Here is a 66,306-nt window from a genome sequence, read left to right on the forward strand (position 1 = left end):
GAAAGGAAGCGGGAATTCCCACTCAAGCCTCTTCAAAGTGACAAAGGACAGTGAAAGATATAAATTCCAGCCATACCTGAAAGACAATTGGTTCCTCTGCGTCTCCAGGAACGTTCTAGAACTTAACAATGGAACAAAAGCAGAGGATACCCTCTTTGTATTAGAATCACAGAAAGACAGACCCACAGAATCTCACAGTGCAGAAGAGGCCCTTCAGCCCATCGAGTCTGCATCAACACCTGGCCGACCTACCTAATCCCATTTACCAGCACTTGGCCCATAGCCTTGAATGTTATGACATGTCAAGTACTCATCCAGGTACTTTTTAAAGGATGTGAGGCAACCTGCCTCCACCACCCTCCCAGGCAGTGCATTCCAGACCGTCACCATCCTCTGGGTAAAAAAAGTTTTTCCTCACATCCCCCCAAACCTCCTGCCCCTCACCTTGAACTTGTGTCCCCTCGTGACTGAACCTTCAACTAAGGGGAACAGCTGCTCCCTGTCCACCCTGTCCATGCCCCTCATAATCTTGTACACCTTGATCAGGTCGCCCCTCAGTCTTCTCTGCTCCAATGAAAACAACCCAAGTCTATCCAACCTCTCTTCATAACTTAAATGTTACATCCCAGGCAACATTCTGGTGAATCTCCCCTGCACCCTCTCCAGTGCAACACATCCTTCCTATAATTTGGCGACCAGAACTGCACACAGTACTCCAGCTGTGGCCTCACCAAGGTTCTATACAACTCCAACATGACCTCCCTACTTTTGTAACCTGTGCCTCAATTGATAAAGGCAAGTGTCCCATATGCCTTTTTCACCATCCCACTAACATGCCCCTCTGCCTTCAGAGATCTATGGACACACACGCCAAGGTCCCTTTGTTCCTCAGAACTCCCTAGTGCCATGCTGTTCATTGAATTCTTCCTTGTCAAATTACTCTGCCCATCGTGTCTGCACTGGCCAAAAAGTGAGCCAGCCAGCGTAAGCCCACTTACGCACAGCTGTGATATTTTCCCTGACTAGTAATGCCATTCCTCCCCCTTTCATCCCTCCCCCTCTATCACGTCTGAAACAACGAAACCCCGGAACATTGAGCTGCCAGTCCTGCCCCACCTGCAACCAAGTCTCACTAATAGCAATAATGTCGTAATCCCACGTGCCAATCCACACCCTAAGATCATCTGCCTTTCCGACAATATTCCTTGCATTGAAATAAGATGCACCTGAGAACATTTCTATCACGTACGGACCCTTGATTTCTGTCGATACATGCATTCCTCACTTGACCTTTATCCTCCTCCACCTCACTATCTGCTCTAACACTCTGGTTCCCCTCCCCCTACAAATCTAGTTTAAACGCCCCGGAGCAGCACTAGCAAACCTACCCGCAAGGATGTTAGTCCCCCTCCAGTTCAGATGCAAACCGTCCCGTCGGAACAGGTCCCACCTTCCCTGGAACAGAGCCCAATTGTCAAGAAACATGAAGCCCTCCCTCCTGCACCATCTCCTTAGCCACGTATTTAGCTGCATTATCCTCCTATTTCTAGCCTCACTAGCACGTGGCACGGGTAGCACTCCTGAGATCGTAACCCTGGAGGTCCTGTCCTTCAACTTTGCACCTAACTCCCTAAACTTTCTTTGCAGGACCTCCTCCTCCTTCCTATCCACGTCATTGGTCCCTACATGGACCACGACATCTGGCTGCTCACCCTCCCTCCTGAGAATACTGAGAACTCGATCCGAGATATCGCGGACCCTGGCACCAGGGGGGCAACAGACCATCCGGGATTCTCGATCTCTCCCACAGAACCTCCTATCTGTCCCCCTAACTATCGAATCCCCTATCACTACTGCTCTCCTCTTTTCCCTCCCTCCTTTCTGAGCTAAGGGTCCAGCCTCGATGCCAGAGACGCGACCACTACAACTTGTCCCTGGTAGGTCGTCCCCACCAACAGTATCCAAAACGGTATACCTATTGTTGATGGGAACGGCCACAGGGGTGCTCTGCTCTTTCTGTCCATTCCCCTTCCCTCTCCTGACATTCACCTAGCTGCCTGCCTCCTGACTTTTAGGGGTGACTGTCTGCCTGAAACTCCTGTCTATTACTGCCTCTGCCTCCCATATGATCCAAAGTTCATCCAGCTCCAGCTCCAGTTCCCTAACTCGGCTTCTCAGGAGCTGCAACTGGATGCACCTTTTGCAGGTGTAGTCATCAGGGACAATTGTGCTGTCCATGACTTCCCACATGCTGCATTCGGAGCACTCGACTGCCCTAACTGCTGCCTCCATTACCTACTCCTAATTTACTTAAGAGGACTTTACCCGGCCCTACCCCACTGGGAGCAAGCTCGTACTCAGCCTCTGCTCGCCTAAGCCTCTCGAGCCAAAGCCTCAAAGCTCCACTCCTTCACTGGGCCACTCGCCCACTGGCCGCTCACAAGCTGGCTGCTCCTCTTCAGCTTCCCCTCCTTTTATTTTCAATCTCCGCCCTCTTTTTCAACCATATACATGCACCGTATGTCTATCGCACCACCACAGTGCATCATACAAAAATGATGATTAGCTCCAATTAGAATCCAATTTAAAAAAACAGCTCTATGCTTACTTTAATAAATAGCATGTAAATGATTGAAATTTTAATGAACTCAACCTGATCCATGATCTTTAACACAAAATGCAGTGTGGTCGGCCTATCGTTTCTATTCTGTAAATTAAGGTGAGCTGCATTTTGCAATGTATTTTAATTATTCAGTTGCTGAAATGATCATAATTGTGCGATTCTTTTATTAGTTTTTTTCACTTTAATGATTGTCTATAACTATGTTGTGAATTATGATGACTTTTTGTGTATTGCCATCACAAGTTTGGCACTTGTCACCATGATTTTTCAAGAAACCAATTATCTATCTATCTAATTCATTGTCTCTGAGCACTCCACTGAAATGATGGGCAAAATTTTATGGACCCATCATGACAGAGGCGGGGCTGGAAGATGTGGCAAGCCGTTCAAAAGTCCATTGACTTCAGCGGGGACCGGAAGACCTCGCCTGCGGATGGGGCCGTAAAATTCCACCCCATATTTTTAACCAGGTTTCAGCTTCCCTTGCTTTTCTTGTACTCACTTTTTCTTTGCTGTCATTCCTGTGTTTCTAATGCTCCTACCAAGCCTATTATTTACCTATTTACCAACTATCTGGCAGCTCACTCTTGCTGCGGCTTGTTTCTTACCCTATCCATCACAACAACTTGCACTTATATAGCGCCTCAGACACCAAGCCACAGAAGGAGATAGGAAGACAGGGGACCATTAGCTTGGTCAAAGTGGTAGGTTTTAAGGAGTGTCTTAAAGGAGGTGAGGGAGGTAGGGGCAACTTTACAGGACTTAGGGCCTCAGCAGTCGAAGGCGCGGCCACCAATTGTGGAGCGATGAAAATCAAGAATCTGCAAGAGGTCAGTGTTTATTTATTTACAGCCCATCCCCAGTGACAGCAGGCCACAGGCATCAACCTGGTTCACAGACCTGTCTGGAGAATGCCATGGGGAGCCACGATAATGTTATGTGTGTGTCCCATAGTGGAATCCTGCAGAAATGACCAACAGCAGTGACACAGGCAATCCACTTTACACAGCCTCCATTAGCTTTACTGAAACCCTAACGCCTGTGTTTTCCGTGCAAAGTACTTGATGTTTTATAGCTCGAGTGTCAAGTTAATATTCGTTATTCCTTGCTCTCCATCACTGACTGATAAGAGTGACCTTATAACATTGATACTTGAGACTGAGAGGCCAAGATAACGGAGACACTGTTCCTGCTGCAATGCTATCTCCCTATGGAAAGCCAAACATTTTAAGTTCCTTGTTGGCAAGGGAGGGCTCTTTTACACCAGAGGCAATAAAATGCCCCCAAAAAAAACTTGTCACACTCCAACTTTGAAGCAAAGTCACCTTTTCTCTGTGGGTGAGTAATGGGCTGAATATCAGAGCAATGCTTCATTCACTTCCAAGGACATCATAGACAACACGCTCTGTGACACTGATACTTACCATCTATCATTCATGATGGAGAAAGAACACTAATGTCAGTTCACGTTGCCCCATGTTGAAGGGCAAACAGCTTAATAGTCCACAGGTTACATCCCCAAACTTAGACAAATCTTCCCGTTCCTTACTCCGAAATAATATTCTGGCATCAGCTCCAACTGTATGTCCTCCCTATGGGATGCCAGCTTTGTCAGGTTCATTCCTTTTCAATTATTTCAACGAAATTCATATTGTAATTTAGAAATTACAGTACGCAATGAATTACATATTGCTAAAAAAAAGAAAAACAGACATATTGCTGAAGATTTTCATCTTGCACGCATCAGGACAAACAGAAGAATTCCAAATTTCAAGCAATCAGAACAATTTATACTATAGGAGAAAGGGGTGTTGATCGTTGGCATGTTGACTCTGATTGGCCGAGGCGTTGTCATGGATAAAGCAATGAGGGACTGTAGGTTTCCCAAACTCTCAGATATTTCAAAAAAGGTGCAAGGCTTGAAAGTATTCCTTTTGTTTGCAGAGAACGGGTCCCTGTATATGAATGTATGTCACTTGTAGCAAGCATAAATGAGCCACATTTCAAGCTCCACTGATTATCTTAAGTTAGTTGCTAGTGTAGCTAGTTAGTTAGCTTGCAAATAAGTGGTGTTCCTCTTTACTGCTAATATGCAAGTGTCATTGCACTTTGTTCCCATTGTTCCCTCACTATGGAAAATTGATCTGTTGGGTTATCAGTATGTCCCTGCCATGAGTCACAGTTGACGTGACTTTCCGATTTATTCTAATTGGCACTGAACTGCTCAGGGTAGTAGTTTTGTTTCAGTTCAGTTGAGTATGTAACCAGGACATCTCAGTGAATACAATTATGAGCTATGTTTGCGATCGGACTGGAGAGACCGCAGTGCACCTTGCCCCTGTATCTGTTGAGTTTGTGAATGGGAAGAGTGTGCAAAAATTGTTGGGGTTCCTGCAAATACCTGGGGTTTTATCATTTCACACAGAAAGCCGCATACCTCAAATTAAATTTCTGGTCAATCCATGCAAATATCCATTATGTTTTTGGACGGATTTCAGCCAATCAGCAGGCGTTCCCATTTGCTTAAGCCCGTTCTGCAACCAGTAATTTGATTTAGACTACGTTCAGGCCATATCATGGCTTCAGTGCAGCTCCTACAACACTCAAGAAGCTCAGCACCATCCAGGACAAAGCAGCCTGCTTGATTGGCACCCCCTCCAACATCCACTTCCTCCACCACCGATGCACAGTAGCAGCAGTGTGTACCATCTACAAGATGCACTGCAGCAACTCACCAAGGCTTCTTCGACAGCACCTTCCCAACCCATGACCTCTACCACCTAGAAGGACAAGGGCAGCAGATGCATGGGAACACCACACCTGCAAGTTCCCCTCCAAGCTGCACACCATCCTGTCTTGGAACGATATCGCCGTTCCTTCACTGTCGCTGGGTCAAAATCCTGGAACTCCCTCCATGACATCACACACACTGCAGCGGTTCAAGGCGGCGGCTCACCATCACCTTCTCAAGGGCAAATTATGGATGGGCAATAAATGTTTGTCTTGCCAAAGATGCCCACATCTCATAAATGAACAAAAAAATCATTGTCTTAGAAAAGATGGCTGGGGCCATTGCTGTCTTTACAAACTGCTCTGTTCTTAGCTCTGAATGGTATGCGCAATTGCTTATTCCACAGCTATACAAAGAGCAATCTTTCCAGTCATGAGTGGTTACTGTGGCAGGATAAAACTTGCAACTTAAAACTCTTTCCACCTCCAAGCTCCTCAATGTAGCTCTGGCTCAGTGGGTAGCATTCTCATCTCTGAGTCATGGGATTCTGGGTTGAAGTCCCACTCCAGGACAAAATCAAGGCTGACACTCCAGTGCACTGTCTTTTGGATGAGACATTAAGCTGCTTGGGTGGATGCGAAAGACCCCAAGGCACTATTTTAAAGATGAGGAGTGGAGTTATCCCTGGTGTCCTGGCCAATATTTATCCCTCAATCAAGATCAGAAAGATTATCTGATCATTACAAAATTGCTGTTTGTGGGAGCTTGCTATGTGCAAATTGGATGCTACAATATTGGCTGCTACATTACAACAGTGACTACGCTCCAAAAAGTGCTTCACTGACTGCAAAGTGCTTTGAGACATCCGGTTGCCATGAAAAGCATGATATAAATATATGTCTTTCTTTCTAATAGTAAGACTGCGATACTCCTGAAGACCCAGGTTGTGGTGATCTGAGATTACACAGAGTAGGAATGAGTCTCTCTTTGAAAATGAATATCTTAATCAGCAGTTTACTGATGTGGTTGCAGAAGAATGTAAAGATTTTAAAAATCAGACTGTGTTAATAAGTACGGTTACGGTTTCCTTTTTGTATTTCTTAGGTGTTTCATCAGTTCTATTTCAAAAATTAGCTTTATGCTTCTGCACCAAAAAAAAACTAGAAATACTCCTGATAATACTTGGGATACAAGGACTTCTGGTGGTCAGCTATTAATATTACACTTAAATAAAGAGAGGAAACGTTCATGTAACTCAGAATTGATGAAGTCAATTTTTATTGCTAATTCAAAATCCTGCTTTTGAAGGATTTTTAGAGTACACTAGAGAGTGAGAAACTCAGGGGGAAATGTCCCTCAAACTAAATTCAGAGAAAATCAGTTTAAAAAAACTATTCATAGTTTGAACTTTGTTAAACTCAAGAGTTTTTTTTTAATTTCAAATTTGTTTGAGTTTGGGTTTTATCTTTGCATCCTCTAGTGCCACACTCACTGGCCGGGATTTTCCAGCCCTGTTGGCGTCAGGCATCATGGTGGGTGGGCGGGGGTGGGGGAACGATATGCCAAGTAGGCCAAAAGTCAGTTTCACCCCGTCGTGAAACCAGTTTGCGATCGTCCACTCCACCTATCAGTGGCAGGCCGCGTTTCCCACTGTTACACGTCGGGATCCTAATTTTAATGCTTTAGCATCTGATTATAAGCCCTGCTCGCTGGAATCATCCCCCCACACTGAGTCTTCTGGGCACACCAACGTGGTTCACTATTGTACATAAGCAACGTGCACCTGGCGAGCTACACTTTGCTCGGGACTTCGAGATTTGTTTGCCTACCTTGCTTCAGTCAGCACTCGCAGTCATCAGCACAAGGCTTCGCAGGCAGCACCACATCACTTTTAGGGGGGCTCGGGGCGGGTCTCTACCTACCTGACCAGCTGTTAGGTTTTTCCATGGCTGCAGGGCTAGGGCTTGCTGGGGAAGGGGGAGAAGTGGCCTCAGGCAAGGGAAGAGGCTAGAGGACGAGGGCTCTCCTGGGGAAGGGGGTATCCCAGGCTGTGTCTGTGTGCTGGGGGAGGGGCACATGTTGATCTGTGCAAGTGGCCTCAAGGTGGTGAGGGCTGAGGAAGCAGTCTCCAGAGGAGATGAGGCCAGGTGGAGATGTGAGAGTCTGTGCGTGAGAGAGTGAGTGGTGATGTCCCTTGAGCTGGCAGTGAGTGAGATGCCAGTGAATGTGTGATAGCCTTGTGAGTGTGAGTTTAGAGTGATGAAATAGTTGCCTTTCCCTGGTGGCACAGATGAGATCATTCATCTGTTTTCTGCACTGGATGGCCGACCTCTTGGGCGCAGCATTGGCACTGACCACCTCTGCCACCACCTCCCAAGCCGGAGTGGTGAGACTGATGGGCCTCCTGCAGTCAAAGCAGGGGTAGAGGACTTCATGGTGGGGCCTCCACGATGTCCAGAAGGTGTCCCAGGGATGCGTCACTGAATAGGGGGGCTGCACTCTTCTTGGCTTTTGGAGCCATGTCTTTATCGCAGTAGTCCTGGGCTACAAGCATTGAGAAATGTGCGTGCGGCTGCAGTTTAAATATGGTGCCCTGCGTGAGGAAGCAGCGAGGTAACAGCATGGCGGGCAAATTGGAAGCCGCCCGCCAGCGAGATGGCGTGTTTCCTGTGGCTGCATAACTAATGATATGGGAATGGGATAAAAACCAGCCATTGCGGATTCCACCCATTGTCAAAGTTGAGCAGCATTTTTTTGACTCCAACCGCAGCTGCCCCCTTTCATTATTTTAAGCCCAGCACATTGTCAACGTAACCCATTCTGACTCATATGCCAATGTCCTTGCAGATTGTTAGTCCCAGCTGAGGTTACCCCTGGACAAGCCTGATCCCAGGGTGGAACGCAGCTTGATAGATCCTAGCTTATAATTGTTTGTTTAAAATGTGGAGAGTAGCTACTGAACTGAGTCACTGGTATCAGCTAATGAACTTTTAACAAAAGAATAAAACATTTATTAAACAAGAACTGTTACATTACCCCTTCACCTACAACCATGCCTTTACAGATATATAGATTTGTAAGGATAACACAAGTTACAAAAGCTATCTTATACTCTAATGTTCACAGTAAGTACACAGTCCATGTAAACCAACAGGCGACCTGTGGTCAGACACACCAAAGTCTGAAATCAAGTGACTGATGCCACCCCAAACAGATGCTATGGATCTGTCATCATCTCCCCCCAGAGGCTTGTCACACCGTGAGCTAACCAGTCTCACTGCACTCCGTCTATCACACGATGGTTTCCAAACTCCACTCTCCAAGAACTCGCCATGGAACCTTCTCCCACACCAACACTTTCTCTCAGACGCCTTCGCAAGGGTTCACCTCCAGAGTTTCAGGCTCTCCTTCTGCTGTTCCTCTCCACTGGGTCACCACATGCACTCGAGCTTTCTTCCACGCGCTCTCTCTCACCAACTCAGCTGTCAACAGTACACCACTGCTTCACGTGCCCATAGCAAAGAGTTACAGACGTTCAGTTGCACCTTTGGACCTTCTGACTTCTCACAAGCCTTTATATCACTTTGACTCTGCGTCCTGCAGCTTGGAGCCTTTCTCTGCACCTCACTCTTAACTTCACTTAACAGGACCTTTTCCAGGTTTCTGTCCTTCCTTTGACAAGGAGGTCTACTTGGGACTTTATCCTCTTTCACTCCCCTGGATTTGGAGACTCTTTTCTTTAGTTTGGGACTGGCTATCTGTCCCTTTTGCTCCAGTCTCTCCCTGGAAGCTACTTTCAACCAACTTTAGCTTGGGACTGGCTATCTGCCCCTTCTAGGCTGCTCCTGCCTGGCAGCGGTCTTCAAAACTGAACTTAAAAACTGCTGTTTATAGTTTCTTCTGTGTGTGTGTCTGTGGGAGAGACCTGCCTCTCTGGACCCCTGTTGCTCAGCAACAGCACAGTTTTTCTACTCTTGTGTTTCCTTGACTTCTTACAGTCGTAAACTCTCATTAGAAATGCAGGCACCTTTAAAATGAAACTGAAACTCAACTTGACCTTTCTTAACACACAGATACAGACATACCATAGAACCATAGAAAAGTTACAGCACAGAAGGAGGCCATTTGGCCCATCTTGTCCATGCCAGCCCAAGGGCACCCAGGTGCCGTTTCTAATCTCACCTTCCTGCACCCGACCCATAGCCCTGCAGCTTACAGCACTTAAGGTGCAGATCCAGGTACTATTTAGAAGAGTTCAGAGTTTCTGCCTCTACCACCAAATTGGGCAGTGAATTCTAGATACCCGCTACCCTCTGCGTAAAAAAGTTCTTCCTCATGTCCCCCCTACACCTTCTGCCACTTATCTTGAATATATGTCCCCTGGTTCTAGAATTCTCAACCAAGGGGAACAATTTTATCCTGTCCGCTCTATTTATTCCCCTCATAATTTTGTACACCTCAATCAAGACACCTCTCAGCCTTCTTTGTTCTAAGGAAAATAACTCCAACCTATCCAATCTCTCCTCATAGCTACACTTTTCTAACCCTGGCAACATTCTTGTAAACCTCCTCTACATCTGCTCCACGGCTATTACGTCCTTCCTGTAATGTGGTGACCAGAACTGCACACAATACTCCAGTTGTGGCCTCACCAGTGTTTTTTACAATTCCAACATTATATCTTTACTTTTATATTCTATACCTCTGCCAATGAAGGAGAGCATTCCAAATGCCTTCTTTACAACCTTGTCTACTTGAACTGCTGCCTTCAGGGTCCTGTGTACTTGTATGCCAAGATCTCTCACTTCATCTACCCCTTTTAGTATATTCCCATTTATTGTGTAATCCCTGTAACTGTTGGACCTCCCTAAACGTATGACCTCACACTTCTCGATGTTAAAATCCATCTGCCACTTTAGCGCCCACTCCATCAACCCATCTATATCGTTTTGGAGATTATGGCTATCCTCTACACTATCCACTACTCGGCCAATCTTTGTGTCATCAAATTTCCCAATCATGCCCCCCACGTTCACGTCCAAATCGTTAATATATAACACAAACAGCAAGGGTCCCAACACCGAGCCCTGTGGAACACAGAGATAAAAACAAAAAGCTAAAAGCTACTGCGGATGCTGGAAATCCAAAACAAAAACAAAAACAGAATTACCTGGAAAAACTCAGCAGGTCTGGCAGCATCGGTGGAGAAGAAATCAGTTAACGTTTCGAGTCTTCATGACCCTTCGGCAGAACTGAAGCATAGTTAGGAGAAAGGTGAAATATAAGCTGGTTTAAGGTGGGGGGGGCGGGGGGAGAGAGAAGTTGAGGGTGTGGTGATTGTGGAGATAAGCAAGCAGTGATAGGAGCAGATAATCAAAAGATGTCACAGGCAAAAGGATCAAAGAGGTGTTGAAGGTGGTGATGTTATCTAAGAGAATGTGCTAATTAAGAATGGATGGCAGGACACTCAAGGTACAGCTCTAGTGGGGATGGGGTGGAAAGATTGACAAGGTATTAGTTGTAGATTTAAAAATAATGGAAATAGGTGGGAAAAGAAAAATCTATATAAATTATTGGAAAAAACAAAAGGGTGGGGGAAGAAACGGTGTGGGGATGGGGGGAGGGAGTTTAAGATCTAAAGTTGTTGAATTCAATATTCAGCCCGGAAGGCTGTAAAGTGCCTAGTCGGAAGATGAGTTGCTGTTCCTCCAGTTTGCGTTGGGTTTCACTGGAACAATGCAGCAAGCCAAGGACAGACATGTGGGCAAGAGAGCAGGGTGGAGTGTTAAAATGGCAAGCGACAGGGAGGTTTGGGTCTTTCTTGCGGACAGACCGCAGGTGTTCTGCAAAGCGGTCGCCCAGTTTGCATTTGGTCTCTCCAATGTAGAGGAGACCGCATTGGGAGCAACGAATGCAGTAGACTAAGTTAGGGGAAATGCAAGTGAAATGCTGCATCACTTGAAAGGAGTGTTTGGGCCCTTGGACGGTGAGGAGAGAGGAAGTGAAGGGGCAGGTGTTGCATCTTCTGCCTTAACCGAGGTTTTCCACCCACGGTCATTGACAGGGCCCTCAACCGTGTCCGGCCCATATCCCGCGCATCCTCCCTCACGCCTTCTCCTCCTTTCCAGAAACATGATAGGGTCCCCCTTGTCCTCACTTATCACCCCACCAGCCTCCGCATTCAAAGGATCATCCTCCGCCATTTCCGCCAACTCCAGCATGATGCCACCACCAAACACATCTTCCCTTCACCCCCCCCGACGGCATTCCGTAGGGATTGTTCCCTCCGGGACACCCTGGTCCACTCCTCCATTACCCCCTACTCCTCAACCCCCACCTATGGCACCTCCCCATGCCCACGCAGAAGATGCAACACCTGCCCCTTCACTTCCTCTCTCCTCACCGTCCAAGGGCCAAACACTCCTTTCAAGTGAAGCAGCATTTCACTTGCATTTCCCCTAACTTAGTCTACTGCATTCGTTGCTCCCAATGCGGTCTCCTCTACATTGGAGAGACCAAACGCAAACTGGGCGACCGCTTTGCAGAACACCTGCGGTCTGTCTGCAAGAAAGACCCAAACCTCCCTGTCGCTTGCCATTTTAACACTCCACCCTGTTCTCTTGCCCACATGTCTGTCCTTGGCTTGCTGCATTGTTCCAGTGAAGCCCAACGCAAACTGGAGGAACAGCACCTCATCTTCCGACTAGGCACTTTACAGCCTTCCGGGCTGAATATTGAATTCAACAACTTTAGATCTTAAACTCCCCCTCCCCCCATCCCCACCCTGTTTCTCCCCCCTCCCTTTTTTTTCAATAATTTATATAGATTCTTCTTTTCCCACCTATTTCCATTATTTTTAAATCTAAAACTAAAACTTTGTTAGTCTTTCCACCCCACCCCCACTAGAACTGTACCTTGAGTGTCCTGTCTTCCATTCTTAATTAGCACTTTTCTTAGACAATATCACCACCTTCAACACCTCTTTGATCCTTTTGTCTGTGACATCTTTTGATTATCTGCTCCTATCACTGCTTGCTTATCTCCACAATCACCACACCCTCAACTTCTCTCTCCCCCCACCCCCCCACCTTAAACCAGCTTATATTTCACCTTTCTCCTAACTATGCTTCAGTTCTGCCGAAGGGTCATGAAGACTCGAAACGTTAACTGATTTCTTCTCCACCGATGCTGCCAGACCTGCTGAGTTTTTCCAGGTAATTCTGTTTTTGTTTTTGATTCCTGTGGAACACCACTTGAGACAACTTTCCATTCGCAAGGGCATCCATCGACCATTACCCTTTGTTACCTGTTACAAGGCCAACCTTTTATCCAGTTTGCCACATTACCCTGAATCTCATGGGCTTTTACTTTCCTGACCAATCCGCCATGTGGGACCTTGTCAAATGCCTTGCTAAAATCCATGTACACAACACCCACTGCACTACCTTCATCAACCCTTCTTGTCACTTCCTCAAAGAATTCAATCAAATTTGTGAGGCAAGACCTTCCTTTAACAAATCCATGCTGACCATCCCTGACTAGTCCATGCCTTTCAACATGGCAGTGAATCCTATCTCTCAGGACTGGTTTCTCACCACTGATGTAGGGCTAACTGGCCTATAATTGTTTGGCATTTCCTTTGATCCCTTTTTAAACAATGGAACTACATTTGCATTTCTCTAGTCCTCCGGTACCTCCCCTGTATCTAGTGAAGGTTGGAAAATCATCCTCAGAGTATCTGCTATCTCCTCCCTGACTTCCTTCAGCAGCCTCGGAAACAATCCATCTGGCCCTGGTGGCTTAAAAACTTTAAAGGGTTTCAACCCTTCGAGTACTTCTTCTCTCTTTATGACTATCCCATCCAATATCTCACAGTGTTCCTCCTGGACTACTATATCTACATCCTCCCTTTCCTTTGTAAACATGGAGACAAAATATTCATTCAAAACCCTTCCAACAGCCTCTGCATCTACACACAAGTTTCCATCTTCATCTCTGATAGGTCCCACTTTTTCCTTAACTAACCTTTTAGCATTAATGTATTGGCAAAACATCTTTGGATTATCTTTAACTTTACTTGCTAATCTTTTTTCATGCCCTCTCTTTGATTTCCTTATTTCCTTTTTTACTTCGTTCCTGCACTTCCTATATTCGTCTAGGCTATCTGCAGTGCTTAGTTCTTTCTGCCTATCGTACGCATTCTTTTTCTGTTTGATCTTCCCCTGTATTCCTCTAGACAACCAGGGGGGTCTAGATTTTGCAGTACCACTCTTATTTTTGTTGGGGACATGTCTACTTTGTACAATTAGGATCTCGCTTTTTAGTGCTTCCCACTGGTTTTCCACTGTTTTATCCTCCAGCAGTGCTGTCCAGTCCACCTCAGCCAAGTCCCTTCTCATTTCTGCAAAATTTGCCTTCCCCCAGTTCAAGACTTTTACTCTTGCCTTATCTCTGTCCTTTTCCATGGTAATGCTAAATCTAACTGAATTGTGATCACTGTCCCCAATATGGTCGCTACCTGTCACTTCACCACTTGTCCTTCTTCGTTCCCCAAGACTAGGGTCTAGAATTGCATCTCCTCGTTGGGTTTGTCACTAATTGGTTGAAAAAATTTTCCTGGACACACTGCACTCTCCCTCAGTGCCCCTTATATTGTTATATTGTTTCAATCCCAATTGATATTAGGATTGTTGAAGTCTCCTACTATTATTGCCCTCTTGTTCTTACAAGCAGAAATTTGCCTACATATTTGTTCTTCTATCTCCCTTTCACTATTTGGGGGTCTGTAGTATACTCCCAGTAGTGTGACTGCCCCTTTTTTATTTCTAAGCTCAATCCATAAAGGCTCGTTTGTTGACCCATTTAGTATATCATCCCTTCTCACAACTGGAATTAATTCTTTAACCATTAGTGCTACCACCCACCACCCCTTCCTTTTTTATCTTCTACTCTATCGTGTCTGAAGACTCTATAACCAGGGATATTAAGCTGCCAGTTTTGTCCCTCCTTTAGCCAGGTCTCCATTATAGCAATGACATCCTGCTGCCATGTGTCTACCTGTGCCCTTAACTCATCTACCTTGTTTGTAATACTCCTTGCATTTAAGTATAAACAGTTTAACCCCATCAATTTCCTTTGCTGGACACTTTTTAAACTTTGTTTCTTCTGTAACTCAATGTCTACCACAACGTCCCTAGCTAATGTTCTACCTCCATTTTTCTGATCTGAATCTGACCTATCTGATCCTACTCTTGGGATCCATCCCATCCCCTGCCACACTAGTTTAAATACTCCCCAACAGAACTAGCAAAAGCCCCCGCAAGGATACTGGTCCCAGCTCTGCCTGGGTGCAGCCCGTCCGGTTTGTACAGGTCCCACCTTCCCCAGAACCGGTCCCAGTGCCTCAAGAATCTGAATCTCTCCCAGCTACACCATCTCTCCAGCCACGTGTTCATTTGGTCTATCCTCTTATTCCTGCTCTTGCTAGCACGTGGAACTGGGAGTAATCCTGAGATTACTACATTTGAGGTCCTGCATTTTAATTTATCTCCTAACTTCCTGTACTGAGCTTGCAGGTCCTCATCCCTTAGTTTACCAATGTTGTTGGTACTAGCGTGTACCACGACCACTGGCTGTTTACCTTCCCTCCCCAGAATGTCCTGCAGCCGCTCCGTAACATCCTGGACCCTGGCACCAGGGAGGCAACATACCATCCTTGATTCACGATTGCGGCCACAGAAGCATCTGTCTGTGCCCCTAACTATTGAATCCCCTATCACTATAGCCCTGCCACTTGTTTTCCTCCCGCCACTCTGAGCAGCAGAGCCACCCACGGTGCCGTGATCTTGGCTGTTGCTGCTTTCCCCTGAGAGGCCATCCCCCTAACAGTATCCAAAGCGGCATATCTGTTAGAGAGGGGGATGACCACAGGGAACTCCTGCACTACCTTCCTGAGTCTTTTACCTTTCCTGATGGTCACCCATTCCCTTTCTGCCTGTGTAATCTTCACCTGTGGTGTGACCACCTTGCTAAACGTGCTATCCATGACTTGCTCAGCATCACAGATGCTCCACAATGAGTCCACCCGCAGCTCCAGCTCCGAAATCTGGTTAGCTAGAAGCTTCATTTGGACACACCTTCCGCACACATGGTCACCAGGGACACTGGAAGCGTCCCTCATTTCCCACATCCTGCAGGAGGAGCATTTCACGGGTCTGAGTTCTCCTGCCATGATGCCCCTCTCGATTAAGCTAGTTACTCCCTTAAAAAATACGCTAGCTCGGGGCCTTATTTATGTTAGCTAGGAACCTTGTTTCTTGACTAATTATACTTGTACAGTACTACTTTATACTTTTTTTTTTAGCTCCTACCTCAGTATTAAGCAATGAATTATTTTAATAGATTGAAAAATAAACTCACCAGGATTTACTCACCAATCAGCTGCTTTTTAAAAAAAATCCACTTTCAGAAGAGTGTCCCTCGCAGGTCTGGTGCACTCCAGTGAAGGTGCTGCCTCTCCCTCCCTCTCTCTTTTTTTTGGTTTGAGGAGGGAGGGAGGGATGGAAACACTACAGCAATGTAATGTTTGGGGCTATTCCGTTCTTTCACAGTGAGTCCTCCTCGATCCTCTTCTGAGTTTGGTGTCTGCGCTGACTTCTACCAGAATGCTTCTCAGTCATTTCCCACTACAGCCCTCTGTTGGATGCTCTTCCTCCTGTTGAGTGCAAGAGTCCTTCTCCTCAATCCCCTTCTGAGTTGTGTTGTCTGCGCTGACTTCTCCCAGAATGCTTCTCAGTCACTTCTCACTACCGCCCTCTGTTAGATGCTCTTCCCCCTGTTGAGTGCAAGAGTCCTTCTCCTTGATCCCCTTCTGAGTTGCGGTGACTGTGCAAATCAAACTTAAACTTTAAAGCTAAAACTCATTGCTAACACCCACAAATACCAACATAACACACTTAAATTATCTCTATTTCCTAACAAGATGCATCCAATACAAGTTACAAGGCTTCTCTTTATCGAAATGCAACTCTTCTCTCCTCAAGGTGCTCATAGAACAGTACAGCACAGAAGGAGGCCATTTGGTCCATCAAATCTGTACCAGCTCGTCCTAAGAGCAATTCAGTTAGCCAATCTTTTCTCCTTCACAAATATTTGCCAGTTACATTTTGAAAACTACTTTTCACTGCACTGCATTTCAAAACCTAAACACTGGAATAAAAAAGTTTAGCTGATGTGACCTCTGCTTCCCTTGCCAATCACCATTAATCTGTGTCCTCTGACTATCATCCCTTCAGCCATTGGAAACAGCTTCTTATTATTTTCTGTATCTAAACATTTCACGATCTTAAACACCTGTCAAATATCCTCTTAGCCTTCTCTGCTCTAAGGTAAACAACACCAGCTTCTCCAGTCTCTCCATGTAACTGTAATCCCTCACAGCGGAACCATTCTGTACCCTCTCTTAAGCCTCCATGCCCTTCCTAAAGTGTGGTGTCCATACTAACCTTCCCTCCCCCTCAAACACAGCAGCACAGGAACCATTATATCCCAGAGGTAATTTGCTCAACTCAGTCTGTCCCAATCCCTATAACGGGTTTTTCGCGATGTATTTAAAATATTATGTTTTCAGTATATCGGACCAGTACTCTTGTTGTAATCTGAAAGATGCTTTGCTCCCGAGGTATCAACTAAATATATTTAGAACAGAAAGCAAACAGCTCTGATGTTTAGATCATTATAAAACAAGCTCAGTTGATGTTAATATGACCATTGCATATCTTCCCAAACTGGGTGGCCACATACCTTTTTATCATTCATTCATGGGATGTGGGCGTTGCTGGCTAGACCAGCATTTATTGCCCATCCCTAATTGCCCTTGTTTAGGGTCGACCACATTGCTGTGGGTCTGGAGTCACATGTAGGCCAGACCAGGTAAGGACAGCAGATTTCCTTCCCTAAAGGACATTAGCGAACCAGATGGGTTTTTACAACAATCAGCAATGATTTCATGATCATCATCAGACTTTTAATTCCAGATTTTTATTGGATTCAAATTTCACCTTCTGCCATGGTGGGATTTGAACCCAGGTCCCCAGAGCATTACCCTGGGTCACTGAATGACTACTCCAGTAACAATGCCACTATGTAACTGCCTCCTTCCTCCTCCAGGAACTATACTGTACAGGGTCACCATGGAGAAATTCTCTTATTTCAACTTCAGCAAGGACTAATGTATGAGACATTTGCAGCTTGCTGAAGAAGTTGTGACTGAAATCTGCCAACTGCTGCAGCCACAACTGCAGCCTCAAAGCAGGGCAAGGACAGCAATGCCTGTGGCTGTCAATGTGACTGTGGCTCTTAACTACAGGGGATATAAGCAACAGCTCAGTTGCAGTCAGCTGTTGCAATAAGAGAGGTCAGTAATGGTCTCCATGCAAAGAGAAAGAGCTTCACTTCATTCCCACTTGTTAGTGACGAGCAGGCAAAGTGAGCATGAGGGTTTTCTCGGATCACAGGCTTCCCTGTGTGGCCACTGGCTGCACGGACCTCACTATGTGTGAGCCTCAAGTGAACACTGCTATTTTAGTGAACGGAATGGGATTCCACTGGTCATTGTGTAGCTGGTGTGTGGCCACACAGCATCTTGCAGGTCAGTGCTTGGCAGCAGTCACCATCCATTCATTCTGTGGCAGTCCGCTGTGCCAACTACCTTGACCCACCGCAGCTGGCTACTGGGTGACAAGGGTTACCCACACATGGCAGGCTCATGAGTCTCGCCCGTCATTCACGAACACCGTGTGCAGCACTGGGAGCCATGCTGCCACAGGGAACGTTATACAGCACACCATCAAACAACGCTTCTGGCTCCTGGACTGTTCTGGAGCAGCCGTACTCAGCTGACCGGGGATCATAGCTCAAGGCGGCCTGCTGCATAATGCACAGCCTGACAACGATGAGGGAACAGCCCCTGCCAACTCCTCGCAGGTGGGAAACTGAGGCGCAGGAGCCCAAAGAGAAGGAGGAAGTGGAGAACCAGGAAGGGGAAGGGAGGTTACAATATCGATGGCCCTTTTTGGGCTCTATGTAATCAAATAATTGGTAACCTCAGCCACACCTCTCTATTCACCAACAGTCACACACTCCTTACCTTTCCTCTATCACAGACCATCACATTGTCCCCAACGCAAAAATAAAAACCAACAGAGAAAACACATCCCAATCCAGGTTTAGCAACTGAATGACATAATGCACACCAAAACAAACTAATCATCCTTGTGCTTTGTTTTTGTGTCTGTCTTCTATGCACCTTTACTTGTCCCAAGGTTCCTACCCGACTGGCTGCAGTATGGTTTGTGGAAGGCTGCTGACTGTCAGAGGAGGAGATTGCAGATGGTCTTGTATGGAGCAGTTCCGGGCCTAGATGGCGAAGCTGCTTACTGCGCCATCTCAGCTTGGGTGGCAGCAGTCTGGGCTGGCTGGCTGGCTGGCTGGCTGACAGGCAACGGCAAGGGCACTGGCGGAGCAGCAAGAGCGGGAGCAGGAATGCTGCCGCCCTGAAATATTCCAGCAGATTCGAGCTCCATGGAATCCCTGTCAGGCAGCGCCTCAGGAATCCGAGTGATGTGCTGGGAGAATAGATTGATGAAGTGCTGTGACCCACTGCAAGCCCCTTTGAACAGTGGTAATTCAGAGTCATGGGTGGGGGGAGGATCTTACAGGGCCCCACAATGTTAATTCCTTTAACTGAGGTGGGACTTCCACACCTTTCTCAGGAGGAAGTCCCACTTTGGAGAGTTGCTGTAGTCCCAGCAGCACCAGCCAGGAGCGGTGGCCACTCCTGGGACTACAAGCAGCTCCGCCATGCCAAGGGACCCAAGAGAAGAAGGATTGGTGTATGTGGTATCCTCATCACCATTCACTTCAGCAACACCAGTGACCATAACAATGGTTTCCCCATCATGGTCAGCCCTATCTCCTCCCAGGGTTTTAAGACATGCAGGCACGCTTGTTCTCCCCCAGTTTTGTACTGTGTGCTGTTATGTACTGTAAGGAAGAAGGGAAGTGTGTCGGAGAGTGTCAGGCAATATGGCCGGGCAATGTGGCTGCCATGGGTGAATAGCTGCCTGTGTTTGCGAGCTGAGATCTGGGGGAGTGAGGCTTACATTGGTGCTAAGTGTGTGAGGGTGAGGTGAAGCATACAGAGTCCTGATTTATAGAGATTGTTGATAAAGGTAGAGATTGGGCAGCGGGTGAGGCTATTGGCGTTTTTGGTAGGATCATGCCATTTGTAAATGAACTCACTCGCCTTGAAGATACGCGTGAGATCATTAAACCGCTTCTTGCACTGTATCTATGTTTGACGAGCAACATTCGTTAATTCGTGGGATTGATACCTGCCGCCTTTACTTCCCATTGTCTGGTGGGCTTGCTACCCACCCACCCCCCCACCCCCCTCACCCCCGTTGAATACAGGATATCTCTCCTCCTTTCTACCTCTTCCACCAAGGCCTCCAAGGCATCTAAAAACTTTGGTGCATGCTATCTCACATTGTGCTATCTTGCACGAATTACCATAGCACTGATTCAGTTCTGGAAAATAAACTTGCAACACTTCTTGCAACCACAAAGCACCTCCCCTTTAAGAGCTGCAGACTGCCTTTAAGCAATGCTAGACACTGACGATATTGGTGATAAATGCAGCCAGTGAGGAGCACAGGGAAGCACTGGCAGCATGCAGAACCCATGTATAGCAGCAGGTTTTCAGCAGCAGCAATTAATTGGTTGCCTGCAATTCTATGAACAGTCAGAGGTTATTCAAACACTGCAATCCCTGGACCCATTTGCAGCTCTTATCCAAGTTTTTCACAAAAGTTTGACATGAAAGTGCTGCACCCATTTCCTGTAGCCCGTTCCTGCCCTAGCACCACAATAGCATAGTGGTCATGTCATTGGACCAGATGCCTAGACAAACACTCCAGAGACACGAGTTCAAATCCCACCATGGCCGTTAATAATAATAAGTAATAAATCAGGAATAAGATTAATAATGACAATGAAACTACCAGGCTGTCACATACGAAATAGGAGCTGAAGAAGGCCATTTGGCCCCTCGAGCCTGCTCCGTCACTCAATAAGATCATGGCTGGTTCGTTTGTGTTTCGAATTCCACATTCCCACCCACCCCCAATAACCTTTGCTTCCCTTCCCAACAGGAATCTATCTTCCTCCGCCTTAAAAGTATTCAACGACCCCGCCTCCACTGCCTTCTGAGGCAGAGAGTTCCAAAGTTGCACAACCCTCTGAGAGAAAAAAAATTCTCCTCATCTCTGTCCTAAAAGGGCAGCCCCTAATTTTAAAACAGTGCCCCCTAGTTCTGGACTCACCCACAAGAGGAAACATCCTTTCCACGTCCACCTTGTCAAGGCTGTTCAGGATCTTAAATACTTCAATCAAATCACCCCTCACTCTTCTAAACTCCAGTGGAAACAAGCCCAGTCTGCCCAATCTTTCCTCATAAGACAACCCACTCATTTCAGGTATTAATCTAGTAAACCTTCTCTGAACCGCCTCCAATGCATTTACATCCTTCCTTAAGTAAGGAGACCAAAACTGCGCACAGTATGCGAGGTGTGGCCTTACCAAGAACCCAATTGGTTCACGAATGTCCTTTAGGGAAGGTAATTATATTAAGTGATTTCAACTTTCCCAACATTAATTGGGATAGACATAGTGTTAAGGGCTTGGATGGAGTGGATTTCTTGAAATGTGTATAGGAGAACTTTTTAGGTCAATATGTAGAGGGTCCAACAAGGGACGGCGCAGTGCTGGACCTAATTCTGGGGAATGAAGCCAGACAGGTGGCTGAAGTGGTGGTGGGGGAGCATTTTAGTGATAGCGACCGCAACATGGTACAGTTTAAGTTTGTTATGGACAAAGAAATAGGCAAGTTGCAAAAAAATGTTTTGGATTGGGGGAGACTGGATTTTAGTAAAATAAGGCAGGATCTGGCCAAGGTAGACTGAGAACAGCTACTTTTGGGGAAATCTACAGAGGAGCAGTGGGGGACATTCAAAAAGGAAATGGGGAAGGTACAGGCTCAACATGTTCCCTCTAGGGTGATAGGAAGGAGTAACAAGCCCAGAGAACCATGGATGACCAGAGATATTCAGGATATGATGAGAAGGAAAAGAGAGGCTTTTAGCAGGTAAAAGGGAAGCAAATCAGCAGAGGCATTAGTGGAGTACAGAAAGTGCAGGGTGGAGCTTAAGAAAGCAATTAGGAGAGCAAAGAGGGGCTATGAGAAAGCTCTGGCTGGTAAAAGTAGGGAAAATCCCAAGATATTCTATAAGTATATCAATGGGAAGAGGATAACCAGGGAAAGAGTAGGGCCCATTAGGGATCAAGGGGGAAATCTATGGTTGGAGCCAGAGGACATCGCTAGAGTATTGAATGAATACTTCTCATCCGTCTTCACCCAAGAGAATGAGGATCAAGGTATCGAACTCGGGGAGAGAGACTGCAAGGTTCTTAAGCAAATTGATATAAGGAGTGACAAGGTATTGGAGGCATTGGCAGGCTTAAAAGTGGATAAATCTCCAGGTCCGGATGATTTGTGTCCCAGACTGCTGAGGGAGGTAAGGGAGGAGATCGCAGGGGCTCTGACCCAAATTTTTAATTCTTTTCTGGCCACGGGGGAGGTGCCAGAGGACTGGAGAACAGCTAATGTGGTTCCGCTACATAAGAAGGGTTGTAGAGATAAGCTAGGGAACTACAGGCCAGTGAGTCTCATGTCAGTGGTTGGGAAACTATTGGAGAAAATTCTGAAGGAGAGAATCTATCTCCGCTTGGAGAGGCAAGGTTTGATCAGGGATAGTCAGTATGACTTTGTCAGAGGGAGGTCATGCCTAACAAATTTGATTGAAATTTTTGAGGAGGTGACCAGGTGTGTAGATGAGGGTAGTGCAGTTGATGTAGTTTATATGTATTTCAACAAAGCCTTAGACAAGGTCCCACATGGGAGACATAAAGAAGGCAAATTCACATGGGATACAGGGTAATTTGATAAGGTGGATTCAAAATTAGCTTAGTTGTAGGAGACAGAGGGTGATGACAGAAGAATGCTTTAGTGACTGGAAGCCAGCGTCCAGTGGTGTACCACAGGGATCTGTGCTGGGTCCCCTATTATTCGTCATTTATATAAATGACATAGGTGACTGTGTGGGGGATAGGATTAGTAAGTTTGCGGATGACACAAAGATTGGACGGGTGGTTAACAGTGAAGTTGAGTGTCTTGGGCTACAGGAAGATATAGACGGAATGGTCAAATGGGCAGATAAGTGGCAGATGGAATTTAACCCTGAAAAGTGTGAGGTGATACACTTTGGAATGAGTAATTTGACAAGGAAGTATTCAATGATCGGCATGACACTAGGAAGTTCTGAGGAACAAAGGGACCTTGGCGTGTGTATCCATAGATCTCTGAAGGCGGAGGGGCATGTTAGTGGGGTGGTGAAAAAGGCATGTGGGACACCTGCCTTTATCAATCGAGGCATAGATTACAAGAATAGGGAGGTCATATTGGAGTTGTATAGAACCTTGGTGAGGCCACAGCTGGAGTACTGTGTGCAGTTCTGGTCACCAGATTATAGGAAGGATGTGATTGCACTGGAGGGGGTGCAGAGGACATTCACCAGGATGTTGCCTGGGATGAAACATTTAAGTTATGAAGAGGGGTTGGATAGACTTGGGTTGTTTTCGTTGGAGCAGAGAAGACTGAGGGGTGATCTGATCAAGTTGTACAAGATTATGAGGGGCATGGACAGGGTGGATAGGGAGCAGCTATTCTCCTTAGTTGAAGGGTCAGTCACAAGGGGACATAAGTTTAAGGTGAGGGGCAGGAGGTTTAGGGGGGATGTGAGGAAAAACTTTTTTACCCAGAGGATGGTGACGGTCTGGAATGCGCTGCCTGGGAGGGTAGTGGTGGTGGGTTGCCTCACATTCTTTAAAAAGTACCTGGATGAGCACTTGGCACATCATAACATTCAAGGCTATGGGCCAAATGCTGGTAAATGGGATTAGGTAGGTAGGTCAGGTGTTTCTCACATGTCGGTGCAGACTCGATGGGCCGAAAGGCCTCTTCTGCACTGTGTGATTCTGTGATTTTGTGAAATCTGCCTTCCTTACCCGGTCTGTCCTACATGTGACTCCAGACGCACAGAAATGTGGATGGCTCCTAACTACCCTCTGAAGAAGCCTAGCAAGCCATTCAGCTACAGAAAGGTTCAAGAAGGTGGCTCACCACCATCTTCTCAGTGGCAATTAGGGATGGGCAGCAAATGCTGGTCTTGCCAGGCAGCGATGACTACATTGCAGGAATGAATTTTAAAAATTACACTTCTTTGATCTGATTTCAGTCAGTGTAAATCAGGAGTTGTAGCAACACATTGTGCATTACAAGGCATAACTTGCCCAATGCTTTAAAACAGCATATCCTCTGGCTGCAATTCCACAGGTAATCTGCTCATTAGAAAGCATATTTAGGTCTACACAACAGACCCCATCATTTAAAAGCCTTTTCATGAGTGACTCGCTGTCATATGTGACCATAAAAGTTTAACTGGAAGCGTTTTGGACTGTAACTGAATTCCAACGAAAGACCACTTTGCCGAACATGACCAGTAGCCAGGGTCAAACATCCAGAAGGATAGAATCTATGAGGTGAACAAAGGGAAGGAATTAACCAACTGCAAATCCCTGTCCTGTCAGGGATAGTGTAAAGTGTCAGAAGTGCATACATATCTGCCCAGGGGAGAGGACCGCATTAATGGTTGTACTTTTAAATTGTATTTTTATCCTGGCTCTCGGTGCTGAATTATTGTCTTTTTCTAATTCATTCATGGGGTGTAGGCTTCGCTGGCTAGGCCAGCACTTATTGCCCATCCCTAGTTGCCTCTGAGAAGGTGGTGGTGAGCTGCCTTCTTGAACCGCTGCAGCCCATGGGATGTAGGTACACCCACAGTGCTGTTAGGGAGGGAGTTCCAGGATTTTGACCCAGCGACAGTGAAGGAACGGCCGTTATATTTCCAAGTCAGGATGGTGAGTGGCTTGGAGGGGAACGTCCAGGTAGTGGGATTCCCATCTATCTGCTGCCCTTGTCCTTTCAGACGGTAGAGATCGTGGGGTCACAAGGATAATGTGAGGGACTAAAGGCTTCTGGCATCAAGGTACGCCAAATGGAAATTGGATTTCTGTAAAAGATTTTGGCGCCCCAACAATTTATGATGAGGAAATACACTGAGTGAATCTTTAACTCCTCACCAAGGAATTTTACCTCCCGGCCCAGGTTCAGGGATAGGTGATGCTTGACTCTGCTCCAAAAATGTACCTTTAACAAAGTTTGTGACAAAGAGACTTTAATTAACTAACCCTCGATTTCCCTCAAGCTGCTCAGTGGATGAATTAACTCGTGACTGCCAAATCATCAGTTCAAGGTCAGACAAGTAATGCGCTGTAATGTGTTAGCACAACCCTGTTCTCTCAAGCAGCTTGGTTAAATGCATTGTCCCTGGCACTCTGTTGTTAGCTACTGAAGTGCTGAATTGACAAATGGCAGCAGGATTTACTGGTCCACCTGCATCTTTGGTTCAAACTGGACCCACCTTATACACAGGTGACAATAATACACAAGTGATAATAATACCAACAATAAGCTGGCTTCACTCACATCTCTCTCCGGCCTCAGACGCAGAAAGTTAAGTAACATTTTTCTTTGTCTGCAATTGGCTGGTACAGCCTCACAAACAGCATTCGGACTCCTTGTTCTAACGCATCTGTAAAGGTCCTTTCTTCTCCTGCTAGGTAAAGGCTCTTACAGAACAAAGAAAACTAAAGTGAACTAACAATGCCCATAAGCAGACTAAAAGTAGCTGATGTATAATGGGCTAATTGGTGCTGTAAGTGGATTGTCTTGGCTACTCGTGCAAGCCTAGATAGATGTTGCTGAGGAGTTCCAATTGGTCATACCTTTAAAAGTTTAATTACATCTTCATAACATGATGGTTTTAACATCAACACTTCCTACTCATGTCTAATTAATATATCATGGCGTCAAGTGACATTTCTATGTTTTTCCCTTCAATGTGTCTGCCTAATAATCGGTCACGATTTTCACTTCCTTATCTCCTTTCAGTACATCTCACAGCCAATTCTAATCAGTCCTGGATTCCACACTCCAGACTGTCTGAGCTGATGGCCATTAGCTTTCTTGTGTCTCCCCACAAACTGTTAGTGAGTGATGTCTATTATAACACCAAGCCTTGGCCTTGTCCTGTGTGATTTACAACTGCTGCAGTTAGTTTAATGTGTGTGTGCGTGTGCGTGTTTGTCTGTGTGTACATGCATGTGTTCATGTCTGTGTGCATGTGTATGTATGTGTTCTAATGCATGTGCCTGCACATTTGTATGTGCATGCGCATGAATGTTAGTGAGTGATGTCTATTATAACACCAAGCCTTGACCTGGTCCTGTGTGTGATTTACAACTGCTGCAGAGTTAGTTTAATGTGTGCATGCGTGTGCGTATTTGTTTGTGTGTACATGCATGCGTGCATGTCTGTATGCGTGTGTATGTGTGTGTTCAAGTGCATGCACGTGTGTGTGCATGCGCTCATATGTGTGTGTGCATGTGCATGCATGCGTGCGTGTTTGTGTGTATGCATCTTTTTGAGTGCATGTGCACACATGACTGTGCGTTCACATGCACACATGCGTGTGTATGCATGCGTGCCTGTATGTGCGTGTGTGTGTTTGAGCACGTGTGTGTGCATGTGTGTGCATGTGTGTACGTGTGCACATGCACATGTGTATGTGTGTGTGTGTGTGTGCATGCGTGCTTCTGCATGTGCACGTGTGTCTGTGTGTGTGCATGTGCGTGCATCTATATACGTGAGAGTGTGTGTGCATGCGTGTTTGCATGTGTGCACATGCGTATGTGTGTGTGTGCACGTGTGGCTGTGTTGTGTGCACAGCACAGACTATTCAGCCTACTGTACCTGTGCTAGCTCTTTGAGAGAGCAGTCCAATTAGTCCCACTCCCCTGCTCTTTTCCTTACAGCCTTGTAAAGCTTTCCCCTTCAATTATCTATCCAATTCCCCTTTGAAAGTTGATATTGAATCCATTTCTGCCATGCTTTGAGGCAGTGCATTCCAAATCATAATAACTCGCTGTGTTCAAATCAAAATATTTCTCAAGTCACCTCTCGGTCATCCAAAACTCTGCTGCCCATGTCTTAACTCACATCAAGTCTGCTCCCCTATTACCCCCTGTGCTTGCTGACCTACACTGGCTTCTGGTCAAGGAATGTCTTGATTTTTAAATTCTCATCCTTGTTTTCGAATCCCCCCATGGCCTCGCCCCTTCTATAACTCCGTAATCTGCTCCAGCCCCACAACCCTCTGAGATCACTGCGCTCCTCTAATTCTGGCCTCTTATGCATCTCTTATTTTAATCTCTCGACCACTGGGGGCCGTGCCGTCAGCTGCCTGGGGCCCAAGCTCTGGAATTCCCTCCCTACACCTCTCCTCCTCTCTACCTCATTTTCCTCCTTTCAGACACTGCTTAAAACCTACATCTTTGACCAAGCTTTCGGTCATTTGACCTGATATCTCCTTATGTGGCTTGGGGTCATACTTTGTTTCATAATGCTTCTGTGAAGCACCTGAAGTAGTTTAATTAATGGAGCTATAGAAATGTAATGCACTGTTGTTAATTGGCAGTTGCTAATTCTCCAGGCTGCTATGAATGCATCGCATTTAAGCTGCACTGAGAGACAGAGTAACTACCTGCTCTCAAATCCTTGTCCAGTCAGAGCCAGGAACATACACATGGAGCGCTACTTAGTGACCCCACTGCTAGCCTGATCTTTAATGATTGCAAATGGCTGCCAGTGCAGTCAGTTCTTTCCGACCATCAGGATGTCAATGAGGATAACTCAGGTTCCAGAGTTTGATTTTATCTTTATAAGCTTACCTTCTTGTTGGCACAGCTTCTCCCCTGCTGTGTTTATGTTACAGTCTGGCAAGGGACTTTGTTTCAATACCATGTGAAGGCTGGGTGATCTAACAACAATAAAATGTACTTATCTGCTCCAAAATGCTAGAAAACACATAAGACAAAGCACATAAAAATTAACACTTTACAGCACAGGGGCATATTCCCAGACAACAAATTTTCTGCATGTACAATACACCTACTCCTCTCACTCCGCAACAGGAATCCAGGAAGAGGGAGCCCTTCATCAGAATGAGTCAAATCACAACTGAATTGAAAATCTCACGACTAACACAGGAGCTAATTTTAACCTAAAAAAAATGGGTGGGCTTGGGTTGGGGGGATGTAAAAAAACCTCAAACCCAAACTTAATCTGCCTCGGAACTGCCCAATCTTCCATGTCATGTACCCTGCCCCCTCCCTGCCACCGTGATCTCTGCCTGTCCTGTGCTATGGCCTCTTCTGGACAATTCCCTGCCTGACAGGTAGTCGAGCTTGTCCATCAGGCCTCCACCCAGGCAAACGATGTATTGTAGAAAAACACCCGTGCTGTGGAGTTAAAACGCCCAAACCACCCCCCACCCCACAACATGGAAATCCCATCCCAGTAAATATTGAGGTCAAGATGTCAGTTGTGACTCAGAGAGCAGCTGTCTCACTGTCTCACTCCAGGTACTCGAGAACGTAATCTAAGCTGTCACTCCATTGTAGCACTGAGGAAGTGCTGCACTGTCGGAGGTGCTCCTCTGTGTGGATACACGAGTGGCCACGTTCAGACTCAACTCAAATTCCTTCACTGTATAGAGTCACCAAAAAATAATAATGGAACTGTACCATAAGACCATAAGAAGGAGGAGCAGAAGTAGGCCATTTGGTCCATCCAGTCTGCTCCGCCATTCAATGAGATCATGGCTGATCTGATAATCCTCAACTCCACTTTCCTGCCATTTGCCCATAACCCTTGATTCCCTTACTAGTTAAAGATCGATATCTCAGCCTTGAATATACCCAACAACCCAGCCTCTACAGCCCTCTGCAGTAAAGAATTCCACAGATTCTCTACCCTCTGAGAGAAGAAATTCCTCCTCATCTCTGTTTTAAATGGGCGACCCCTTACTCTGGTCCTAGACTCTCCCATGAGTGGAAACAACCTCTCAGCATCTGTCAAGCCCCCAAAGAATCTTATATGTTTCAATAAGGTCGTCTCTCATTCCTCTAAATTCCAGTAAATACAGGCCCAAACTACTCAACCTCTCCTCATAAGAAATTCCCTCCATACCCAGGATCAACCTAGTGAACCTTCCCTGGACTGCCTCCAATGCCAGTATATCTTTCTTTTTTTTTTCATTCATTCATGGGATGTGGGCATCACTGGCTGGGCCAGCATTCATTGCCCATCCTTAGTTGCCCTTGAGAAGGTGGTGGTGAGCTGCCTTCTTGAACCGCTGCAGTCCATGTAGTGTAGGTACACCCACAGTGCTGTTAGGAAGGGAGTTCCAGGAATTTGACCCAGCGACAGTGAAGGACTGGCGATATATTCCCAAGTCAGGATGGTGAGTAACTTGGAGGGGAACTTCCAGGCGGTGGTGTTCCCATTTATCTGCTGCCCTTATCCTTCTAGATGGTAGTGGCCGTGGGTTTGGAAGGTGCTGCCTAAGGAGCCTTGGTGAATCCCTGCAGTGCATCTTGTAGATGGTACACACTGCTGCTACTGTGCATCGGTGTTGGAGGGAGTGAGTGTTTGTGGATGCGGTGCCAATCAAGCGGACTGCTTTGTCCTGGATGGTGTCCAGCTTCTTCAGTGTTGTTGTGGGAGCTGCACTCATCCAGGCAAGTGGGGAGTATTCCATCACATTCTTGACTTGTGCCTTGAGGATGGTGGACAGGCTTTGAAGAGTCAGGAGGTGAGTTACTCGTCGCACAATTCCTAGCCTCTGACCTGCTCTTGCAGCCACAGTATTTATATGGCTAGTCCAGTTCAGTTTCTGGTCAATGGTAACCTCCAGGATGTTGAAAGTGGGGGACTCAGTGATGGTAATGCCACTGAACATCAAGGGGTGATGGTTGGAGTCTCTCTTGTTGGAGATGGTCATTGCCTGATACTTGTGTGGTGCGAATGTTACTTGCCACTTGTCAGCCCAAGCCTGGATATTGCTGCATTTGGACATGAACTGCTTCAGTATCTGAGGAGACACGAATGGTGCTGAACATTGTGCAATCATCAGCGAATATCCCCACATCTGACGTTATGATGGAAGGAAGGTTATTGATGAAGCAGCTGAAGATGGTTGGGCCTAGGACACTACCCTGAGGAACTCCTGCAGTGATGACCTGGAGCTGAGATGACTGACCTCCAACAACCACAACCATCTTTCTTTGTGCTAGGTATGACTCCAACCAGCGGAGAGTTTTCCCCCTGATTCCCATTGACTCCAGTTTTGCTAGGGCTCCTTGATGCCACACCCGGTCAAATGCTGCCTTGATATCAAGGGCAGTCACTCTCACCTCAACTTGGAAGTTCAGCCCTTTTGTCCATGTTTGAACCAAGGCTGTAATGAGGTCAGGAACTGAGTGGCCCTGGCAGAACCCAAACTGGGCATCAGTGAGCAGGTTATTGCTTAGCACTGTTGATGACCCCTTCCATTGAAGGATGAGCGAGAGTAGGCTGATGGGGCAGTTATTGGCTGGGTTGGAGTTGTCCTGTTTTTTGTGTCCAGGACATACCTGGGCAATTTTCCACATAGCTGGGTAGATGCCAGTGTTGTAGCTGTATTGGAACAGCTTGGCTAGGGGTGTGGCAAGTTCTGGAGCACAAGTCTTCAGTACTATTGCCAGAATATTGTCAGGGCCCATAGCCTTTGCACTATCCAGTGCCTTCTACCGTTTCTTGATATCTCGTGGAGTGAATCAAATTGGCTGAAGACTGACATCTGTGATGTTGGGGACTTCCGGAGGAGGCCGAGATGGATCATCCACTCAACACTTCTGGCTGAAGGTTGTTGCGAATGCTTCAGCCTTATCTTTTGCACTGCTGTGCTGGGCTCCTCTATCATTGAGGATGGGGATATTTGTGGAGCCTCCTCCTCCAGTGAGTTGTTTAATTGTCCACCACCATTCACTACTGGATGTGGCAGGACTGCAGAGCTTAGATCTGATCCGTTGGTTGTGGGATCGCTTAGCTCTGTCTATCACTTGCTGCTTATGCTGTTTGTCATGCAAGTGGTCCTGTTTTATAGCTTCACCAGGTTGACACCTTATTTTTAGGAATGTCTGGTGCTGCTCCTGGCATGCCCTCCTGCACTCTTCATTGAACCAGGGTTGGTCCCCTGGCTTGATGGTAATGGTAGAGTGGGGGATATGCCGGGCCATGAGGATACAGGTTGTGTTCCGAGTACAATTCTACTGCTGCTGATGGCCCACAGTGCCTCAAGGACGCCCAGTCTTGAGTTTCCTTAGATAAGGGGAGCAAAACTGTTCACAATATTCTAGGTGTGTATTCTAACTAGTGCCTTGTATAGTTTTAGCAAGACTTCCCTATTTTTGTGCTCCATTCCTTTTGAAATAAAGGCAAACATTCCATTTGCTTTCTCTATTACCTGCTGAACTTGTATGCTAGCTTTTTGTGATTCATGCATGAGGACCCCTAAATCCCTCTGTGCTGCAGCTTTCTAGTCTTTCTCCATTTAAGTAATATTCAGCTCTTCTATTCTTCCTGCCAAAGTGCATAACCTCACATTTTCCCACATTATATTCCATCTGCCATTTTCTGCCCATCACTTGTCTATACCCCCCTGTAGACCCCTTGTGTCATCCTCACTTGCCTTCCCACCTATTTTTGTGTCATCCGTTAAACTTGGTGATAGTACATTCATTTCCCTCATCCAAGTCATTCATACATATTGTAAATAATTGTGGCCCCAGCACTGATCCCTGTGGCACTCCACTAGTTACAGGTTGGCATCCTGAAAATGCTCCCCTTAAACCAACTCTCTATCTTCCATTCGTTAGCCAATCCTCTATCCATGCTAATATACTATCCCCAACACCATGAGCTCTTATCTTATTAAGTAGCCTTATGTGCGGTACCTTATTGAACGCCTTTTGGAAATCCAAATATATTACATCTACTGGTTTCCCTTTATCTATCCTGCTTGTTACCTCCTCAAAGAATTCTAATAAATTTGTCAGGCATGATTTCCCTGACTCTGCCTGATTATACTATGCATTTCTAAATGCTCTGCTATTACATCCTTTATAATAGACTCTAACATTTTCCAATGACGGATGTTAAGCTAACTGGCCTATAGTTACCTGTTTTTCTCTCCCTCCCTTTTTGAATAAGAGTGTTACATTGGCAGTTTTCCAATCCTCTGGGACTTCTCCAGAATCTAGGGATTCTTGGAAGATTACTACCAGTGCATTCGCTATCTCTTAGCTACTTCTTTTAATATCCTAGGATCCAGGGGACTTATCAGCCTTTAGCCCTATTAGTTTCCCTAGTACTTTTTCTCTCGTGATAGTTATTGTATTTATTTCCTCCCCTCCTTTTGCCCCTTGATTATTTAGTATTTTAGGAATGTTATTAGTGTCTTCTACCGTGAAGACTGATGTAAAGTATTTATTCAACTCCTCTGCCATTTCCTGGCTCATTATTATTATTTCTCCAGCCTCATTCTTTATGGGGCCTATATTGACTTTAGCTTCTCTCTTCCTTTTTATATATTTAAAGAAGCTCTTACTGTCCATTTTTACATTACTTGCTAGTTTACCCTCAAAGTTTATTTTCTCACTCTGCATTTTTTTTTGGTCATCTACTATCGGTTTTTTAAACTTTCCCAATCCTCTGGCTTACCACTAATCTTTGCCACATTGTATGTTTTTTTTTCAATTTGATACTATCCTTAACTTCCTTGGTTAACCATGGTTGGTTTATTCCCTTCCTAGAATCCTTCTTCCTCACTGGGATATATCTCTATTGTGAGTCATTAACTATTTTCTTAAATGTCTGCCATTGTTCATCAACTGTCTTTTTTGCTAAACTCCTTTCCCAGTCCACTCCAGCCAACTCTGCCCTCATTCCTTTGTAATTACCCTTATTTAAGTTTAGCACAGTAGATTCCGGCCCAAGTTTCTCACTCTCAGACTGAATGCTAACTCCTACCATGTTATGGTCACTGTTTCCTAGGGTGAAATCATTTATTAAGCCTGCCTCATTACACAGCACCCCCAACAGGCAGCAGCGGAGGGGCAGCTATGTGAAGGAAATAAAAACAAAACTCAGTCGAGTTTGCCTCAAGTGGATAACACCTGGATGACAAAAGACATCAGGGCATAGTACAATTTGCTCTGCTATACTCAGTCCTGCTGACTAAGGTTGCCAGTTCTGGTTGAATATATTCCTGGACGTTTCAATGCATGAACCACCCCCATGGTTAGCTGCCCATACTGAGTACTACCACCTCATGCCAATTGGCATGTGAAAAGACTCTCTGTTGTCCAGTTAGATAATTCTTAACTGCCAGCCAAAAAGCCTTTCTCCCATCTCCAATGTTCTCACAGTTAATAAGCATAAGTGTTCATGGAAAATGAACAAAAAACCCACACAGGCTTTTTTATACCTCTTTGATTTTTCTCCAGCATGGACCTCGAAACTGATCTTCATATCCAAATCTTGCTGGAGTTGCTGCTGATCTGAATGTAACCTCAACCCCACATTCCCACCTACCCCCGATAACCTTTCACCCTCTTGTTAATCAAGAATCTATCTCGCTCTGCCTTAAAAATATTCAAAGACTCTGCTTTCACCGCCTTTTGAGGGAGAGAATTCCAAAGACTCACTACCTTCTGAGAGAAAAAAATTCTCCTCATCTCCATCTTAAATGGGCGACCCCTTATTTTTAAACAGTGACCCCTAGTTCTAGATTCTCCCACAAGAGGAAACATTCTTTCTGCATCCACCCTGTCAAGACCCCTTAGTATCTTACATGTTTCAATCAAGTCGCCTCTTACTCTTCTAAACTCCAGCGGATATACGCCTAACCTTCCAACCTTTCCTCATAAGACAACTCACCCAGTCTAGCTATTAGCCTAGTAAAGCTTCTCTGAACTGCTTCCAATGCATTTACATCCTTCCTTAAATAAGGGGACCAGTACTGTATACAGTACTCCGGATGTGGTCTCACCACACTTCCCTGGAGACGCTCAAGCGAGCAGCAATTAAAGGAGAGATGCCTTGTTTCCAGATGAGAGGATGGAGGCCTAATGGGGAAGGCATGGCTGCGAGGTCGCTGAGACAGTCAGTCGCCAAGGGGTGGTTGCAGGGAGGTGGATCCCGCATTAGAAGAGATTTAATGCCCTGGTGCAGTCTGAAAAGGTGAGTGGCGTTTTGAATAGTAAACCGGAAGCCCAGCATGAATCAAAAGGTCACCATGAGATGTAAAGCCAGGTAGTGGACCCATGTCTGGCACCAAAATTGAGGCGCCCAGTTCACACCCACCCGACTCCCATGATTGGTGGTAAATGAACATACATTCAGATAGCCATGCCAGCAACATGGTGCCACATGTTCACATGTTTATGGTGCCTCAGAGTGACCAGCTCAGGTGGGCCATGAGGCAAGCAGGGCAGTGTGTGCTTGCAGGAGAAGCATGCCCAGGGTGCCAGGGAGCGCCAATGCATGAGACCTAGACGCCATTCATCGCCATGGCGATGAAGGATGAGGAGGAAGCCATGGACACTGCATAGGTCATGGCAGCGCAGCTAATGGGGAGGCAGGTGTGGAACATCACACACCTTGGTCCAGGGAAGGCACCAGGGCTGATCTGAAGGGACAGTGGTCTCACTTAAATCCTGTCCCACCGTAGCAGATGAGGAAGAGGCGATGGCTCCTGGTCCACTAGAAAGCTTAGGGGAGCCCAAAGCTGACTCAGAATGCTGCACCACTTCATTCCAGTGCACCCTCCTCCAGCACAGATAAACAGGTTAAGCGATGGGAAAAAATTTGACAGATGGAGTATAATGTGAGAAGAACAGAAGAGCAGAATGTTATTTAAATGGAGAGAGACTGCAGAATTCTAGTACAGAGGGATCTTGGTGTCCTAGTACATGAATCACAAAAAAATTAGTTTGCAGATGCAGCAAGTGATTAGGAAGGCAAATGGAATGATGGCCTTTATTGCAAGGGGGATGGAGTATAAAATTAGGGAAGTCTTGCTACAACTATACAGGCAGTTGGTAAGAACACACCTAGAGTACTGCATACAGTTTTGGTCTCCTTATTTAAGGAGAGATATACTTGCATCGGAAGCACTTCAGAGAATGTTCACTAGGCTGATTCCTGGGACGAAGGGGTTGTCTTATGAGGAAAGGTTGAGCAGGTTGGACCTATACTCATTGGAGTTCAGAAGAATGAGACATGATCTTATTGAAACATATACGATTCTGGTAGGGTAGACACTGAGAGGATGTTTCCTCTTGTGCGGGAATCTAGAACTAGGGAGCTCAGTTTCAGAACAAGGGGTCTTCTATTTAAGATGTGATGAGGAGGAATTTCTTCTCTCAGAGGGTCGTTAGTCTGTGGAACTCTCTTTCCCAGAGAGCAGTGAGGCTGGGTCATTGAATATAGTCAAGGCTGAGTTAAGCAGATTTTTGATCGACAAAGGGGTCAAGGGTTATGGGGACAGGCAGGAAAGTGGAGTTAAGGCCATGATCGGATCAGCCATGACCTTATTGAATGGCAGGGCAGGCTCGAGGGGCCAAACTCCTGCTGCTACTTCTTTTGTTCACTGGAGGAGGCAAACTCTGAAAGTATTGATCCCCATAGCCAGATGAAGCATCCACTGCAACAAGCATCTGAAGAAGCCTATCCTGAGTCCAGTGGCTGCTGTGGAGACACCTTTCCACTAGTGGCACTTCACTTTGCCCCCACCCTCTGCAGTGTCTCCAACCCTGCCCTCTGGATGTTGAGCTCTCTGCTAAGGGAAAACAGGTCCTTCCTATCCGCTCTACCTCAGCCCACCAGATTTTTATACGTTTCAATTAAATCTCCCCTCGGCCTCCCGTGTTCCAAAGAAGGCAACCCGAGCCTGTCCAATCTTCCCATACCGCTAGAATTCGAGGCGTGTTGCTCTTGCAGATAGGTGGCACAGCCACGACAAGCCAAACAGCCTCCTCCTGTGCAGTAAGCGTTCTATGATGATAGTAAGGAAGGAAGCTATCAGCCACAACGTCAATTTTCATACCATCGGCAACCTTCTTTATCCTACCCTCCACACTAAGTCTAAGTCATTGGATTGGAAGGGAGCCAGATTGCGGCCTGCGAAATCCCATTCCAAACAGCCACAAGAACACTCAACCAGCGTTTACCTTTCTGGGTCTGACAGCATCTGTGGAGAGAAAGACTGAGTTGGCGTTTCGAGTTCTTCAGAACTGATGAAGAGTCACATGGACTCGAAACATTAACTCTGTCTTTCTCTCCACAGACGCTGTCAGACCTGCTGAGTTTTTCCAGCAATTTTTGTTTTTGTTTCAGGTTTCCAGCATCCAGAGTGTTTTGCTTTTACCTTTCTCGCCCTGCCATTGAGCCTGTTTCGGATGCAACTTGCCCTTGGATTTTGATGCACTGGCCAAATCCACCTTGTGAAAAATCCTAACTAACAAGATGTCAAATTGCTCATTTTAAACCTGGGACTGACAGACATTTGTACCAAAGGTAAAGAGGGAAATAGAAATCAAAAAACAAAAAATGCCTGGAAAAACTCAGCAGGTCTGGCAGCATCGGCGGAGAAGAGTACAGTTGACGTTTCGAGTGCTCATGCCCCTTCAACAGAACTAAGTAAAAATAGGAGAGGGGTGAAATATAAGCTGGTTTAAGGGGGAGGTGAGAGAGAAGGGGGGGCGGTGGTTGTTGGGACAAGCAAGCAGTGATAGAAGGAGATAATCAAAAGATGTCACGGACAAAAGAACAAAGAGGTGTTGAAGGTGGTGATATTATCTAAAAGAATGTGCTAATTAAGAATGGATAGCAGGACAAGCAAGGTAGCTCTAGTGGGGGTGGGGTGAAATAAGACTAAAAGGGCATAAAAGGTATAGATAAATGATCGGTGGAATACATTAAAAATAATGGAAATAGGTGGGAAAGAAAAATCTATATAAATTATTGGAAAAAACAAGGAGGGGGAAGAAACGGAAAGGGGGTGGGGATGGAGGAGGGAATTTAAGATCTAAAATTGTTGAACTCAATATTCAGTCCGGAAGGCTGTAAAGTGCCTAGTCGGAAGATGAGGTGCTGTTCCTCCAGTTTGCGTTGAGCTTCACTGGAACAATGCAGCAAGCCAAGGACAGACATGTGGGCAAGAGAGCAGGGTGGAGTATTAAAATGGCAAGCGACAGGGAAGTCTGGGTGATGCTTGCGGACAGACCGAAGGTGTTCTGCAAAGCGGTCACCCAGTCTGCGTTTGGTCTCTCCAATGTAGAGGAAACCGCATTGGGAGCAACGAATGCAGTAGACTAAGTTGAAAGAAATGCAAGTGAAATGCTGCTTCACTTGAAAGGAGTGTTTGGGCCCTTGGACGGTGAGGAGAGAGGAAGTGAAGGGGCAGGTGTTGCATATCTTGCGTTTGCATGGGGAGGTGCCGTAGGAGGGGGTTGAGGAGTAGGGGGTGATGGAGGAGTGGACCAGGGTGTCCCGGAGGGAACGATCCCTACGGAATGCCGCCAGAGGGGGTGAAGGGAAGATGTGTTTGGTGGTGGCATCATGTTGGAGTTGGCGGAAATGGCGGAGGATGATCCTTTGAACGCAGAGGCTGGTGGGGTGAGAAGTGAGGACAAGGGGGACCCTATTATGGTTCTGGGAGGAGAAGGCGTGAGGGCGGATGCGCGGGAGATGGGCCGGACACGGTTGAGGGCCCTGTCAACGACCGTGGGTGGAAAACCTTGGTTAAGAAAGAAGGAGGACATGTCAGAGGAGCTGTTTTTGAAGGTGGCATCATCAGAACAGATGCGACGGAGGCGAAGGAACTGAGAGAATGGGATGGAGTCCTTACAGGAAGCGGGGTGTGAGGAGCTGTAGTCGAGGTAGCTGTGGGAGTCGGTAGGCTTGTAATGGATATTGGTGGACAGTCTATCATCAGAAATTGAGACAGAGAGGTCAAGGAAGGGAAGGGAAGTGTCAGAGATGGACCATGTGAAAATGATGGAGGGGTGGAGATTGGAAGCAAAATTAATAAATGTTTCCAGGTCCCGACGAGAGCATGAAGCAGCACCGAAGCAATCATCGATGTACCAGAAAAAGAGTTGTATGTAATGAGGGAAATAGAGCTGGGAGATCAGCCCTGATGATCGGTTTGCTTGGGAAGGGACAGGACTGAGGGGGGGCTGAAGGGCCTCTTGCTGTTGCCCGGAGGCTGGCGCAACCGCAGCGCGCTGACGTAATGCGGGGACGTCACGAGGGGCGGGTGACGTGAGGGGGGGAGCCTCGCGTGGGGCGGGGTGACGTGAAGGGGGGGGAGCCTCGCGTGGGGCGGGTAAAATGAGGGACGCCTCGGTGGGATGGCTGAGGGGAGGGGGAGTACCCGGATGGCTGAGGGAAGGGGGAGGGGGAGTGCGCGCCTGACGGGGGGGAGGGAGGGCGTGAGTGCGCGGCTGACGGGGGGGGGGGGGGGGGGAGGGAGGGAGGGAGGGCGTGCATGCGTGACTGACGGGGGGCGGTGCGTGCGTGGGAGAGCGTGCGTCGGAGGAGCGAGCGTGGGTGACGGTTAGGGGAGGGCGTGCGCGAGTGACGTGCGTATGTCTGGGAGAGGGGGCGCGCTCCCGTTACGGACGACGCGTGCTCGCTCGTGTTGTATGTGTGTCCCTCCCCTGCGCGGCTGCGTGCGCGTCCCCGCCGCACCTCTTCCCCCCCCCCCGCCCCGCCCCCTCCCCCCCCCCCCCCCCCCCCCCCCCATCCTGATCTCGCGAGGCCGGGGCGCCGCTTGGGCGGAGAGGGAAAGGCTGGCGGCTAAGATGGCGGAGGGCGACAGCGGGAGCGAGCGAGGCGGCGGGGGTGGCAGTGGCGGTGGAGGAGGAGGCGGCAGCGGAGGGGGCGGTGGAGGCGGAGGAGGGGGCGGCCTGCTGGCGCCGCCGCTGCAGCAGCAGCAGCAGGAGACCCAGGAGCTGGCCTCCAAGCGGGTGGACATCCAGAACAAGCGCTTCTACTTGGATGTCAAGCAGAACGCCAAGGGCCGCTTCATCAAGATCGCCGAGGTGGGCGCCGGCGGCAACAAGAGCCGCCTGACCCTTTCCATGGCGGTGGCGGCCGAGTTCCGCGACTACCTGGGCGACTTCATCGAGCACTACGCGCAGCTCGGGCCCTCGGAGTCGGACTCGGCGGGCGGCCTGGGCGCCGAGGAGCCGCGGCGGGCGCTCAAGAGCGAGTTCCTAGTGCGGGAGAACCGCAAGTACTACATGGACCTGAAGGAGAACCAGCGGGGCCGCTTCCTGCGGATCCGCCAGACCCTGAACCGGGGCCCGGGCCTGGGCGGCAGCCAGGGCCAGACCATCGCCCTGCCAGCCCAGGGCCTCATCGAGTTCCGGGACGCGCTGGCCAAGCTCATCGACGACTACGGCGTGGAGGACGAGCCGTGCGGCCAGGCCGAGCTGCCCGAGGGCACCTCCATCACCGTGGACAGCAAGCGCTTCTTCTTCGACGTGGGCTCCAACAAGTACGGCGTCTTCATGCGGGTGAGCGAGGTGGTACAGGAACTCCATCACCATCCCCTATAAGGCCTGGTCCAAGTTCGGCAGCGCCTTCACCAAGTACGCGGAGGAGATGAAGGAAATCCAGGACAAGCACCGGGACAAGATGCTCTTCGAGAGGCGAGCTGACGAGTCAGATGGGGAAGACGTGGACGACGATTGAAGCAGCCAAGAGGGGCCGGGAAGAGGAGAGGAAAAACCAAACCAAATTGGGGAATTTTTTTGAAAAAAAAAAGAAAATAAGAAGAGCAAATTGTGTCGATTGAGAGAGAAGTTTTCCAACACCCCACCCCCATCACCCCACCCCCCAACCTCAAAAAAAAATGTCAAAGTCAAATTTGGTATGTCGATTGTCAAAAGAGGACGTTTCAAAATTTAAAAATCTTCCAGGGAAAAAAAAATTGGATCTTGCAAAGAAGAACACAAAGCATACTTGAGGTTTTTTTTAATAAAAAAATATATAAGAAGTTTTGAATAGTATTTTTTGGGAAACAGTTCCATCAGTGAAATGCATCTTCTTCTGGAGGAGAAAACAACAGCTTGCAAACAAATGTGTGTCGGTGCATACATGTGGAAGCAAGCACCATCAACAGATCAACAGCAAAAAAAGGGGCAATTTCTTCTTGAAGATAAACAGTTTGTTGGCAAAATACACACTGTTATTTGTGGAAAAGCGTCGTTATCACTGAACTATCAATTCAGTTTTTAAAAAAAATTTGGTGGTGTGACAAAAAAAAGAAAAGTTCTTAAATGAAAAGGAAGAAGTAACATAATATGACCTCAACCTGGCGAGAGAAATTACCTGGAGAGACACCATCACGTCACTGAAGCCAGCAACACTTCCAAAAAAAGTTCTTTTCATATATGAAACAAAGTTCTTATGGAAGTTTTTTTTAATTATTTTAAATACTGGACAATCAAGAGTCATTTTTAAAATTTGTTTTCATTCTGAATATTTGAAATATATCTTTGATAAAAATTGTCTTGGTCCTGGTGTAAAAAATGAATATGTTTTTAAATAGAAAAAAATTATGAAGGCTTGACTTATTTAATAGCATAGTCTGCAGTACAGTGCTAGTTCCACATGATATCTACTGCCAGGGTTAGCATGTAAATTGGTGACAACTCATCCATTAGCCAGTAATACTTTTTGATTTGTATTTTGGTTATCTGTAGTGCATTTTTTTTTCCAGTATTTTTGGCAGTGTTACATGTATCTTGTATTACTGTTCCAGTGTAAATCATCAGCAGGGCTCCTGCTAGTGTGAACTTGTTACCCCTGTAGTAGAGACTGCTTGTAACTAGCCCAGGTGCTACTGTGGAAAACCAATGACATGTCGAGCCTTGTAAGGAATACTTGAGTTTCTTTTCTTTATAGATTTTTTTTTTAAAAACAGCAATTCACGACGTACGATCTGACTTTTCCAGACTTGAGAATGTGCATTTGCTTTTAAACAGAATAATTGTATAAAAATTTCACGAAGCCGTCATTTCCCAAGAAACATTATTTATGTCCACAAAATGATTAGGTATTGGACAGACTAAACTAGAACAAAAAATGATTAACCTAGCTAGAGCCGGTGCTTAAAAAGGGTCAGACAGATCTTACGGTTTTTTTCCATTTTAAGTTGTGCAGGAATTTAGGCTTTTTTTTAAAGTATTTATTTATTAGAAGCAGTAATTATATTTTGCAGTATTTTCCCTACAAAAGCTCTGGAGTATTCTATTAGAGTTGATAATGGAGCAATTTGCTGCCTATTCACCCCAAGTTATTGATGAGTTTGAACTATTGTAAACGTTTGTCCCACGTTTTAAGAATTTTGCATTTTGTGTGCATTCACTACAGTCCCCTCGCTAGTTCTTTTTCTGTAAATCTCCTTATTTTAAACTGTTTGACTCCCATGAGTAAGCTCCCTCTTAAAGTTGTGATGTGTTGTCCAATTGCGTTTAGGTTGTTTGGGGTGGGGGGGGTGGGGTTGGGGGCAAGGTGACGGTGAATCATAGCGTAGGACTCAAAGCCAGGTCCTTGACATCACATTCGCAACTGAACAGCTTCCAGTTTGAATGTATTTTGATGTAACTTGACTGCAAGAGGAAACTAAGTAAAGCTTTTATCAGATGGCGGTCAAGGACACCTGGGAGAAACTGCTGAGCAATATATATAATTAAATATATCACTTTAATTCTGGTGGGTAAGTGATTACCCGTGCCAGGCCTGGGTCTGTTACACTTTGTATATTTTGGTTTAGACTGTTGGCTTCATGAGATGAGAAAGCAGGGTGTGCTGTCTGGGTCCAGATTTTAGATTGCCATTAGGATGGGGCAGTTTGCACCTTCTTGCCCTTTGTGATGCAACAAAAATGGTATCTTTATGTCATGGACAGTGGCACCCTTGTTGAGTCTGACCGTCTCCATGCCTGCTGGGAGCTGGCTAAATGTGCGGGAATGGTTTGGCTCTGAGCATAGTAGCTGCTGGTTGGATAAAATGAGTGGGAAGTGCTTTAGGTATAAGGAGGGTTTGGGAATCCAGAGAATCTTCAGTAGGTAATCTATCTTCCTCAGGAGCCTGGTTACTTGTTAAACATGCCCTGCATTCAGCAGGTCATCCACTCATCCAGTATGCAGTGCTAAGTGTCAACTGTCTTTTTGTTTTAAGTATCTTTACTCAAAATGAAAGTATGCAAAGTGAAAGGTCCGAAAGTTTTCCACAGTGAAGAAAGTATTTTCTACAGGCATAGTGCAATAGCCTCATTAATCTCAATCAATTTTGAAATGAACTCGAGTGCTTGCATGTACGGCAGGGCTGTTGTTTCTTGCATTCTTTGTGTCACTTTTGGTTTTGCCTTGTAGTGAAAACATTTTGTTTTAATTCTTCACAGTGGCTGTTGAATTTTAAAAAGGCTTTTGCTAATGTGGGATTTTTTTCTAACCACCTCCTGCTTTTTATAAACAGGTAGTAGGGTATATTTGATACAGATTAATCTAGACTCGTTTTAAGGCCTCGCTGCTTGCTGAACAGTTATTGAGCCACTTGGCTTCTCTTCCCTCCATCATGGCTAATGATTTACAAGGCAGACGAGCGAGCCAGTTTGGTGACATTCCATGTTCTGTTCATTCACGTGAAAGGTGCTGAAAGAACAGAAATAGCCAAAGTATGGAGGAAAGAAAAACCCCTCCCTTGTTTTAGTAGATGCAGATTTAACTGAAGGGAAAAGTTCTTGTTGATTTTTTTCAAAAACAAAAGAGTGCAGTAACTGTTGGAAGTGAAAACTAGGAGTTTTGTGACAGGAGCAGGGGGAACCACAGTGCTGCAATGGTAATGTTGTAATTCCAGTTCTCAGCCTTCGTATAATGCTCCAGATTGTATTGTAGTAGGGAGTTGGCATTCTAATGGCACTGGCGACTTTCTGGTGTTCTTATAGTTTGAAAGTGCTGTTCTGGCCTTGCCATGTACCAAGGCGCCATCTGTGGTGCGTGGGTGCAGAACTCTTTTTGATGCATCTACCCTTCAGACCAAGTTGTTCTGCTTGCCAATCCACAAGCCAGTCACGAGGCACTCCTGTGGGCAGTTCTGTTTGAAGGATACAAAACTTCTCTTTTATTGAGGGAAGTGAGTCCAGAGAGAACCAATTTGATGATTGACTGTGGAAGTTAGATTGTCATAATGGGGGAGGATTGACCAATTCTCATTTGCCCCACTCCTCCAATATGGGCCAGTGTAATGCACGGTTAAGAAAACTAGCTGAACTTCCACAGTCCAAACGTCCAATCAAGTAAACAATTAGATTTGTTTGCCTTAAACTGTGTGGAAACAGAAAGCAGAATGAAGTTATAAATGTCTCACATTAGACAAGCCTTTTCAAAATCCAATTTATGAATTGGGGAAGGGGGGGGTTGTGGGAGGGAGAGAATATGGTGAATTCTGTAGATACATGTACTTCATCCAGCAGTGAAAAGAGAGGTGCAATTTAACTGATTCTATTTCAGAAATACTGTAGCCCTCTTACTGAGAACTGATGTATAGAAAACGAAAAAAAAACTTGTGGGCTCCTGTGGTTATTAATGTGTAACTTACCATGGGATAACGTGTTTTTGAGTGTAAACTGGTTTCAAAAGCAGATCAGAGAGGCTTCCAGCTTCAAGACACCCTCAGTAGCTCCCAGCAATGTGATGGAAGTTGTTGCAGATCTCCCTGATGTCTGCTTTTAATTATGAGTTAACCAGTTAAAAATCTGTAACCTAAACGTTTTATTAATAATGTTCCCCATATTTGTCAAAATAAAATGAAATTGCAGTTCATAACGCAAAATATTGAACATATTAGCTAATCTTGTGACAAACTAACCATTTCAATCGTGCAGCTCAGCTGTACGCTGTGTATTAAAATTTGGACTTTGCACACTAGTGCTATGACAATAGCTCTGATTAGAATGATATAGTTTTCCATGCTCTGATGCACGGTGCATGGGTCACTTTTGTTCACTTTTTTATTTTAATGAGAGTTCTTATCCAGCTTGGTCCGATCAATCACTCGAGTGCCCTGCGTCCATCAGTCTGCTTGGAGGGTGAAGCCCCTCTTTAGTCCTAGTGGTTTGGCTTATCTGGTGATTCTGTCATGCTGCGACCTCGGGTGCTACAGTAATTATCTCTAATTAAGACTGCAGAGCAATCCTTCCATTTCTTTCGAGGATGAAATGGCTGGTCTGGTGTCTTGAGTGAAGAAATAAATGTGGCAGGTTGATGCTAACATCGCAACTCCCATTCAGCTTTCACCTCTGAGCATTTAATTCCATTTTTGCTGCCTGTTGCAAGGAGCTGCGATTTGGAATTCCTAGCACCGTGCTCCCATTGTGACAGTACACCCAATGCCTCAACCTTTTTTTGCCGTAATTGCCGAGCAAGGACACAGACACTTAGCCCAGTGGGCAGACCGCTACCCACAGGCTGAGGGCGTGGCAGGTCACCTTAGAAGTAATCACTAGCACAGTTTATTGGTGCTGCTGAGTGGAGCAATGTTTGATGTCATGATGTCCAGTGATTTCACAATGAAGTAAGCTTTTTCCTACATTTGTCAAAATTGACTGTGAAGTTCCAACCTTGTAGTTTTATGCTGAATTTTGACATATGGAGAGATACGAATATGTGTAAATGATGAAATAGTAGCCTATACTTAAAAGATATAAACTAGACTTGATTTATTCTAGCTATTTTGGTAACTAACTAAAATTGCCATTTTTCTTTGTGTCTCAGTTGAAACAATTTACTATGTTCTGGTTTTGTTTTTATACTTCTCCCTACTTATGCTTTCTCCTTTTCCCTCTTTTCAAATATCTGATAACTAACTCGCTGAGAGCCAAGCAGCCATTTCCCAGATTCCTACCCAGACTGTTCCAGGAAACAGTTGCTGGGAGGTAACGACAGGCCAGTCCTAGTTTGTCTTTCAAGTTCACATATCTTTTCAGGGAGTCGCGATGGGCTTTATGTGGCCTTTCTCGCTGAGAAATTGCCTTAGAACGTTGTGCACGGACCAAGACGCTGCACTGCTTGAGTGAGTCTACTGTTAACTGGACGATGGCAGTTGAGCACTGTAGCTTAGTCCCTGAAAGACCTGAAGCCGACGTTTTGAAGCCCAGTCTCCTCCTCTGGTTGGAGTGGTTGAACTTTTGGAAAGGTTCGTCGTGCATTAGCAACTGTCAACTCTCATCCCCCACAGCAGTTTGATACGTACGCGATCCGTACAAGATGGCGTTCGTCCACTTGTCTGCTGCTGCGTTAAGACTCTGGTATCCGACAGTCTCAGTTTTTGCCGATTGCTCATTGAGGATGCCCGTCCTCAGCATAGTGCTCCAATTCCGGCCCGCTGCATTGATCTATCATAATCATGTTTGCCATAGAAAAATAAAATGGATGCCAGAGTCCAGCAACTGCCTCAACGCTTGGGAGTATTTTCCCATTGATATGGGCACATGCAATCCACCTTTTACCAGCTGATTAAGTAAGCTACCCTGTTCTCTGCCCCCAACCCCCACCTTCGCTGGGATCATTCCTGAATGGTACAAGCACCCAGTGTGCTATTCCTCCGGAAGTAGGAACAGCTCATTTTAAATCATTTATCCGCTTGTATATGGCAACAAAAAAAGCAAGTTGTACGTTAGCATACAGTAAATTGTTAAACAAATTGAGCCTGGTCTCCAGGAACACAGGAGGTCAAGAGGTCCTCAGTGTTGGAGAGCAGCAACTCCACGTAGTGATGGTTGTATCTTAATATCGCGAGTGACACTGCTAGGAAGGGAGGGGCATGTTAGTCATGTAACCAGATCAGGTAACGCTGTTACCTGTTAGCACAGCGTGGCCAGAAACCATTTCAACCTTTAAACATAGTCAGTACAATTCAAGGCTCCGGGTCATCTAATGCCATGCTGGCGTACCATGGCATTCCCAGTTTTCTTGAGCTAACCCACCTGACTTGGTTTTCTAAAGCTGTGTGCCTAGCTACCTCTCTGATTTCTGTTGTATTCCACTTGAAAAAAATGTACAGTCGCATCTGCTTGTATTGTTTTTGCCATGTACATTAAGCTCAGACTGATATGCAGTTAAATTAATGGCAAGATTTGTGAGAAGTCAGTAGTTGCTTGGTGACAAAACAAATGATGAATATTTACATAATATAGTTAAATATGTACTGTGAGTCTTTTATATATAATAGATTTTTAAAGAAATTTGAGTTTGTTACCCACTTCTGATCCATGCGTGACACTGTATCAATGGTCCGTGTGCTTAAAGGTCAAGGAAAAAGATTGAGTATAGCTTTTGGAGAGAAAAAAATTGGTGAGAATAAACCGGACAGTGATGATTGAAAACCCTCGTTTTTTTTCCAAAAAAAAGAGGAACGGTATTGCCTGCTTTTCTGACGATTTGATGTTCAGGTGGGGGGGAAAAACATTCAGCCCTTTTCAAAGTGAGTTGCTAATTTTGATGGTCTGTCAGCAAGTTTGGCTTTTTGTTTCCGCATTTTCGTATCTGCCCATTACTCATTGGTACTCTAGGAGCGAGGGTATCACTGTAGAAGTGCCACAAGTGTTTTGCTGTACTTGTACTCTATCTCTGGGTCTCTATGAGCTGGTCATGTGATGAGAGCTTATCCTTTGGACAGTATGATTCCAAAGTGTCTAGACTCTCAGCCTAGCTCTGGTATGTTATCCTGTAGCGATTCAGTGCTTAATGTTTATTTTATTCAAACGGTTTAACTGTTCAAGTACAGATTGAATTGGTGGTGTTGGCTCATTGAGGTGATTTCAGTTGGGACAATGTTTGAAATGAATTTGGTGCCTAGGGCTTTGGTGGGGAAAAGTCACCTAAGGTTCCCACTCCAGCTCTCTGTCCAGTGATGTCTGGAAGTGAATGGCCTATAGACATTAAGTAGGGATTTGCTGTCACATCCATCGTAGCTTAATATACTGTTAACGTTCACTGCTTGGATTAATGTAGGAGAAATGGGGAATTGAGAGAAAGCAGGAGGGTTCTTGAGGTGCATAGTTAACTTGAGTGAGTGTCTTAAGCAGAAAAGGTTGGGATGCCCAAGGACAGAAAACAAATTTTTTTAAATGGCTGAGAATTGCTCAAAATTCACGAAGGTAGTTATTGTTGCGTGTTAGAGTTCAGACACTGTGCAGCCAAACCACTCGATTGTCACTTCATAGTTTCAGGACACGGTCTTTTCAAAACGTTATACAGACTTCCTTCACCTGGGTCTTGGTGGGCTTTTTCACGATTAAAATGTGTCAGAGCATCATGTTGCATTTGGCCTTGAGGTCAGTCAGATAAATTCATGTTTGCTGTTCACACGATTGAGTTTGATCATTTTTCTGATGGTTGCCGCAATTATTTGACTAATTTTTTTTAAACACCTTTTTTTAAAAACTGAAAGAAGCAAAGCTTTTTACTTGACCTTTAGAATGGGCATTTATCAAAAAAAACGCTAGTTACTATAAAAGATTCTGTGTGCAAATTATTTCAAGAAAACTTTAAACTGCCTTTTGAATTCTAATCAACCCCATGTTATGTTTGCTTGTAATGTTTGAAGTGCCTACTGTGCTGAATGGGAAATTAGGCTTCCATAAAGCTTGGATGCATAGAGGAGTAATATGGCATCTTTCTTTCTGTCAGTCGCTTAGTTCTTGCACCCACTTCAGCTTAATGTAAAGAGATTGCTGCATTGGCATAAGTATTTCTGGATTTGCTGTTCATAGTGTGGTAACTTACTCTAGTATGACTGTAAGCATGAACAGAAGCCTGGTGCAACACAACCATGGGGAGGGGAGGGAGAAGGGCTTGTGGAATTAAGTTTTCCTCTTCCTTGAATTTGGCACATACATCACTTTGGAAAAAACTGCAGCTAATGTAAGTCATTTGAGTAACAAAATGGGAATTTTCCAGACTCGTGTTCTGTGCTAAATGCAGTTTGATGGACCTTCAAATCGATTGGGCAGTCAGCAAGATCTGGCTGCGGTGTCACTGACTGTCCACTTATTTTTCTCGTTTGAGCGTCAAATTGTATTTACAACAGAAGTGGGGAAAAAGAACCTACTGACAGACTGCGAAACATTTTCACCTGACAATGTTTATGCCCTCCCCTACCCCAATTAACACAATTAACAGGCTCCTCCTGACTGCAGGAATTTTTTCAAACACTAATTTGACAACCCTCAGATGAGTTGGAAGCAGCTATTCTCTGACTAGCATTGAGCGCCTTGCACTTTAATATAGCTCGTTTTAGTGTTGCGTCCCTCCCGTGTGCCGCCTACCATGCACCCTGCCTTTGTTTGCAGGGTGACTCAAAGAATGCGTTATGCCAGTTAACGCATCTGTGCACAGACAAACAATAAGAGCACAAGAGGGCAGATTAAAATAGAATTGCCCCCAGGTAGGGTAACTCAGGTGTGCAAGTGAGTAGGCATCGTTTATAATGGGAGATAGAAAAAGTCCTGACGTACGAGCCTGTCTTTCCAAACAAATCTTTATTTTTTTACATGGAGCATTTTTGAATTTGTGCAAAGTAAAATATATTATATTCCACTTAAAATGAAGCATATAAAAAAAGTATCACTGCATTTTTGAGACTTGCAAGAGAATAAACCTACAAGGGACTACCCTTGGTCTCAAAATTTAGCACAGTGCAGCGATCCACGACCATACTGCACAGGGGTCCAGTAGACCAGGGCAGCAGCAGTCTGAGCAACTTTGGTGGGAGGTGGCACAGCTAGCTTGAGTGGTTTGGCCTTTGCAAAGATGCCCTTGTTTAACAAGTGCTGCTTATTTAAACAAAACCCATGTGGTTTTAAAAATTGAGTCCCATTTTATTCCTCCCTCCTGAAGTGGGAGTAAGATCCCATATCGCTTTAGATGACAATTTTGACCAATTCTGATACTGATATCAGGTCTTCACTTATTGTGCTCTTTTTGTTACAATGGGTTTAAAGTAAAGGAGTGAGTGCTACCAAATTAAGCCTGTGACTTTCCAAAACAAAAAAATACTTTTCCTGCTGTGGTTTTAATGTGTTGCCTCATTAAAGAAAATCCTAAAATGAGCAGTGACTTGCTGTTTGTAAAGTGTATCTGAAGCGTATTGTGCATGACGTTGCATGGGGAGTGCACAGATATTAATTCTGAGTTTGCACGCTGGTGTAAATGAGTGCTGCCTGTTGAACAGTGTGCAGTATTTATTCTCTAACTCAAGTTTTTGTTAACAATGATCCACCTTTATTTGTTACTAATAAAACCGGCATTGCAAAGGAAATGTTTCATTTTAAGCGAGCGTTATGCTAAAGCCATTTCATTGGGCTTGGTGATGATGTGCCTGTATGGGACGCCCTATCAAATTCACCATTAGTTTACCACACACACCTCTCTCAACTTGGCTTGGCACTTAATGAAGTAATACTGAATTAGTCATCTCCGATATGACCATCATCCAAAGTTTGTGTTCCTTTGAATCCACTGCCTGAACGCAATGCAGGAGCCTCATATTCATGCACTGATCACAGAGTGGTTGGCGGGAGATTTGTGGCTTTTCTGTACAATAAGTATTCTTTCTGTGTGAAATGGCGATATCAGCAGGTTCGCAAGAACGTGTCTGTCATGCCAACTGGCCTGGGGTGTCCAAACTGTGGTCTGGCCTGCCTAGTCCAGGCACCAAAGTCCTGTATGTGCACTTCTGCTTCTCACTCACTGGTCCTGTCTAAATGATGCGAGGCTGGAGCCTGTAAAAAGAGTTGTTCTTTAATGCTGTTGCCTAACTGGTGGATAAATATTTTAAGCCAAACCTGTTGGTAGAAATGGCTCAACACATATGCAATCAATGGGGAGCATTATTTTAAAGTAAGTGGCTTGTGAGGCTCCCCAGGAGGCATCTAAGTGGTCCCTGAAGATTAAGACACTTGCATTGTTCAATCGCTCAGATCCCCATAGCAATACATGTACTTCTTCCATCTCTACTTGGTGTTGCATCAAATTGAGGGAACAGATAGCGCAGTGTCACGTAGATTCTGGATTCTACAAAATTGAAGGCCCACAAATGCAACTTTCATCTAATATGCCACAAGTTGCTATTTATTAATCATATATATTGTTTGTACCTAATCTCACTATCAGCCTGCAGCAAAGCCTGGAGAAGGGGAGAGCTGCATTTTATAGATGACAGCAAAAAAATAACTGGTTTGGTGCAGTCTTTATAGATGAAAAAATACAATGTGCATATAGGCCAAATCGAGCTGCTAAAACTGGTTAATTCAAGCTTTTATAGGGGATTTCTTCAGGAGATTTCCCTTTTCAGTTTGTGCTAAAACATTCAATTGCGGCCTGCTCTCAGTTCTCACGTCTCAAAATGTAAATGACATCGCCGGCCCCTTAAACGTGGTACTTCAGAAAGTTGAAGGGCAGCGCCTTGCTGGCCTAGTTGATTTATCCACTGCCCGGAGTGCCACTGAGCCAAAAAAACACAGGTCTGGTTCACCCCTGGTTTCCCCTGAGCCAGTCTCAATTGGAGTGCTACAATTGGCCACACCAACATCTAATTCCTACGTAGTGACTTGAAAGTGTGTTTTTGTGGGAGGATGAGGAGAGAGGTGAGTTTGGGTGTGATTTCGCCTTGGGGTGGAATACGCTGCTTGCCTTCACTGTGGAGGGTCAGGCAGCGTGGTCACGTGGGTGAGATACTGAGTGGCTGCTTCCACCAAATCATGGAAGGGCAGCACCTTCAGGAGGGGAGAAAACTGACAAAAAAAAAGCAGACTTAGTTTTGGTGAATGGTTAAGGATTGCAGACAGGGTTGGATATTAGTCTAATGCCTCAGCTACCCTTAATAATTTTGCAGACGTTGAAGTTTGTTCATCCTTATGTTTAAAGCTGATGAGCTGTAAACACCAACATTCGACGATTACAGAGATCGAGGGCAGGTTACAGTTACATTTTAATGGTTAAAATGCAGATTTCTGGTTGCTGATAGCTTAATTCTGAAGCGGCGCACCATGTCCTGGATTAGGCTGCTAAACAAGGAGGGCAGAGGAGTGCTAAAAGCTGAAATGAGAAGCCAACAAGCATCAATCTGAGGGGCAAGCTGTAAATACAGCTCTGCATTTGGGCAATTTCAATTCTCAATTAGCAGGAGGCTCCTCGCTTCAGAGTGATATCTAAATAAAAAGATAAAATCTTCGCTGTAATGCCACGGCTGTGTTTGTTCCCATCAGCAGGGCTGCTGTTAATTAGATGAACGTTAAGCACAGCCATTCACAAGCAGCTGAAAAAGTGGAGCTGCATTTTCTATATTTAGCACTGTGCTATGACAAAAACGCTGGAGCCTGGTCTGCCTCTAGCAGCGAGTGTGTCTGAGTGTAACATGGCTGTGTGCAGCTACCTCTGCTGATTCTGAGTTTCTCTGCCTGCTTTCACTGTCCCTCTGAAGGAAATACTGGGTGCAGCATGCCAAATAAAACACTTGCGTTTTCAGAGAGGATTCTTTGACTCAATGCATTTACACCAGTAACATATTTAAAGAATTCGCCTTCCCCCTTGGAGATATCAATGTCTTGCCCAGGTACAGTTACAGGAGTGGGGTTCCAGGAGCTTTGAATGTAGGGCCCCATATCTGGATGGCAAATACCCTTTGTACCTTTGTCAGGGTTACTAATCATAATATCGTGATTTTTTTAATTGAGCAATATGGGTGATATTTCTGAAATAAAATGGAATTAATTTACTTTAACTCTGAAATATTTTGCATTGTTTCCTTGCTCACACTTAAGTACTAAAAATAAAAAGCTATCAGTGTTCCCAGGCTCTGGCATCTATCTGGCTTTCACTTCCAAATGACTGTTCGAATGTGTAAATAAATAATCTGTTTTTGGGGATGTAGATTGATAGATAAATATTGGCCATGTCACTGGGGAAAACTTAGCCGCCCTTCAAAATAGTGCCATGGGAGCTTTTCTGTTAGCTGAGTGGGCAGACAGCAGGACCTTGGTTTAATGTTTCATTCCAAACACAGCACCTCCAACGGTGCAGTCCTGCCTCAGTACTGGCACTGAACGGTCAGCCTAGATTTCTAGGCCCAAGTCCTGGATTGGGACTTAAACTTACAACCTTGTGACTCGGGTGTATGAATGCTACCCATTGAGACACAGCTTCAACTGTTTATCCACCATACAATTCTCCCAGCAATGTTTGCTTTTCGAAAAGATAGTTTTATCTTCTTCAGCTGTACATCATTTCCATAATATACCGCATGCTCCAGTGCACAAAGTTAGTGCTGGGGCGTGTAGCTTTTTTCATTCATTCATGGGATGTGAGCATCACTGGCTAGGCTAGCACTTGTTCCCCATCCGTAATTGCCCTTGAGAACCTCACCACCACCTTGAACTGCCGCAGTCCACGTGGTGTAGGTACACCCACAGTGCTGTTAGGGAGGGAGTTCCAGGATTTTGACCCAGCAACAGTGAAGGAATGGCGATATATTTCCAAGTCAGGATGGCATGTGGCTTGGAGGGGAGTTTTCAGATGGTGATGTTCCCATGTGTCTGCTGCCCCTGCCCTAGGTGGTAGAGTTCTCATGATTTACATTTACAGCCCAGGGATGGTGTACTGCACTGTGGCTGTCAGTTGCATCAGTGTCCATTGGGCTTTTTAGTTAACTGTTGTCAGGGATAAAATGCCTTAGGAGGGTTGCTGGATGATCTGTTGTAGGTACAGGAGCTTAGACAAGCAGCATTAATAGAGGCTTGTGTACTGCTGAACCTGCTGCCTTTGCAGTCACTAATCTGCCACCTGCACTATCTGTGCTACAGTGCTGAATATTCTCTGCCCTTTGTGCAATTCTGGGGAAAATTGGGAACCTAGTTGCGCCTTTTAAAAACATCATAGTTTAACAAAGCTGAACTTTTTTTGAAAAAAACGAAGCAGTGAAAGGCTTCCATACTGCAGGACCTCAAGAGTGTTGAAAAAGACCAGGAGAGATGAGAAGATTAATCAAGAAGGTGATTGGCTGATACCAACCTGTGTTTTTAAAAGCCAGCTGGTTACAGAAAGGGGAAAAGTTTTTATTTGTTCTTGGGATATGGCCGTCGCTGGCTAGCCCAGCATTTGTTGCCCATCCCTAATTGCCCTTGAGCAATTGGTGGTGAGCCATTGTCTTGGACTGCTGCAGTCTGGGTGATGTAGGTACACTCATGCTGCTGCTTCTGTAGTGGTTTGATACAACTGAATGGCTTACTAGGCCACTAAAACTGTCAGCCATTTTGCTGTGGAGCTGGAGACACGTGGCCAAATCAGGTAAGAGCAGCAGATTTTCTTCCCGGATCGGTTTTTACAACAAGTCAGCTGTTTGGTAATCATTATTAATGATGCTAGTCATATATTCCAAATGTATTGCTTAATTGATTTAAAATTCCCCCAGCTGCATGGTGAGATTTCCATCAGTGACCTGGAGCTTTAGTAGTTCAGTAGCATTACCACTATGCTACCATCCCCAGCTTAAGGAAACGGCAGAGTTTTGCAGGTTTGAGGTGCTGGCAGGGGTCAAAGTCAGCCAATGTCCCAATTGGTGGCAGCACTTGAATCAAGTCAGCACTTTCGGAGAAGGAAGACTGCTTTATAGTATCACTTCTTCCCAGGCCTTTCCCAAGTGTGTCTGTGGCTGCTAATCAGAATTGCAACTCTTGGGAACTTACCGCAAGAGATGCAATTTGTAAGGAAATTTTAGCTCACTCATGGTAGACTGCTCAAAACGCAGCACTTTCTCGCTACTGAATTGATTGGTCTGCAGAAATGCCAATCTTGGTCGTGCCTTCAGTGATTGGTTGCTGCTGGGGCATGTAGAATAGGTTTGGCCCTGTAAAGAGGCAGCTGTATCAGGCAATAGTGACTCTGGTAGGAGGGCGGATCCTTCTATAACACGTGGAGAAGAAGCCAAGGGCTTGGTGAGACTCAATGGTTGGTGAATGGATTTATATGGGTTTAAAATGGGTGCGGCCCAAGCCACACAAAGTTTTACCATCACCATTTCACTTGGGGTTTATTTTTCTCTCGTGTTATTTAAGAATGTCACCCATTGTGGTTTGCTCGAACTGACATTTACTTTCAACGCAAGATGGTTTTGAATTTTCTTTTGAATCAAAATAAGTGAGGGTTAGACCCCAGCACACACACAGTCTTCACACCACAGCACCAGCGGGTTGCTTTGAGAGTGTCCCAGATGCTGGCCAGACAATGGATTCAATGTGGCAGTGAACAGAAAAGCACAAACTCAAAGCGGGAGTTGGTTCCAGTGCTGCTCCTGAGCATTGTAATACGGAGCTGCTACTTCTTGATATGATGGGATTAACTCTTGCGATTGTCACCATTAAGGTCGGTGGCGTTCGATGTTGATAGCTCATGGTGAGGATAAGATGGTTGTGATGGCATGTGGTTGGTGCCTCTCAGTAACCCATGCAGCTGGTCGTTGGCACTGCATGGTGAAATTGAACAGCATCTCAATTTTGAGCACACATTTCTTTCCCACAGATGCCTGCGGGAAGTGTCCCCGATAATTTCTTCCTTGGGTGCTTTTCAAACATCTACCTCATTGGTTGTGTTATGGACCCTTGAAATATCCAAATATTTGGACTAGCAAAGGTTTTGTGTGCTAACAGGAACCTCCCCCTCAACTGATGGTTTAAAAGCAACCATACGTCAAATAATTTTAGATTAGAGTTTGCTAATTACAGGCATCACCTTAAGTGAGATCAATGGACAAGTGCAGTTGTACAATGTTTTACAAACTTCCAGTGTGTACATATATTTTAAAACTACCAAAGTACACAGTATACCCAGTATAAATGACACATTTACACACTTAAATATCAACATAGAGGCATAGAATGCTTTGTTAGAAAGCCTCAAAACAGTGACACATACAAAGTCTCTGATTCATAACATATACCCGCCAATAAACTGAAAATATGTGAGAGGAACTGTCCTGATGTGAAATAGTTTTGCACAAATAAAATTATCAAATAATATTTTTTCAGCATATAGAATATTTCAAAGTAAATGTAACCTTAAACTGAGATGCATAAGCAACATGGCACTAACAGGTTGGATATTTAAAAGTTGTTTTGTAAGGGATTTTCAGGTGCAGTAATAATAGTTTTTGTAAGGAGCTCTAACTTGTTAGAGATTAAATAAGCCACTGTATTTTATAAACTAACTGCCAATCCTTATTGGTTTATGTTTGCAAAAAATAACTACTCGTGATTTTTGTACCAAATCAGTTGATTTTCAAGAGTTCGTCTCTTGATTTATGAGATGGTGGGTGTGGGATGTCTGGATAATGTAAATGCTGACATGCACACCAGTCTTTTAGCCCTCATTACATCAAAATAATAAAATAAAGAGAACTGTTTCCTCTGTTGAAGGTATCCATCGCATGTGGCGCAACCTTAAAACTGGAGTGAAATTGGGAAGCACTTTCTTCATTCAAATGTGAAAATGTGAAATTTTCTTCCCCTACAAAGGCTGTTAAGGCTGGGTCAATTGACATTTTCCAGGCCAAGACCAACATATCTTTGCCAGGTAAGATATTTATGGCGCATGGAGCAAAGCGGGGTAAATAGAGTAGAGGTACGGCGATGATCTAATTGGCAGAATAGACTGAAGGGGCCGAATGGCAAACTCTGTCCCAATGTTCCTTAACAGGGTGAAACCGTTGGCAGGTATAATCACAAACTGAGCAACACTAGGCCGGTATTTAAAAATTCAACTGAGGAAATGAGAGCATAGAAGACTAAGTTGAAAATTTCTATCTGGAATTACTGACCTGGGAGCCGAGCCAACACTCAAATGGCACAAGCAGATGTTTCAAAGACTGACCTGAAGCCATATTCGTCAAGCGAGCCTGATGGCTTGGCAGAGAGGGATGGCCCATGCACACCTGGCACTCCTCTGATCGGCAGGGGGCTTGTCTTGGTCCATACACATACTGCAGGCTGAATGCTTGTGTCTCAGGGTGAGGGTCTGGTTGGTGGGGTGGACAAGCGTTACATGTGATGGCATCGCTCAGTTACATCATAAATACAAGGCTGCCTCTTCTCATTACACCAGTGTGATGTTCTCATAGTTTGGACTCTGCACAGAGCAGGGCCGGAATGTAATCACTGAGGGTCAGCTGCCTTGTCCAATTCTTAAAGGTTTGGTGTGTTGGTGACACACATTATTTTCAAATCTAGACATGGCTGCTCCTCTGGTACGCAGTGAGAGCCCTGACCTCTATGCCTGTAACATATGTGTGTGTGTGTGTGTGTGTGTGTGTGTGGAGGGGGAGATATTAGACTCTATAGTGTTAACACTGCTACAATGGCCATGTGAATGTTGAATAATTCCACCTCCAGGCTGTTCTTTTGTTTTCTCATTCCCTGGAGAGCAGGCAAACAAACTTGTGAGATTGCACACTGCAGGTTGGAGATAGCAATGTTGTGCAAAGTGAGGGAGTCAGTTGAACTACGTAACATGGTTACATTTCCTGTACCCGATTTGAAGTGATTGTTGCAGGCCCCTGGTACATCTGCTTCCTCCCTCATCCTCTCAGACAGGATTCTGTTGAACATACAATGCCAGCTTTAGAAACATAGAAAATGTACAGCACACAAGGAGGCCATTTGGCCCATCATGTCTGTGCCAGCCAAAGAAGAGCCATCCAGCCTAATCCCACTCTCCAGCTCTTCAAGTGCATATCCAAGTGTTTTTGAAATGCGATGAGGGTTTCTGTCTCTTATACCCTGCAGGCAGAGAGTTCCAGATCTCCCTGGCTGAAAAAACTCTCTTCAACTCTCCTCCAATCCTTCCAGCTGTTATTTTAAATATTTGCTTTCTGGTTATTGAGCTCTCTGCTCACAAAAATAGGTTCTTCCTATCCACTCAGCCCCTCGTAATTGTACACCTCAATCAAATCTCCCTTCAGCCTCCTTGATATATACCACAAAAGAAAAGGACCCAGTTCTCCCTGCAGGATCCCACTGGAAGCAGACTTCCAGACACAAAAACACCCATTAGCCATTACCCATTGGTTCCTGCCACTGAGCCAATTTGGAACAAACTCGCCCTTGGCTTGCATTGGCTCTTGCTTTTCCAACCAGTTTGCCACATGGGACTTTGTCAAAAGCCTTGCTAAGATTCAGATATATTACATCAAACACTCTACCCTTGTCAACCCTCATTCCGAGCAAAAAGGTTAAGGAATAAATAAATAATGGATGTCATGACGCTCTATTGCAGCTGGTAACTGAAGCTACATCCTAAATTTCTGGCTGGGGAAATACAAGCAGCATATTTGATTCCAATAAAATGAGTATTGACTTGAGCACTAATTGTAGTGACCATTGACTATAATATTGGAAGGTTATGGGAGAGGCAGGTGGGAGAATCCAGTCGTTGTGGTCACTATTGGGACCTATAGGCAAGAGGAACTGTTTGAAACTAAATTTAAGAACAGGACCTCAAAGGTTATAATCTCTGGGAATTATTATCCAAGACACGTGCAAATTCGTGTAGGGGCCAGCAGAAGGGAGGTGAACATGTGGCTGAAGGAGTGAGGTAGGAAAGAGTGAGGTTCCTCCTCATGGGACAGTGGCACCAGTACTGAGACAGAAAGAAACTGTACCATTGGAACAGGCTCCACCTGAACCAAGCTTGGATCAGGGTCTGAGTGGAAAGGATAAATAAGGCAATGACAGGGACTTTAAACCAGTAAATGTGGGAGAGGGCTCAGGTGTAATTCTGGTAGTAACAATAGTTCAAAAACAAATGAAAAAGAGAGTAAACAGTCAGACATTGTGCCCTAGGCACCACAGGTAAAGGAAAATAAAGAGGTCAAGTGATTAAATTAGGAGGGAGAAACAAAAAATGTGTGGGCAAAACATTAGAGCTGAGGGACAGGTTAGGGTGTGTGGTCCCAAAAAAGTTTTCATTATGAACATATGAACAAGGAACAAGAGTAGGCTGTTCAGCCTCTTGAGCCTGCTCCACCATTTAATATGGCCATGGCTGATCTGATTGTAACCTGAAATCTGCATTCCACCTACCCCCGATAACCTTTCACCCCCTTGTTTACCAAGAATCTACCCACCTCTGCCTTAAAAATATTCAAAGACTCTGCTTCCACCACCTTCTCAGGAAGGGAGTTCCAAAGACTCATGACCCTCTGAGTGAAAAGATTTCATCTCATCTCTGTTTTAAATAGGCGACCTCTTATTTTTAAACAGTGACCCCTAGTTCTAGATTCTCCCACAAGAGAATCCCACTAGATTCTCCACATCCACCTTGTCAAGACCCCTCAGCATCTTATATGTTTCAATTAAGTTGCCTCTTACTCTTCTAAACTTCAGTCGATACTAACCTAGTCTGTCCAACCTTTCCTGATAAAACAATCCACCCATTCCAGGTATTGGCCTAGTAAACCTTCTCTGAACTGTTTCCAACACATTTACATCCTTCCTTAAATAAGGAGACCAGTACTGTACACATTATTCCAAACGTGGTCTCATCAATGTCCTGTACAATGGAAGCATAACCTCCCTATTTTTGTATTCAATTCCCCTCACAATAAATGATAACATTCTATTAGCTTTCCTAATTACTTGCTGTACTTGTATACTAGCACAGGGTATAAGGAACAAACTGAATGAATTTCAGATGTAAGTTCAACTTGAATGGTATGACACAATAGCTATTACTGAGACATGGCTGCAAATTGACCAGGACTGGGAACTAAGTATACCAGGGTATACAGAAAGATAAACAGGAAAGATAGGAGAAATGGTAGAGGGGGAGCAGCAACCTTAGTGATTAATGATGAAATCACATGAATGACAAGAGAGGTTATAACAAGAGGTAAACAACAGGCTTTACGGGTAGAATTAAGAAATAGAAAAAGATTTAAGTGGGAGTTGTGCACAGGCCCTCTAGTAGCAGCTGTGAAATGGTAGATTGTATAAATGCAGAGATCAGACAAGCATGTAGCAAAGGCAGAGTACTTTTAATGGGGGTATTTTAACTTTCATATAGATTGGGACAAGCAGACTAGCATATGTCAGAAAGCTTTTTGTGCAAGCCTGGGATGGTTTTCTGAAGCTATGGGGTAAACAATTATTCACACAGTGCCACTTCAAAGGATGCTACACAGACTACGTAGATTCCCCAGGGGCGGGTTGCTACTTACATAACTCACCCAGGTTTCTTCAATGGCATCGATGGAGAAACCAATGCAGGTAACAGGTCATGGCGCTGCTTGACTCCAGGGAATATATGTAGTTTGCTTAGCATGCTTTGAAGCAGAGCTACACAAATGAGTTTCTACCCCACACCGCCCCCCACCCAATATTTCCCAGAACCAAAAATGTTTTAGTAATGAACAACATGAAATGAGGGGGAGATGATGGTATTACTAGACTAGTAATCCAGAGGCCAAGGCGAAATGGGTTCAAATCCCACCATGGTAGCTGACGGGATTTAAATTTAATTAATAAATTCAATTTAAAAAAAAACTGGAGTTGTAAGCTAGTCTCAGTAATGGTGACCGTGAAACTATCATTGATTGTTGTAAAAACCCATCTCGTTCACTAATGTCCTTTAGGGAAGGAAATCTGCCACCCTTACCCGGTCTGGCCTACATGTGACTCCAGACCCACAGCAAAGTAGTTGACTCCTCATTGCTCACAGGGGTAATTAGGGATCGGTAACAAATGCTAACCTTGCCAGCGATGCCCACATCCCATGAATTTAAAAAAAACCCAAGATTTAGTTAACAGGCGAACTACTTTAGTAATGTACTAATCCTATTTAACTTGTGTGAACATTTAGATAATAGTAATCATGATATGATCGGCTTCAATGTAGTGTTTAAAAGGGAGTAACACAAAACAGCTACTAAGATTGCAGACATTGGTATGGCTGTCTTCAATGGGATGAGACAAATCCTGTCCAAAGTAAACTGGGATGGTCTGATAATGGGTAAAATGACAAGATATCAGTGGAGGATGCTCAAAAAAATAATTTAAGGTGATAAAGGACCAATGTAAAGATTAAAGGGAAAGAGATATACTTGCCCAAAAAAGACCAGTGGAAGACTAAAGAAGGCAACATAAAATCAAATAATAGAGACCCTGGGAAAGGTGAAAAGAGAACAGAAAAAGGTGAAGAAGCAGAACAAAAAAAGGGAGTGTGAAAGGAAACTTGCAAGGAACATCTCGATATTTTTATTTACATTTAGGAAAAGGAGGGTAGAGAAGAGTAATGTGGGTCCCTTGCACACTGATAAAGGGGGATATTGTTGATGAAAATAAGGAAATGGCAGACATGTTGAAACTTTATTTACGGTGGAGGAAGAGATTAGCGTACTGGAAATCTCAAAGAAACTAATATGAAATCAGGGTCAGGGTTGCCAAAACTAACATAAGAAAAATAACAGTAATGAAGAAAATAGTGGCACTGAAGAGTGACATGTCCTGAGAGCCAGATGGTTCCCATCGCAGGATGTAGAACTTTGCAGGTGCCCTAGCTATAATCTTTCAAAGGTCCCTCCATTTGAAGACCATTCCTTCAGATCGGAAAGTTGTGTCAGTCACTCAGCTATTTAAGAAGCAAAGAGAAGAAAAGGGAATTGTAGATCAGTTATCCTGCATCTGTTTTTGTGACATTGATGGCGTCCATAATTCAGGATAGGGCGACAGAACTCCTTGAATATTTTCAGCTGATCAGCGACAGCCAATGTGGATTTGCATCAGGCCTGATGAAACTGATTAATTTTTTTGTATAGCTTACTAAGTGATGTATTATCGCTAAGTGGATTGTCTATGGGTTGTATCTGTATGGACTTCCAGAAGGTATCTGATAGAGTAGGCTAAAGTTGAAGCTCATGGAATTGAAGGCAGATTATTGACCTGGTTAGAAAAGTGAGAGAGGACAGAGAGTAGAGATAAAGGACAGGTACTTTAATTGCTGAGGAGGTCATGTGGTGCATTTAGTAGCATCCCTGCCACTCAGCCAGAAGCTCTGGGTTCAAGTCTCACCACAGGGCTTGGCGACCAAGGAAGGGGTGCGCATAATGTTTATTATCAATCTGCAAATCCTTCCAGCGCGTGCCAACAGCACGCTGTAAGAATGGGAGAGATTCCTAGTCAGCCATGCGATGGAAAGAAAGTTGGAGCCTCTACCACCACTGCAGTTTGGACTCCTAGAGTGAATTGTAACACATCGCCACCACTTTAATTGGTAGGGTGTGGCAAGGATCTGTGTCGAGGGGTCAACTATTCAACATATTTATCAACAACTTAGATGGTGGGCTAGAAAGCCACATACCCGATAATAGGGGAAGCAGAAAATTGCAAAGATATTAATAGATTAAATGAATAGGCAAAGCTGTGACAAATGGGGAGGGGGGGGGTGAGGGGGAGATGGTGTAGTGGTAATGTCACTGGACTAGTAATCCTTCTGGCAGCTGGTGGAATTTAAATTCAATGAATAAATCTGGAATTATAAAGCTAGCCTGAGTAATGGTGACCATGAAACTATCACCGATTGTTGTAAAAACTCATCTGGTTCACTAATGTCCTTTAGGGAAGGAAATCTGCCATCCTTATCCACAGTAATGTGGCTGATTCTTAACTGCCCTCTGAAATGGCCCTGGTAAGCTACTCGGTTCAAGGGCAGTTAGAGATGGGGAAGAAATGTTGACCTTGCCAGTGACGCACACATCCCATGAAAGAATGAATAAAAAAAATGGATTTCAATGTAGGCAAATTTGAGGTCATTCACTTCAGACCTAAAACGGAGGCCTGGGGCAGATCAGCCGTGATCTTATTGAATGGCAGGGCAGGCTTGAGGGGCTGAAAGGTCTACTCCTGCAACTATTACTTATGTTCTTATGGATAAAACAGGTGACTTTCTAAATGGTGAAAAGTTAGAAACAGTGGAGGTCCAAATGAATTTGGGATTCCAGGTGCATAGATCATTAAAATGCTGTGAACCTGTCCAAAAAATAAACGAAAAGACATTTGAACTGTTGGCTTTTATATGTGGAGGATTCAAATATAAATTGGTAGAAGTCATGCTTCAGCTACACAAAGCCACATCTGGAGTTACTGTGAGCAGTTCTGGGCACCATACCGTAGGCAGGGTATAGTGACCTCGGAGGGAGTGCAGCTTACCTGGATGATAGCTAGACTCCAAGAGTTAAATGATGAGGAAAATTACACAAACTAAGGTTGTATTCCCTGGAATTTCGAAGGCTAAGGACTGGTTAGAGCAAAGTTCTCAAGATATTATGGAGAACAGAGAGGGCAGATAGAGAGAAACTATCTGTCAAACTGGTTGGGGAGGATGGACTAGGAAATTAGGAGCCACCTCTACACATAAGAGAAAGGTAGAAGTTTGGAAGTCTCTTCCACAAAGGAAGTCGATGTTATGTCAATTATAGCCTTAAACCTGAGAGAAATAGATTGTTGTAATCCAAACATATTAAGAGATTTGGGCCAACTGCAGGAGTATGGAATTAGGTTGCAGATCAGGCATGATCTCATTGAATAGTGGGACAGGCTCGAGGGGCTAAATGTCCTACTCCTGTTCCTATGTTGCTACAGCCTAATGCTACAGCCGTTTCTGGACACCTGCCTTTTCCAGCTCCTGAAATAAACCTTGCACTAGTACTGGCATAACATTAACTGCAGGGAGATATTCTACATATATATACTTTACCAGGAGATAGGTTTCAAACACTGGAACTACAGGGATATATCCTACTGATACAAGAATTACAGGGAGATATTCCACAGGCAGATGTTGGACCCCAGAAATTGCTTGTTGCCTGTTGTGTGAGAAATCTCATATGCACACTGTTACAACCACATGAGGAGGGGTAACTCTCCTAATTTACCACTGCAGGTCTGGCCAGAACAGGGTTTTGTTTGTGGATCTAGTGGGGATGTGCTTTGCCACCGTGCATGCTTTCAGATTATAAAGAATTGATCAGGCACGTTTTCTGAGTTTAACTCAAAGAGCGAGATAAGTTTATTGACCCTAGTTCCAAAATTTATTTTAAAACCCAGGTAAATCATAACCCTCATCCATACATCACACACATTCCCTGGACACCACCCCCACCCACACACACACACACACACACACACACTAGTACAGTTGGTAGAATATGAGGATAGACATAAAGATTTTTTACAGTTCATGAGAAAATAAACAATCAAAGAAATGTATGGGTAACTCACCTTTGGCTGGTCTCGATACGTTGTGGACATTTTGTTCAGTTGTCTTCTTGAGTGTAACTCTTTTGAGTCCAACCAAATAAACTAAAGTAACAAATCAGGGGACAAAGTAAAAGCAGCCCCTTAAAGGGAAACTGCAAAAACAAAAGACAAAAATTAAAGGAAATTTACAAACATTAAACCAAAATGTGATCAAAGGCATCAATAAAGCAACCCAGTCCCCGCGGTGCCCACCGAGATGGAAGGCCTCGACAGCGCCAGCTGACACCACATGCTCCCTCTCCAGGGATACCCAGCCTCGAACTTAGCCGTGGAAGAGGGACAGATAGTCGGGCCGGATGACCCCCTCGATCGCCTGCTTCCTAGACCTGTTAATGGCCAACTTGGCCAGGCCCAGGAGCAGATTCACAAGGAGGTCCTCCTCCATCCCTGCACCCCCCTCCGCTGCTGGATCGTCTACCCATGTCGGTGTATTTGCACAACAGCATATATAAGGTGTGCACTCGCCGGGCTGCACTTTGAGGGGAACTCGGAGGTGAGTGCACAGTAACGTTGTGCAGAGCTTGCAAGGATTGCCTGTTGGACTTCAAGGTTGAGGCACGTTGAGTGGGGGGAGGGGCAAAGGCTGTCCTATGGTTGAGGCGTGTTGGGCATGGGGGCCAAGCACTGCCCTGTGGTTGAGGCGACTTGGTTGAGGGGGGACAGAAAGGGCTGTCCTACGGTTGAAGGTAGCGCACAAGCACGTGTGGGTAGCAGTGGGGTGGCGACGGAAGCGGCCATGCATTAGGAAAACCTTCCCCTGCATCTGAGACAGTTCAGACGCAGTCACATTGACATGCATGGAGTCGGGCCTCTCACTTATCTGCCCACTCAAGCAACGCAGACGCATCAAAGTGCCACCAAGTGCTCCAGAGCTTTTCACCCCTTGGGCATGGACCTCATACTAATGAGTGGACTGCAGAACAATTGGATGACTGCGCACATTGTACAATCTCCTTGCTGAAGCTGGCGATGGAGCAGTCACTGTGTTCACAGCCCCTTACAATGTCGTCCTCCCGGTTTGGACCAGTCTCCCCCATGGTTCAAGCTAACAGTGCAGCCTTGCAGTGCGTGTTAGGAGAATGCCTGTGCCTGAGTTGAGATCACAGCGTGCAGTCCAGTGGGCAAAGCTGCTGCCAATCAGTTAGGTGGAGTGGGGCGGAGGTGGGTGGGGTTTCAGGCAGCCATGCAGTGCACTGAACTCTGGCCATCCAGTGTGGGCCAGCCCTCTCCGGGCTGCATTAAGGGGCCTTTAGAATTAACCAACAGAGGTTCTTAGAACACCCATGCTAACCCACTCATCTCTCCCTTTCACCCCGCATGAGGAGTACATCAGGATCATGGAGCTTGGATATCCAGGTGAACGTGCACGTTCCTTTCCTTCCCGAAAACCCCACCCCAATCCACATTCACCTCCCCGACCACCTCCTTCCCACCCCCAGGATCTGAGTCTGCCTCCAAGTTCACACCAACCACACTTGCCATCCCTTCTACTGCTACCGTCGAACCCTCACCCTCCCACCCTACCGCCTCAATCTGCCCTCAATCATTCTCACCATTCCCTCATACCATGCCCGCCCTCAGTTCTCTCCCCAGGAGGCAGTCATGGACTCATCAGCACCCTCCCTTGCACATTCGCCTGGACACCAACCCCCCCACCCCCCCACCCCCCGAACCCCTTCCCCCCTAGGAACCCTTTTCCTCCTCCAGACCTCTTCCTCCCTTGGAATCCCTTCCTCCCTTTGGACTCCCACCCCCTTAGCTGACTCTGCCCCCCCCAGCTTAGTCTTCCCCCCGTCTTGACTCTTTTCTCCAGTCTTACTTCTTCCTCCACCTTTACTCCCTCCCTCTCTGCAATCATTCCTCCCCACTGGACCCCCTCCCCTCTCTACAATCCTTCTTCCCCTTGGACTCCCTCCCCCTCCGCAGCCCTTCTCCCCCTCCGAACTCCTTTCCTTACACCTTCCACCCGCCCCCCCCGCCCCTTACACCTACCACCCCAGTTGCCATCTTCTCCCCCGTTACCCCCTCCTCCCCCATGGTCCCTCCCCCCCAACCTCACCCTCCTGACACCTTCATCCTCCCCCTCCCAACCTCACCCTCCTGACACCTTCATCCTCCCCCTCCCAACCTCACCGTCCTTCCCTCCCAGTCAATCCTAGACCTTCCTCTCCCACCTCCCGGTACATCTTCGTCTTCCAAGCACAGCTGGACCTTCCTCTCCCACCCCCTCGACCATCATCCATTGTGATGTGACTTTCAGCCTTCCGTGAGCCGCTTCGCAGCAGGGCCATGCCCATGAGAATCCACCCAACATGCCATGGACGTTCCTCCAGGGTGCAGTTGCTGTCGGGCTCCAGCATCTTCTGCCCCTCAGATGTCCACAATGTGAGCGAGGCCCTGGCAGTAAGTCCCGACTTCTACACATCACGCTTGTCAAGACGTGTTCTGCACTGGCGTGTGATCACACCGACATGGTCGGATGATCCAGGAGGGGGGGATTCTGGCGGGCTGGCCTTATAATGATATGCAGATGTATTCCAATGAGGTTCCTGACGTACGATGGCTGGAAACGTGGCTCGCCATCGACGGGCTGAGCAAACGATCGCCAACTGGTTTCACTGCGTCATGAAACTGAGTTTTGGCCTTCCTGCCATATTGCCCGCTCACACCACCAAGCACGCCCGACGGCAGAGGGCACGGAAAATTCTGCCCAACAGGGTGGGATTTTCCCCTCAGTGCACTGAGTGCGGCGAAAATTGGCGGTTTACCCGCCAGCCGCAATGGCAGGTTTTTGCGCCGTATCATCTGCCTCCCTCACCATTATATATGCACACATGGGAAACATGCTGGATCGCTGGCGGGCAGCCTCTGAGCTGTGAAAACAGACTGAAGATACAGTGCGTGTTTATATTGGAAAGGTAGTTTAGCAGACGCCTTATTAAGGCATCAATTATCCTAAAGGGAATAAATAGGTTGGATCTCAGATTGTGCTCAACTTTGTGACCAGGGGACCTGGATTCCAACCCTAAACAACAAGAAGTGAATACACAGTTAATATATAACTTGTTCACACCAGACGGTGGGTAACTTAAGGTGGCTGACCCAGGGAGATGATGGAAGTGGACAATGTTTTAAATGTTAGGAGGGTGAGGGATAAAGCAGGGCGATCAAAGCTATATTAGGGTCAGGCGTCCGTGTCCTTTGGGAACTGTGTTTGAAAAGGGTCTTTTCCAACTCTGTATAACCCTGTGTTCCTCAGGACTTTTGCAAGTTGGGCGGGGGAAGATTAATGAACGCCATTTAATGATGTTTTCATGGGTAACAATGGTCTCCTG

General features: G+C 45.6%; 2 protein-coding genes across 2 annotated transcripts in view; both read left to right on the forward strand.

Annotated features, from left to right (window-relative positions):
- LOC144694652 (uncharacterized) overlaps window positions 1-375 on the forward strand; it is an 8,966-nt gene extending 8,591 nt beyond the window's left edge. The window contains exon 4 of the mRNA XM_078565241.1: window positions 2-375. Coding sequence (XP_078421367.1) covers window positions 2-256 — 255 coding nt within the window. The 3' untranslated portion in view covers window positions 257-375. The remainder of the gene's footprint in view (window position 1) is intronic.
- Window positions 376-38,387: 38,012 nt separating this feature from the next.
- LOC144694975 (transcriptional regulator protein Pur-beta-like) lies at window positions 38,388-51,465 on the forward strand. Its single transcript, XM_078565796.1, is given in 2 exon segments — window positions 38,388-39,130; window positions 39,132-51,465. Coding segments are annotated over 2 exon segments (894 nt in total). The 5' UTR covers window positions 38,388-38,402; the 3' UTR covers window positions 39,298-51,465.
- Window positions 51,466-66,306: the final 14,841 nt, after the last annotated feature.

Source organism: Cetorhinus maximus, chromosome 20 (genome assembly GCF_964194155.1).
Source record: "Cetorhinus maximus chromosome 20, sCetMax3.hap1.1, whole genome shotgun sequence".
Taxonomy (NCBI): Eukaryota; Metazoa; Chordata; class Chondrichthyes; order Lamniformes; family Cetorhinidae; genus Cetorhinus; species Cetorhinus maximus.